A 72,089-nucleotide genomic window follows, 5' to 3' on the forward strand; every position below is an offset into this window, starting at 1 on the left:
TGTTTTGTTTATGTATAGTCCATGCACTATCTTTTCTATTACCCGCTGAGTTACCTATACTCACCACCGCATGTATACATTTATGTTTTCAGGTAGCCTGTAGATGGTTGGTGTCGCTCGGAGTATCCTGTCTGTCGGGTCCTACGTCACATCCGACGATCGTTTCGGGTTTTGGTATATCTTTATTTGTATTCGATATGTGTTGTATTTGGTGTGTTGTTGTATTTGTTGTTATGGTTGTTGTATAAAGCCTAGCCGGCTAGCAGTGTGTTGATTGTGTTGTATTGGGCTTTCCGTTTTCGTTTTTCCGTTGGGTTTAAGTAGTGTGAATTTATTTTATATAACTGCGTGGTTGTGATTGTTTCATTCAGTAATGTGGGCTATTATAACTACGTGGTTGTGTATATAAATATTCCGGCAGCGTGTGGTGATGTATTTTGCTTGTAGTGATGCTTCGTATTGTCCTTTGATGCGGGGAGACTACTGTCGGATTTTTATGCAGCGGGGACTTCTTTGGGCGTAATAATTAGTGTGTCAGGCGGTATCGATACTTGCTATCGTTTTGGATTTTAGATTTATCGATACCAATTTAGTGGTATCGAGGCGATCTGATACTGTTATTCGTGTTTTGGATTTCATGTTTCGGTTTTCTTGATGTGACTTTTGGGCTTTGGGACCAGGCAGCAACAGGACTTCTCCAGGCTATAGGAGGTATGTATGCATGTGGTTATCATACATTTCTGTTGGTATGTGTACTATTGTCCATGATAGTTTCTTATGACATGTGTTAGTACTCTTTTGTTAGTACCTACCTATTTGTTTGTACCATGCATTTCATGGGTTGGGTCAATCACTGATCATGGTTGACCTACTGGAGATCAACGTTTTACAGTCTCAGGGGATTCATCATATCATACTACCAGTAGTTTAGTGTCCATTACTACTAGTTGGTTGAGAGGTAGAGTCGTATACCGTCTCTGTTACTATTAGCTGGGTAGTGAATGATATTTGTATACATATGTTGACTCAGTTTGTATTACTCCTGTTGGTTAGGTTTGTAGATTACCCTCGTTGACCGGGTAGTGGTGGATCGATTTTTACCTTAGTTGATTTTGACGATGATTGATTTACCCTTATTAGATCGGTTAGTTGACGACCGAGTTAGTTAGTAGTTTGATCATTAGGGTATCATCATACTCTATTTTTAGAGATTCCGATCTTTGGGTTATTCGTACTTGGTTAGATATTTTGGGAGACACATTTGAGTACATGACTTGTACCGTCGTGGAAAGGACTGAATTAGCCGTATACCATTGTTGGCTTAGTCGGTTTATAGAGGATTGATGTATCCTATTCCATGGGGACTTTGACCATGGACTGTTTGTACTGGTTGGTTGACTTAGAAGGTACATTCAGATAGGATATCACACGGTGTGGAAAAGTGTAAAGCTACTCGCTTAACACTTTGAGATACAACCGTTACTAGGGTATAACTTGGAGAGTACATTTGGATATATGATTTGTACTGATATGAGAGAGTTGAAGTTAGCTACTTAACCTTTACGTGACCCGGTACCACGTGAAGGAAGAAGCAGGGAATGCTTTTTGGAGATCAGGTCATCACTTAGTGATTTCCTTGAGGTGTTTGGAGAGAGAGTAGTTCTCTACTTCTTTCGTCAGCACGATGAATTTTAAGGTGATGACTAGTAGACTCGTCTAACGTTGCTCCATGGGAGATCCTGACTCATAGAGTTGTCGGATGTAGTTAGATATCCTTGATGTACCTAGTGATTTACGACCTGTGATGATACGGAGGTAGGAGTATTAGTTGAGTAATACCTAGGAGTTCTGATCATAACTAGGTATAATTTCATATGATGATCTTTGAGGGGTAGAGCGTCGATTGACAGATATTTTGATCAACTGTTTGGTTATAGTATTCCTTTATCTTTGTGTTCATTGCTCGATACTAGAGGTTACTGAACCTCAGGGTGGAGCAATCACAGTATGATGGGGTACAAGACAATGGTTAGACGACTCAGCTAACATTGTCTCTATCAGGTGGCTTAAGACCTTGATCATGTGATCATTTTACCAGATCTTGTAGTCTATATCTCAGATTAGAGGGTTCTGTTATCGATATTTGTCGAGGGACATATATAGGAGGATTATGAGGGTCGTGTAGATACTCTCTTGATGGGTAGACTCTTAGTAAGGAGATTGGGTGACCCTTGGACTTCGGATTGACGTTCCTTTACGAGGGATATTTGATTATTAAAAAGGATGAGATAATGAGATTTGACAGACTTTATGGATACATTTAGTTTGTAGATAGTGAGTGTTGAAGGTTGGATGATTTCCTTTTACTCTATCTTTGTTTAGGGGATTGTCTGGTATGATTGATTGATGTTGAGGATGATTTGGAATTGATAGATATTAGGAGATCAGGTGTGGTGATAGGCTGTCGTTTTATGATTTATTAGTGGATATTTGACTTGATAATATACTATTTGGTGTTTGATGTTGATAGTGACATGGAGTGTAGTGTGTTTGTGATATATATGGATTTATGGATTTATAGTTGGTGATCGGATCACAGATTTGTTGGGGATCTTACGGTTGAGTGTGCTTATTGTATGGATAATATGAGTCTTTGGTGTTACCATTTAGGCATATCGTGCCCTAGATGTTTTTATGGACTCGATGTACTTGGTATCATTAGGGTGTTTGGATCAGTTTTCATTATCTTTATTGGCGATGTTGTGATCTATTCCCGATCCGAGGAGGATCACGTGCCCTATCTTCGCATAGTTCTAGAGATGTTTCGACGGGAACATCTATATGTGAAGTTAGTAGTACGTATTGTGATTGTCTTCTGTGGAAATTGCTGGGACATATGGTCACCAGTAGAGATATTAGTAGATCCACAAGAGTTAGAGGCTATCACCAGTTGGAAGTGGTCGAAGTCTATACCGGAGATTGATGGAGGATTTCTCTAGCATTGATATGTCGTTGACTGAACTGTATAGGAAGGGTAGGGAACCTTCCTGGTTAGATGCTGGTGAGATCAGTTTAGTACTCTCTAGTGTAGACGGATTTGCACTCTATACAGAGGTATCGTATTTGGAGTTTGGTGCAGTTTCGATATAGCATGAGCGAAGCAGTCACATGCCAGTAGTTAGAATTCTCGTGTAATGAGAGTTGGATTCTTTGTTTCGTGGGAGATCTAGTGTGTTTCCGGGCCACTTCTTATCCGGGAGGAGTGACCGCAAGAAACACATCGTTCTAGATTTGTGATACATGTTGTATAGAGATTTGGAGTGTTCTTATTGATGGATTTTCATGAAGGAAGACATCGTGGATTTTGTAGCTTGAGGTTTAGTATGTCAGCAAGAGAATGCTGAACATCAGATGTTAGTAGGATTGCCTTCGTTGTTTTGGATATTAGAACGGAGTTGGGAGCATGTTTTGATGGACTTCGTTGTGGGATTACCCAGGACATGGAGAGGATATAATGGTTTGGGTAATCATTGTTGGGCGACGACTTACTCCCTAGCTATTGATTTGTAGGATAGATTCTTTGGGATTGAGTAGTAGGATTATACTCTAGAGGGATTTCCAGACTGGATGATGTATCTCTGAGTATTGTGTTGGATGGAGATCAGTGATTTCATGTCTTGGTTTTGATTATGGTTACAGCAGACTTTGGATGAGGGGCTTCGCTATTATATAGATTTCACCCTCAGACTGATCGATAGTTTGAGCACCCTATACAGATAGTGAAGGATATTTGATAGTGGATTATGGATTTTGGGTAGTTGGATCATCACAGTTGGTGATTTGTTCATGATACTTAGATGGAGTGGTATATGAGTATATTATTTGGTTATTACCCTTGGATGAGGATCCCTGAGTTGAGGAGTAAATTTGGGGACCAAATTTTTATTAGTAGGGGAGAATGTAAGATATCACAAAATTAAATAATAAATGTTATTGGACGAAAAATCTTATTGGATTTTTCAGGAATTTTTAGAAATTTTCTGGGAATTTTTCGGAGCTTGTACGTCGAGTTTTGAGGGGACGAACTGACGGGTTCAAATAAAGCCTGTTTGGGAAACCCATTTAATTAAGTGAGAAAATGATTTATTTATAAAATCAATTTTCTTTTCTCCCCCAAATTCGTTGATTCCCGACCCCATCTTCCCCGATCTCCTCTTCCTCGACCTCACGCCGAAACCCGAAACTCCCTTCCCTCTCCGGCGATTTCTCGCCTCACCGACACCAAGCTCACGATCGCCGACCATCTTCCTTCGGGTAGGGCTAGGGCAAAGACTCCATTGGCTCCTCTTGCGATCCTTTTCCTTTCTCTCTTTCTCACGAACGCCCGATGCCAACGAAGAACGACTTCTTCCACGGCGATCGCGTCCTCGTCGAGTCACCGGAGAGAATGGCGTTGGTTTTCGGGGGTTACCGATCATCTCCCACTGAGAGGTTGTCTTCTCGGCGGTTTCTTGCTCGCGGTCGGCAGCAGCCTAGCGTCTAGGGCACAGCCGGGGGAGTTTGATTCGCATCACCAGCCGATCAATCGTCTCCTCCTCAATTTGTTCCTTAGGATTGATCTGTAGCTCCACACCCGCTGGATTGGATCGGGCGACATCATCAGAGGCGACCTATCAAGGTATGCTTCGTCCAAAATTTATGGATTCAAGGATCCGGTACTATAGGTCTCAATTCTTGATATTCCTCTTGTTTTGAACTAGGGGAAAGTACCGAATCATCTTAGTGACAGATCTTCCTTGAGTGGATTTTGATCTTCTTCTCTGTTCGTGGGCAAGAACAGATCATTTGCCCTAGCCTTGATCTTGGAGGTAAGTGTTTAGTTTTGGTTGTGGATTCGAGCTTGTGATCTTCTTGGTTTGATTTGGGGTTGGTAGGTGATGAAAGTGTGGGCAGCAGTAAGCATCATACCCATGATTTCTAGCAGTGGTTGCTTCAGTTTTGGTTCTTTGGTAACTCTCGGGTGAAGAGGTAAGGTGCATAGTTGTGCTGGAAATTAGTTAGTGATGTGTTGTTTTGTGGAATTCTAATCCCTTCTTCTTGATCCGGGTGATGAACAACAGCTTGATTTGGGATCAATTGAGCTGTTAGGAGGATTATGGTGGGAGCTGTGAGTGTTGATCAGCTACAACCTTCCAAGGTAAGTGATGTATCAATGAGGTATTTCTGATTGGTTTAATAGAATATTGCTAAATTAGGGTTGTAATTTTATGTAAGGGTTACTTCTTTTGGGCATGTGAAATGTGAAGGAGGGTTTTAAATATGATGAGATTGATTATCAGATTTGATGGTTAGAGGTGGGTCATGAGGATGATTATGCATGTTTGTTGTATGATGTGTGGTGGATAATAATGGGATGTAATGGATGGATAATTTTCTGAATTAGAGTAGTGTCCATCTTGGAGTTTGTATTATGTTATGGTTTGATTAATTAGGGGTTGGTTGCATTTGATGAGTTCATGATTGTTATTAAGGATCATTGGATTATGTTTGGATTTAGGAAGAGTTAAATTTAAGGATGTGCCTATGATTTACTTTGGGTTGGATCATTAGGTGGAAACTAAACAGGGTTACCTAATCGACGTAGGATTAGGTATTGGGTTTAGTTTGTTGTTGATTATGTGATTAGCTAAACATTATATATATACCGTGTGATCGCAGGACTTGGGTTCGGGACGAGCGTCTCGACGCGGGATTACTTGGCACGATCTACATTTTAAGGCGGGTATTTCTTCCTTGACCTCTATGTAGATTTTCTTGTACTTAGTGCATGGTTATTATTGGATGAATTAGGCTGCTTTATCTTATATCATGATCGGTTGTTATTTTCCTGCATGATACTTATGCTTGACCCTTGTGATGATCTATTTAATTCATATACAGTCTCCACTCTTGATATCTACTCTGTTGTGATTTCACGTGTAGAGTATGTCTTGTAGGGATTGTTGGGTTGTTGGTATTACCATGCTGATTGGGTATATGATGTGGATTGTACATAGGTGGGTATGTGTTATAGGAGTTATCTTGTTGATCGTGCATTTACATGTGGCGTGTATATCCGTATTTGTTATGTACTTTTGGAGGAGTGTGTTGATTGCACGTCTGTGGTTTATACACGTGTCCGATGTGTTTTTATTGGAGGATACATGTTGATTGTATATGTGGGGTTGTCCATGTATGTCTGATATGTTCATTGGGGATTATTGGTTGATTATACATGTGTAGTTGTATACATATGTTTGGTGGGATATGTGGAGGTATCATGACGATTATACTCATGTTGGAGGTATTTATGAGGTTTGGGGTTGTTGCATGGATGATGATTATATATATATATCATGTTCATCATTCATTCATCCGATGACCATTGTCTCCCTTGTGGTGAGAGAGTCGTCATTGGTTGTTGTCGTGCCACTTTCGGCCACTCATGGGTAGTGGTAGCTAGAGCGATTGCCGCTCGTCTGTCGTGCCACCCGGTCACGAGGTTTAGTGAGATCCGGCGTTGTACAGGCAGGGACCACCATGTATGTAGCTAGATAGCTACTTGCGGACTGTCGCCTCGACCACTATATAGTGGGTTGGAGGGTAGTACATCGTCACGGACCAAGCCTCTCGGCCATACAGGGGTCGTGGTGTTGGGAGAGGTGGCGGGGTGACCATGGAGCATGTATGCATATTTGCATTTGATTGCGGTGCATCTGCATTTGCATACATGCCTAGTAGTTACTAGTTGCATGTGATTATCGTTGTTGCACTTGTTTGAGATATGATTGTTGCACTTGGTTGCCATCTGCGTACATGTCATTTATTTTACATGTATATGCGATTGCTTTATATTTGCACAGTGTCACGGGTATATCTGTTGCAGATCCGGTGAGTTCTTGATCGTTGTACCATGTCGATTCAGTTGGGTATGTATACATCATTATGTTAGTTGTGGTTTATATAGTTTATATGTCAGGTTATTATATCGGTATGTTTAGTTGCATTGATTATGATAGTATGATCATGTTCTTATTCCCTACAGGCTGTATACTTGTGATCTCCATGTTTTGTTTATGTATAGTCCATGCACTATCTTTTCTATTACCCGCTGAGTTACCTATACTCACCACCGCATGTATACATTTATGTTTTCAGGTAGCCTGTAGATGGTTGGTGTCGCTCGGAGTATCCTGTCTGCCGGGTCCTACGTCACATCCGACGATCGTTTCGGGTTTTGGTATATCTTTATTTGTATTCGATATGTGTTGTATTTGGTGTGTTGTTGTATTTGTTGTTATGGTTGTTGTATAAAGCCTAGCCGGCTAGCAGTGTGTTGATTGTGTTGTATTGGGCTTTCCGTTTTCGTTTTTCCGCTGTGTTGGTTTTAGTACAGCCGTGTGGGCTGTTTTATATATAACTGCGTGGTTGTGATTGTTTCATTCCAGCCGTGTGGGCTGTTATTATAACTGCGTGGTTGTGTATATAAATATTCCAGCCGCGTGTGGCTGATGTATTTTGCTTGTAGTGATGCTTCATATTGTCACTGGTACAGGGGAGACTCTGTCGGATTTTTGTCTGGCAGGGACTTCTTTGGGGCGTGACATTAAATGTCTAATGATCCCTTTCTCATTACATATTATCTTGAACTGATTAGACAAATATTCACCTCCACGGTTAGTGCGCAAGGTTTTAACCTTACGTTCTAATTGATTCTCAATTTCGTTCAAGTAATGATTGAAGCAATTTAATGCTTCAGATTTTTGAGAAATCAAATACACATGACCAAAACGTGTGAAGTCATTAATAAATGTAATGAAATAAGAACTTCATTTCTAGCCTTCACATTCATTAGGCCACAAATATCCGAATGAATTAATTGCAATGGTGATTCAACCCTAATAGCCTTACTAAATGATTTCCTAGTTGTTTTCCCAGCAAGATAATGCTCAAATATAGACAAGGTAATTTTAGCATATGCACCTAAAGGCCCCTCTTTAGGTAATCTATTTATTCGTTCTTGTCCTATATGTCCTAGTCTAGTATGTCAAACTTCATTAGTAATATCAGCATCACTAGTAAGAGCAATATTTGAAAAATATGCACCATTTCCATAATTATTATTTGGTTTTACATCAAGAACCATAAAACTATTTGTTACACAACCATTCCGAATTAACACAGAGTTAATGCGATGTTCCGCACAATGACTATAAAACTTTATACATTAATCTAAATCAAGAAGACTAGTAATAGAAATCAGATTTCGTCAAATCTGAGGAGCATATAGGACATTATGTAAAAAAAAGAGTACATCTACCACGGGATTGAGTTTGCAAGTGCTAATGCCTTTGACTTCAATCTTTATATTATTTCCCACATATATCCATTTGTTATCAGCTAGTACCTGACGGTACTCCACGTATGTAGCTTGATCACGAGCTACATGATTTGTTGCTCCTGAATCAGCTAACAACACTAAATTTGTAACATAATGCTCATGGAAAGAAGATAAAGATGGATCTATCTTTTTTAGCTCAGTACAATCCTGAGCAAAATGACCCTTCTTGCCACAGTTGTAGCAACTCAGCTTGCTCTTAGATTTTTGTCCATATTTCTTTTCTTTCTTCTTGATTCGGTCTTGCCCAGCAACAGAACCAATTTCTTTTCTTTTTGCCTTTCCTTTCTTAAACTACCTTTTCTTATTCTTGGAACCAGAACCTTCAGCTACAAAAGCTTGGCCAGAAATTCTTACGGATTCTATTCTCTCTGCCTCCATTTCAACATAGCGTGAGACATCAATGAAAGTCTTGATACTTTCACTATGAGTCAAATTTTGTTTTATCATTTTCTAAGAATCAGGAAGAGAATGGATAACTGCCTAAACATGTTGTTTATCAGTCAACTCATGACCGACAACCTTTAAGTCTCGAATTATATTTGTCATTTCCCTCAGATGCTAGGTCATGACAACATTCTAACATTTTTTATAGCTGTCAAACTTAATTGTCAGCTGACAAAACTTACTGACACTTACTCCATTGTACTTCTCTCTAAAGGTTGCCCAGACAGTATGAGTAGATGGTAATGACTCATACTCAAATATCATGTCATTTACCATTGAACTAATTAATATCCCTTAGCAGTGGAGTCCTTTTTTTCCATACTTCATAAGCATCAAGATCACTTCTATGTTGTGTTATAGAACCATCAGCAAGTTCATCTATAAACTGATTTATAACCTCTAAAATTTCTTGTTTGTCAAGAACATATTGTATTTTAAGTTGCCAGATGATCCTGTCCGAACCAAGAGTCAGTGGACGCTGGGCACGTGGCGCTCTCTGCTGGATCCTCGAGTGCTCCGGCGAACCTGCAACAAAACCGAGCCGGGAGGGGTGTCCCGGCGACGGTCCTCCGACGCTCAAGTCAGGCGAGGAATGACAAAAAGGTGGCCTCAAGATGAAGACGTGCATACCTCCGGTGAAGAAATTGAGGCCTTATATAGACCCCTCGAAGAAACTGGCGCGCCATCAAAGCAATCACTGCGTTTGACCATGCCGGGCATGGAGTGTCGAAGGCCATGCCGGATATGGATCTGTCGGAAAAGGCGTCCACGAGGCCATCACTCTTGTATCAACCTTTCCATGATGTAACGGCAAGATCCTCCATCGTGCGATCTTGTATGCAGCCTAATCATCGACATGCTTCTCCGATATCCCATATCCGAGCCGGCGCATAGGCGCTCGGCCACCTTTGTCCCTCGCCCTTATTTTGTCGGGCGGGTTGCCTTCGGCTCTTTGGCCCTAGTTCGGGCTCTGGTCGGCCCTTGATCCTCCGCCTTGGCGTCGGACACCCAACCCTATGGATGGGTTATCTCTAACTCACTTCGGACCAACCCGGTGATCGGCTCGGCCATTAACCGCTTAGTCGACCCTTCGGTTCTCAAGCTAAGACCCTTGGTGGGTCCCCATTCTTCTTCGGATCACTTGCCTTCCCTTAGTCTAGTCGAAGGAGGCGGTGGTCCGTGCCAGACTATATGTGTCGGGCGGTGATGCCGCTTCCATAATCTTCCTTTTAGCCGTTCGGCCCTTATGCCGGATTCAGCCGCTCGGCTCTTCGCGTCGGATGCCTTGTTGTTCAACGTGGACGTTTGCTTGCTTAAATCTTCTCGAAAATCACGCAAATCCTTCCCATTAAGTCGCAGCATGCGCGGTATGACGCGCATTAATTGCGCCTAGTGGCAAGGCGCCACGTGGCTCTTCTCACGTGGCGGCGATGCTTAGTACGATGGGACGCGATTGCTTTGAAATAGACGGTCGGATGAGGGCCTCGTCTTTCGTGACCTGCATCCGACGGCGGAGGCCAACCAACCTCGGCAGTATAAAGCCTCCGTCTTCTCCCTTCGCCGCATGCTTGCTCGTGCTTCCTCCGTCTGCCTCCCCTGCCGCTGTAGCCTCCGACGATCCAGTCCCAGTTTCCAGCTGAACTTTTCCGCCCGTTTCCTTCTCGGTGAGTCTTCTTTCTTCACTTACTAGGTTTTCCCTGCCCATTTCGCCTCTTTCGCTTCGATTTCTTGCTATCCTCTTGCCCCTCGAGATGGCAAGTTCCTCCGAACCCGCCACCAACGTTCACGGTCCGGTATATGACCATGGAGAGTCGGTTTGATGAGGAGGGTGCTCGGTGCCTTGTTCGGACGTATGGGATTCCCAACAACTATGAAATAATTATAGCCGACCCGACCGACAGTTGGAGCGGTTCTAGCTCAATTAACGGAGCGCCTCATGTTATTAGCTATCCATCAAAGACCTTGGATTCTGCTCAGCAACTATACATCAACTGTGAAGAACTTCTAGCTATTGTTTTCGCTTTGGACAAGTTTCAGTCTTATCCTCTTTGTCCCCAAATTATTACTTCTTCTGAACATGCAGCTCTCAGGTTTCTTTTCAAGAAAATAGATGCAAAGGCTCGATTAATTTTTTGGATGCTCTTACTTCAAGAATTTGTCTTTTATATCCGACTTAGGAGCGGCAAGGAGAACTAGGTGGCGGACCATTTGAGTAGGATTGGCAAGTAAAATGGATACTATACCAATTGTTGATGCATTTCCTGATGAGCATCTTTTCCGGATACTTCTCAAGGGTGTTATATATTTTTGGGTTATCTCCCGTTCGGGCCAATCTTCCCTACCGTATGGGTAAGAGACTCTTTTCTTCCTTCACCTTTTTATCTAACTGATTTTAATTTCTTCTATTGCAGCTGAAGTCATGTGGCGCTCCAAAGCTACCGCTCATCTGAAGGCCGTGGAGATCGGCGCCACCAAAAGGAGCTCACGACGGGGTCTCATCGGCCGCCCGGATCGGGAGAGGCGCAGTCCCCCTGAAGCGATCTTGCTCCATCCGCTTCAGCGGAGGTTGAGGTGGATCTGTTTCCTCGGCTCCTGGGAAATCCCGTCAGGGATCCACCGCTAGAACTTGGTAGCGTCGAAGAGACTCAGTCCTCCGCCACCCCAGAGGGAACCACATGAGTGATCGGCGTAACCGCCCGTCGCCGTCATGATCGGGACTCTGTGACATCGCCTCTGCGCGACCCAGACTCTCCTCCCGGACTCGTCGTTGCCCATCGGTTGGTGAAACTTCCACCATAGAGTCCTGCGGCGGCGGCGGTGAAGAAGCGGCCACCCAACCATCAAGACCACCCTCCGATTCCCATCGGAGGAATATTTCTTGTCCGCCGATCGGCCCTCAAGCCCGTTCACGAAATAACCTTGACGGGCCCGCTTGCTTTTTGAGGACGCGCTGATTCAAGCGGCCCTCATGGCGCCCAAGCGGCTTGGCGACAACAACATGCTGTAGGCCACTCGGTATTCATTTTTCTTCCTGTTCCATGCCACTATTTGATTCCTGATTTCATTATTTCCTTTACATGTTGGGCTGAGCAAATCGCCACTAGCCGTCGGCTAGCCGAGCTGGAGGGTCTCCTGGAAAAACTTCAATTGTCGGGGGTCCGGTCGAGCGGGAGAAACAAACCCTCGAGGCGAGCGGAAGGAGGTGCCGATGCTGGCTGGTGGCACTCGAAGACTTGGTGAAGGCGGGGCGGGGCGTGAAGCGCGCCGGTGGCGGAAGAGACGGCGATTGCTGATCGGATAAAATGAAAGTGAAGTCCGGGCCCTAGATCGGCAATCTAAGAAGCTAGAGGCCGAGCTGAATGCTGAGCGAGAGATCCGTTCGGCGAGGCCACAAAGGCCGAGGTGGACTTGAAGCTGTTCAAGACACCTGCTTCCCGGCACTCGAGAAAAATATAAAGAGGGTGAGCAGTCGCCCTGAGCGCATGAATACCTCCACTCGGAGAGTTCGGCCTAAAATTCGGAGGCAACGTCTCTTCCACTTTCGCCGAAGCGGTCAAGGTCACCGTGACATACTTGAAGAAAGGGGGCCACCTTCCCGAGGGAATGCATATTCCCGCTTCCGACCTGGCGGCCATGATTGATGATATTCCTGACGCCTTCTTCAGCTTTGAAGACCCTGAGTGAGGCGAGTTATTTCGAGTACCTTCTGTATTTCATCCGCTCAGCGGATGTAAAATTTTTGTGCGTGCCGTTCGGCATAATTCTTCTTCTAAAGAAACGTTGCTCCTTTGTTTGTTTTCCTACTCATTGTCCATAATATTCTTCTGTTTGCTTAACGTTGATACTTAGAGTCAGTCCCGCTCTTAAGGGTTCTCCTTCACGCGTCCGATCGGCTTGGCACATTGCATAGGGTCCGAGCGGGGTAGCCTACTCACTTTGCACGTATCCTGCCTGCGTGAAGTCCACAAAGCCGAGTATCGAAGGACCAATTCCCAATCGGGCCTGAATTTTTTAATATTTGTAGTTTCCACGGTCTTACTTTGATATTCGTTCTTCCGCTCGGGATGTTTATAGCCGATCGGCGCGGCTCTCGATTTTTAACGACGGTGCTCGTCGGCACGGGTGTTTATAGCCGATCGGCGCGGCTCTCGATCTTTAACGACGGTGCTCGTCGGCACGGGTGTTTATAGCCGATCGGCGCGGCTCTCGATCTTTAACGACGGTGCTCGTCGGCACGGATGTTTATAGCCGATCGGCGCGGCTCTCGATCTTTAACGACGGTGCTCGTCGGCACGGATGTTTATAGCCGATCGGCGCGGCTCTCGATCTTTAACGACGGTGCTGTCCGCACGGTGTTTATAGCCGATCGGCGCGGCTCTCGATCTTTAGCGGCGGTGCTCGTCGGCACGGATGTTTATAGCCCGTCGGCGCGGCTCTCGATTTTTACGGCGGTGCTCGTCGGCGCGGATGTTTATAGCCGATCGGCGCGGCTCTCGATTTTGAGGCGGTGCTCGTCGGCACGGTGTTTATAGCCGATCGGTAGCGGCTCTCGATCTTTAACGACGGTGCTCGTCGGCGCGGTGTTTATAGCCGATCGGCGGCTCTCGATCTTTACGACGGTGCTCGTCGGCACGGATGTTTATAGCCCGTCGGCGCGGCTCTCGATTTTAACGACGGGGTTGTCGGCACGGTGTTTATAGCCGATCGGCGCGGCTCTCGATCTTTAACGACGGTGCTCGTCGGCACGGGTGTTTATAGCCGATCGGCGCGGCTCTCGATTTTTAACGACGGTGCTCGTCGGCACGGGTGTTTATAGCCGATCGGCGCGGCTCTCGATTTTTAACGACGGTGCTCGTCGGCACGGGTGTTTATAGCCGATCGGCGCGGCTCTCGATTTTTAACGACGATGCTCGTCGGTCTTCCGCTCGGAGGGTTTATAGACGCCGGCTCGTCTCTACGGTTTAACGTCTGGGCTAGACGACCTTCGAGGTTGACTCCTTACCAGGTCAAGCGACCTTGGCCTTCATATCCCGCGCTTGAACAATATTTATGCCCGGCCGAACAGCACGGGTCATTCGCTTGCGAACCTGATCGGCAGGGAGGCTTTCACTATTCGGGTGCTTGGCTCGGATAATCCCTATGCCCCTTTTACCCAAGAACGTACTCCTGGACGAACGGCTCAGGGTCTGCTTCGAGCATTTTGGCTCGGATAATTTATATCCGTCCGAATGGTACGGGGCTTCCGTTTTTAGAGCGTTTGGCGCCAATTCGATCCGTATACCTCCGGCCGAGCGGTTCGGGGCCTTCGTTGTCGAGCACTTGGCTCGGAAAACCATATACCTGGCCGACCGGCTCCGGCCTTAGCTCCAGGCAATAACCTCCCTCTATCATCCTGAGCAGCGCAGGGCTTTGGTTTCCTTCCTGCCACACTAGTATGCAGCCCGGCCGAACTGCTCGGGGTCTTCGATTTCGAATCTCGTTTATTCTATTTCGAACGCTGCTTATATTCTCCCGGCTCGGATATAAACCTCCCGGCCGATCGGCTCGGGGCCTTCGATTTACGATGATAATGCCTTATATTCGCTCTTTTGACTTTTCATCTCTGCATTTCAAGTATTTAGTGAAAATGAAATACGGGGTGATTCTGATGATACACCTTTCACCCTTGCCGGTAAAGTTGGAGGTGGTTCGCTCCACGGCCTATCTGCTGTCCGTCCTCATCCTCCGGATAAGCCCGGGCGGAGCTTTTCGATGATTTTGAAAGGGCCCGCCCATGGAGCTTCAAGCTTGCCGTCGTAGGCCGGCTTGACTTTCTTCGAACAGATCGCCGACTTGGAACGATCACGGGAATTCTGCGGTTGTAGTTTTGCTTCATCCGTGACGGTATGCCATCAGAACGGACGCTTTGCCTCTCCTCTTCTACTAAGTCCAGCTCCATGTTTCTTCGTTCGTTGTCATCATCATAGCTCGGATCTGGTGACTCAGCAGACTTACCGGTATGTGACCTCACGCCATATACCAAATGGAGCGGTGTGACTCCGTCCCTTCTTTTGGCGTCGTTCGGATAGCCCACAAGGCGCTCGGCACTTCATCCGGCCAACTCCCTCCCAAATGGTCGAGCCGGACTCGAAGAATTCGAGGCGACTTGACCGTTGCTCGAGGATAGGCCACGGACGTGAAATGTTGCTCAATGCCGTAGCTTTTGCACCAATCCTCTAACATCTTCCATGTGAACTGCCGCCGTCGGACACTAGTCGGCGAGGATGCCGAACCGACAAATGATGTGTTGCGGATGAATTTTTAACCATCATTCGGTGATCTTTGCCGGTGACTCGGCCTCCACCCACTTGGAGAAATAATCTACGCCACTAGTAAAATTTCCTCTGCCCGGTCGCCATCGGAAATGGACCCACAATATCCATTCCCCATTGATCGAGCGGACATGAGATGGTTGATGCCTTCATCTCCTCTGCGGTCGGTGGGAGAAGTTGTGATACGGCATGAAAGGCATGTAGATCTTGTCCAAGCGGCATCTGTTTGTAAAGTTGGCCAAAAGTATCGGCCAAGAGGATCTTCTTGGCCAATGAGCGCCCGGATGACCCCGCATGATCCTTGATGTACTTCACGGAGGATGTAAGCTGAGTCCTCCGAGCTTACACATTTCAACAAAGGGCGCGAGAAAGCTTTCTTGTAAAGCTGATCTCCGATGAGTGTGAACCGACCGGCTCTTCCTTAGGAGCCGGGCTTCATATTGATGGTGTGGTGTCCGAACGGAGAATTCTATAATAGGTGTCCTCCAGCACTTGGAAATGCGAGGCCTTGCATCCGGTCGACATGTGCCACCAGTGTTCAATTGGTTGCTGAGCGGCCGGCGTTATTGAGCTCGCTAGTTTGGCTAACTCATCGGCGGACTGGTTCTCCGTTCGGGATCTTCTGAATAAGCACCTCTCGGAAAGTAGCTTTGAGTTTTCAAAGGTCTCGGTAGAGTTTGAGCCGAACAGTTGATTTCAAAGGTCTTGGGAAAGTTCTTTGGTGTTGTGAATCGAATAGAGTGTCACCGAGCTCCCACATGCGTCTTTGCAATCCGGCTATGAGGGCCTCATACTAGCTTCATTGTTAGTAGCTTTGTAATCTAGCCGGACGGATAGGTGCATCTTTCTTCATGAGGTGAGAGTAGTAATATTCGATCCCACTTGCCGAGTGGAGGATCCATCCATATATTCTCCACATAGCTTCGGCTCTGGCCTTTGCACTGGTCACAAAATCAGCCAAGGATTGGGCTTTAATCGCGGCGGGGCTGATATTGGATGTCAAATTCACTCAATTCATGCCGTCCACTTGATAAGCCGTCGGGCCCACGGATTCAACGACACTCTTCAAGTGGGTTCGTCCGGACAATAATGGTATGAGCCAAGAAATACGGTCGCAGGCGCCGAGTAGAACTAAAGCAAAGGCCAACTTCTCAAGCCCGTTTAGCGAGATTCAGCATCTTTTAAAATGTGGCTTAGAAAATACACGGCTGTTCTTCGCCGTCCGGCCTTGACCAATGCCGATGCTCGGTTGACGACAGATACATATAAAGTGACTCACCCACGACCGGCTTGGCTAACACTGGTAGAGAATTACGATATGTCTTCCACTCTTCCAATGCTCGGTCACATTCTTCGTCACACTGGAATTTAGTAGACTTGAGCCAGATATTGAAGAATGGCGAGCTCCGGTCGGCGGTTCTGGAGATGAATCTCGATAGAGCGGTTATCCGACCGGTCAACCTTTGCACTTCTCTTGTATTTCTTGGGGGCGGCATGTCTTGCAGTGCTTTAATCTTGCTGGGATTTGCTTCAATTCCCCGCTCGGTCACTATATACCCCAGAAAACGCCCTCCTTTGGCTCCGAACAGGCACTTTTGGGGGTTTAGTTTGACTCCATATTTGCGCAGCGTTCGGAAGGTTTCTTCCATATCCTTGAAAAGATCGGCCGCTCGGACGGATTTGATAAGAATGTCGTCCACATAAACTTCCAGATTCCGCCCGATCTGCTCCTTGAAAACCTTGTTCATCAAGCGTTGATAGGTGGCTCCGGCATTCTTCAATCCGAACGGCATCACATTGTAACAATATGTGCCGTCAGCCGTTACGAAGCTTACTTTTTCTTGGTCTTCTCGGGCGAGCGGTACTTGATGATATCCTTGGTAAGCATCAAGCATGCAAATTAGTTCGCGCCGTGGAGTCCACCAACTGATCTATCCAGGCGGAGGATAAAAATCCTTGGGGCATGCCTTGTTTAAATCTCGAAAGTCGATGACGGACCCTCCACTTGCCGCCCGGCTTGGAGACCAAGACTACGTTGGCCCTTGGGAACTGCACCTCGCGTATGTGGCGGCCTTGAAGTTTTCCACCTCCGGGATAATGGCATTACGCTCGTGAAGTCCCTTTTCTGCCTTGGGTCGGCGTGGTCGGACATGCAATTCATCTGCGCTAGGCTCGGCGAAATTCGGGCAACTCATGTGTCGAAGCGAAGACATCATGATTTCGTTGGAGGCATTGAATCGGCTTCTCCTTCTTTCCCGGATCGAGGCGATAAAAGTCGTGGCCTCCGATCGGGTCGGATGGAACTGGACTCCTTTTCATCATAAATTAAAGCGGGAGGTTTCTCGGTTATGGCGTGTACCTCAATTGAGGCGCCTTCGCGGAACAAGCTTCTGCTCGGATCATCTCTATATAGCACCGCCGAGCTGCTAGCTGATCTCCCTGCACTTCTCCTACTTTGTCCTCCACGGGAACTTTCTTTTGGTGGAAGGTTGAGACAACCGCTCGGAATTCGCCGAGGCCGGTCATCCCAAAATGACGTTGTAGGATGAGGAGAGTCGACCACCACGAAGTTTATTGTCTGGTCCTCTGGCTCTTCTCGGTGGTGGCCGGATTTGTCCGGCCGTGAACTTCGTTGCCGTAAACCCGTAGAGCGGGGTCGTCATGGGCAGCAGCTCGGCTCGATCAATTTGCGGTGATTGAACGCCTTCTTGAATATGATGTTGACCGAGCTCCTGTGTCAACAAATATGCGGTGAATGGTGTAATTTGCTATTACCGCTTTGAGCAGCGCGTCGTCGTGGGGCACTTCAACTCCTTCTAAGTCCCGGGTCGAAAGTGATTCGGCCCACTTGCAGGCTGCGTAAATTGCGTGGATCTGCGGTGACGGACGCCCGCTTTACGGCTCGGTTGGAATCTCCTCCGGTCGGCCCACCAGCAATAACGTTGATCTCGCCGGAAGTATTGCTCCTATTTTCCTCCTCCGGCGGACGGTCGTGACCGTTCTCTGGGCGCCCGGCGATTCTCCGCCTCGGGGATCGGTGCGATCGGGTGTCTGCTGGTGTCGTCCCTCGGTGTGGGTCCGGTCAGCTTCATGAGTCCTACGTCTCCAGCCGATGGGAGGCGACCGTCGTTCGGCTTTCCTGGGAACAGGATTGGACACGAAGGGAAGGCTCCGGCAATCCCTCGTGTTGTGCGTATCCGTCTGGTGGAATTTGCGGAACATAGGGGTCCACCTCTTCTTTGGCTTGGGCCGAGCGGCAGCCACTTCTTGTACGTGCGATCTGGCGTGGGGGGATCGGATTTCTGGGTGGCTGCTGAGCGGTGTGCTGTTTCCGCTCGGCATGAACAGGTGCGCGCTCGGCTGGAGTTTCCTTTTTCCGTGCGGCTTGCGCTTCTTCCACATTTATATATTCGTTGGCCCGATGTAGCATGTGATCATAATCTCGGGGCGGCTTTCGGATGAGCGACCGGAAGAAGTCCCCATCCACAAGGCCTTGTGTGAAGGCATTCATCATCGTCTCCGATGTGGCCGTTGGGATATCCATCGCCACTTGGTTGAATCGCTGAATATAGCCTCGAAGCGATTCTCTCGGCTCTTGCTTGATGGCGAATAAGCTGACACTTGTCTTTTGATAACGCCGACTACTGGCGAAGTGGTGGAGGAAGGCCGTTCGGAATTCCTTGAAGCTCGTGATGGATCCGTCCGGCAACCTCGGAACCGCCGTTGAGCCGATCCCGAGAGGGTGGTAAGAAATACTCTATACTGATGGAGCGTGGCTGTATTATCGAACTTACCCGGATGATCATCCGGGTCCGTTGTTCCATTGTATTCGCCGATCGTCGGAGGCACGTAGTGCTGGGGCGGAGGGTCGTAGGATAACCTCCGAAAATTGGCGATTGATCCGCTCGGGGGAGGAGTCCGCTCGGGGAGCTTTCCCCTTCCTGTCATCCCGCCTCGGCATTTCATCTGAGGAAGATCCTCTATCTCTTCGGGCTGGTATGGCTTCAGGAGTGCGAAATAAGGCCCGATGGAATGCGACGGTGGTTGGAGGTGCTTCCGCTCGGCCACCAGACGCAGATGTTGCTTGTTGCTCCGCCCGCTCGGCGGATGCTTTTTGATTTTGCTCCATGAGTTTGGCGGCCCTCATCTCGACCAGAGCCTCAAGTTCTTCATTGAAAGCGTCACCGTGTGTTGTCGTCGAGCCTCATCCATTGTCTCCGTCCGGATGCAGGAGCGTTCCACAGACGGCGCCAATTTGATCTGTCCGAACGAGTCAATGGGCGCTGGGCACGTGGCGCTCTCTGCTGGATCTCGAGTGCTCGGCGAACACAAAACCGGGCAGGAGGGTGTCCGGCGGTCCTCCGGCCTTCAAGTCGGCGAGGAATGACAAAAGGTGGCCTCAAGATGAAGACGTGCATACCTCCGGTGAAGAAATTGAGGCCTTATAGACCCTCGAAGAAGCACTGGCGCGCAATCAAAGCAATCACGCATTTGACCATGCCGGGCATGGGTGCTCGAGAAGGGCCATGCCAGATATGGATCCGTCGAAAAAGGCGTCCACGAGGCCATCACTCTCTGTATCAACTTTTCCATGATGTGACGGCAAGATCCTCCATCGTCCGATCTTGTGTACGGCCTAATCATCAGACATGCTTCTACCGATATCCCATATCCCGAGCCGAGCGCATAGGCCGCTCGGCCACCTTTTTATCCCCTCGCCCTTATTTTGTCCGGGCGGGTTGCCCGCTCGGCTCTTTGGCCCCTGCCGTTCGGGCTCCCGGTCGGCCCTTCAATCCTCCTGCCTTGGCGTCGGACACCCAACCCCATGGATGGGTTATCTCTAACTCCGCTCGGACCAACCCGGCTGATCGGCTCGGCCATTAACCGCTTAGTCAGCCCTTCATCGGTTCTCAAGCTAAGACCCTTCAGGAAGTGGGTCCCCCATTCTTACTGCCGGATCACCAGATTTTATAGTTATCCCTATATAATTTCTCTCTTTTATTGAGTTATATAAGTTATGATGTTCTTAGTTGCCATAATCTATAATAAATAAACACATTATTTATTATTTTATTGTAATTCATATGCGTGTAATTAATTATTGACTTAGTGTAAATTAGAATTGATTTACATAATCAAGTGATAACTATGTTTCCACTCATCATTTGTATATTCCAATTTAATCAACATTGATCAGTTATATTACACACATCCCATCAAATGAACTAATCATACAATGAACATATTATTAAATGAAATAATCATTCTTTCAAGACTGTTAATACATAACATTCTTTTTTCAAGTGTGTTAACGCATAACTTATTTTTTTATTAAAATAACACTATTTATATAAAACAATAATTTCTATTATATGATTTTATTAATATAAGCTTAATATTGTCCCACATAGTTACAGTGATTGTTGGTTGCTACTCGGAAAACCTAATGGTTCCACTGTACAAAAATTTTGTACAAAGATCTGAATCTTTTCCTAGCTACCATGTGTTCTTTTAAATTAAACTTGGATCGCCTGCGGAACTTAACACGTTTGATCCAAAGTTTAATTTATTTGTTCTTTTAGGTTTTGACTTGGATCTCATGCGGAACTTAACACGTTCGATCCAAATCACCTAAGTTATTAATTCCATTAAATATTAATTTCCATAATTGGTTCCCAGTACTGACGTGGCGAGACACATGACCTTCTTGGATATGGGAACAACCACCACCGACTAGACAAAACCTTTTAAGGAAAGCTAATATTTAATTTCCTAAAATAACTTTATGTTAACCGAAAGGAACAATCAAATCACAAGGAAAAGAAGAAAACATAAGAACACTACATCGAAAAATAAATTCGAAATACTAGAATCGTAAGCCTCTTGTATTTGGTATTATTTTCAAAAATAACTAGTATGATGCGGAAAGGAAAAATTACTAGTTATACCTTTTAGAAAGACCTCTTGATCTTCTACCGTATTCCTCTTCTAACCTCGGACGTTGTGTGGGCAACAATCTTCCGAGATGAGAAACCACCAAGCACCTTCTTCTTCCTTGCAAGTTTCGGCCATCAAAACTTCTCCTAGGATGAAGAGGTTCGGCCACCACCACCATGCTCTAAGGGATGCTAGAAACAAATCTTTCTTTCTCTCCTTCTTCTTCATCTTCTTTAAACTTGATCCGGCCACCATATGAATCTCCACAAGAAGGAAGAGGTTCGGCCATCAAAGAGAAGAGAGGAGGAGAGGATGGCCGGCCACACCAAGGAAGAAAAAGAGGGAGAAAATAAAATAGAGATCACCTCATGAAGGCACCTTTACCCCCTCTTTTATAATCCTTGGTCTTGGCAATTAAGGAAAATTTAATAAAAACTTCCTTAATTCTTTTGTCATTGAAAAGGAAAATTTTATTTAATTAAAATAATTTTTCTTTTCAATTTACAATGGTCGGTCATATTAAAGCTACAAACAAGGAGAGTTTTAATTAATTAAAACTTCCTAATTTGTCTCCAGAAATTTATAAAAAATTTATCCAATAATTTTCATCCCTTCATGATTGGTTAAAAGGAAATTTTATAAATTAAATCTTTCTTTAAACATGTGGATAATTTCCGGAAAGTTATCTCAAAAATTAAAATCTCCTTTCAATCTACAAATAAGGAAAGATATCAAATCTTTTCTTAATCTTTTGTAGAAACTAATAAAAGAGAATTATTAATTTTTTAAACTTTCTTTTAAATCATGAACATGGTTAAAAAGGAAAATTTTTACCAAAATTAAAATCAACCTTTTAATCTACAAATAAGGAAAGAGATTTAGCTCTTCTCTTAATCTTTTGTAGAATCTTATAAAAGGAAAGATTTAAAATTTTAAACTCTCTTTTAAATCATGTTATCCACATAAGAAAAATTTAAAAAATAAAAATCCTTTTATTTTAATTTGGGACGGCCACACCAAGCTTGAACCCAAGCTAGGGCCGACCACCTTGAAGCACCCATGAACCAAACTTTGGCCGGCCCTAGCTTGGTCTCCAAGCTAGCTTGGCCGGCCCCTATGGGATGGGTAAGAAGGTGGGTATAGTACTCTATAATTAAGAGGCTACGATAGGGACCGAGAGGAGGAATTGGTTTTGGTCTCCCGATAAAATTAAGCATCCCGTGTTCGCCCCGAACACACAACTTAATTTTATCAATAATAATTCATTCCACTAGAGAACTATTATTGAACTACCGCACCAATCCCAAATTACATTTTGGGCTCCTTCTTATTATGAGTGTGTTAGTCTCCCTGTGTTTAAGATAACAAATGTCACTAATTAAGTAAGTTACTGACAACTCACTTAACTAATATCTAGCTCCAAGAGTAATACCACTCAACTTCATCGTCATGTCGGACTAAGTCCACCTGCAGGGTTTAACATGACAATCCTTATGAGCTCCTCTTGGGGACATTCTCAACCTAGATCACTAGGACACAGTTTCCTTCTATAATCAACAACACACACTATAAGTCATATCATTTCCTAACTTATCGGGCTTATTGATTTATCGAACTAAATCTCACCCATTGATAAATATCAAATATATGTGCTTGTTATTATATTAGGATTAAGAGCACACACTTCCATAATAACTGAGGTCTTTGTTCCTTTATAAAGTCAGTATAAAAGAAACGACCTCTAATGGTCCTACTCAATACACTCTAAGTGTACTAGTGTAATTATATAGTTAAGATAAACTACTACCTAATTACACTACGACCTTCCAATGGTTTGTTCCTTTCCATCTTGGTCGTGAGCTACTGTTTATAATTTATAAGGAATCGATAACATGATCTTCTGTGTGTGACACCACACACCATGTTATCTACAATATAAATTAATTGAGCAACTACATTTATTATAAATGTAGACATTTGACCAATGTGATTCTTATTTCTAAATAAATGTTTATACCAAAAGCTAGGCTTTTAGTATACATCCTAACAGTGATAACAACTGAACTCTACTTTGCAAGATAAATTAACATCACTCCTACTAGAAAAAATACTAGTGCAATGGGCAATACTATCCCGTTCATCCCAGACTCGATAAAGGCAAAACCAACTTCAGTATCATCTATCATATCCATATTTAGATCCATTTCTGAATCTTCCACACACTCTTTCAGATCCTCCTTTCAGGATCTTCCTCAGATTCTTTGGGATCCATTTCTAGATCCTTCTCAGATTCTACGGGATCCATTTCTAGATCCTTCTCAAATTCTACGGGATCCATTTCTAGATTCTCCGTAGATTATGTGGGATTCATTTCTAAATCCTCCTCAGATTCTACAGGATTCATTTCTTCGGGATATGAATCCTCTTCTGATTCTTCAAGATCTCATGCTAAATGAAATAAATCCTTGCACATCTCTGAATATGATTTAGAAAGATATCATAGTTGGTGTGCTATATCACTAAGATGTTTTGGTAGTGACTGACCTAGAGCTCATCTTCTGTCTTTGTCCAAAATTGGAAACTCTTCTCATTCGAGTTTCCAAAACAACCGATCAAGCCAACCAATAAGCCATCTGACTCCATGAATCGGGTCATAATCAAGCTCCTTGATCTCCTCCCAAAGCTCATGTTGTCGTATATTGCAACTAGTCGTCGTGTATATTGTCTGTGGTATCTAGAATTGAAAATAATAATGTTAATACAAAACCAACATACCAATAACAAAATCGGTTAAATCCAATTCTCACATATGTTTGGAACAATATACATAGAACATACATAAGCAAATAAGAAAAACAAATTTTCTTATATCTGGAGAGTTCCAGTTGATTGACACACTGGATTGGTCGATCGGGAAACTGAATCCTAAGTCCTTTGTCCTTATTAAAACTAATCCAATTGGAATATTTAGTTGTTTTGTTTAACCTAAATCCATTTAAGTCTAAAACAAACTAATTGATCTAGTTAAACTAACAAATGATTTGAATCAGATTGAAATCTACTTGAACCAATCTAATCTGATATGGTTTAGTTCAAATGAACTAGATAAGTTAGAATTAGACCATTAGGTAGCCATGCAAATCCAAACAAAAATAAGCATAATTAATGGAAAAATTAAAAACACAAAGTTTTATTTTTTTCAATTAATTTTATAAAAGAAACTAACTGTTTCAAAAAAAAAAAAATCTTTGTCATGAGAAACTTTCACGTTTTTTATTTGTATTTATTTTTATGATTTTTAAAAATCTAACTTTTTCTAAAAAATATTGTTTTCAAGGAGGAACAGTAAATAATTAGTGTTCTTTTTCTCTGCCACGATGAACACGGTTGTCATGATGGTCGATTGTCGATCGTCGGCCTCTCAACGCTATCGTCGGTAGTCTCCGACCATGAAAGCAGATAGTCAATGTCCTTTTGGGGCTCGACAACTGTGTCACAATCTTACCTAGCGACAACTGCAAATCTCGACACAATTGAGGTTTCGCTTGGCGACAGCCACATATGCTCTTGATCTCGTTTTGACATCGGAAGAACGATCAGAATACAAGGTTGAAAAGCTCTCCTTTGGTTCACAAACCAAATCCCAATCTCATTAGATGTTCTCTTTTGCTGATTGCTTCGATCACCTCCACTTCTTCCTTTTTCCAATTGTTCTTGATGCTTTTTAAAGGAGAATCCATTGATCTTATAACTGGTGCTTTAATTGCAGATCATGGAGCCCTTCATCTTTCTAACGTTGCCAACCGCATGAATGTACACCATCAAATAAATTGCACAGATAATACATGTTGGTGCAATCGACCTAGGTTTTGATCGGTACGATCATAGTTTTGATGTGTGTGTCAAAGAGTTTAAGTTAGGTTCACCCTTGTATCTGATATGTGTATTTGAGTTGTGCAGATTCGCAGGATACACATGCGACTCAGGTTGATGGCTTCGGGTCCGGTGAAGGATGAAGCATCCGAGGGACCGTGGACAAGGCAGCGAGGACAAGGGCCGAGGGAAGCAATTTCAAGGCATACGCGAAGGAAGTCATTGGGGACGAGCCGCAGGCTTGAATGCATCCGAGGGACGAGAGCCAAAGAAAGTATGCTTGAAGGTTCTATTAAAGCTGCAAAGGAAGCATCAAAAGAGTCGTAAGGGTGAGGGTACGAGTGCACGAGAGATTGTACTCGGAGTAAAAGCATAAGTTTTAGGGATACTGTAGCAACACTGTAGCGTTACAGTAGCAGTACTGTAGTGTTACTGTAGCAGTACTGTAGCAGTCGACTGCATGTTTTAGCAGTCGACTGGTGCAGTCGACTGCGCAGTCAACTGGTGCAGTCGACTGCGCAGTCAACTGGGCGCGAACAAAATGGTTTTGTTCGTTCGGTAGGTGTGGATCAGTCGACTGCAAGTTTTAGCAGTCGACTGCACCAGTCGACTGCTAGTTTTAGCAGTCGACTTGTAAATGACCGTTGGTGCTGGAAATTTGTCACGCCCCGGAGGAGTCCCTGTCCGAAGAAATTTCGGCAGCACCTCCCCTGTACGGCGGACAATCTGAAACTTTCTACATACACAATATACATCAGCCACAGGCGGCTGGAATATATACACACAACCACGCAGTTATATATATATATCATCAGCCCACTCGGCTGGAACAAAACCAAAACACGGAAAATGACAGAAACCAAATACAAACCCAAAACACAAAGACTGCTAGCCGGCTAGGCTTACACAACCAACAACCAATACAAAACATCACATACATCATCAACACTCCGAACACAAAACCAGAACACACAAAGTCAAATACATACATCTCATATACCAAGATCAAATAACAAAAATGCGGAGATATGGCTTCTGATGTGACGTGGGGACCAGCAGACAGGATGCTCCAAGCGACACCATAAATAACCTGGTACCTGAAAAGATAGTGTCAACGGGGGTGAGTTCAACAACTCAGCGAATACCAATGGACATGAGTAGTAAGATATATCTAACAGCAATAAACATGGAATACAGCTTCCTAATCATATATAGGGAATATGCAAAACTGAAAGGTAACTGAGGAAGCTGCACTCACCAGGAACTCCTATCTAGACAAAAGGGTCGTCAACCGAAAGTGTCAATAATCCTGTATGCAGGTCAAAAGTATGCATCCAACCAAAATGCAGCAACCAAATGCAGCAAACACAATCATAAGAATATAAATGCATCAATGCATATGATGCGAATGATGCGTCCTGGTCACCCCTGACGCCAGTCAGTCATATCACACATAAATGGTGAGACCAAGTGGGTAGGGCTGTGACAACCGTGCACTCTGTCGTCACTACTCCTGATGAGTGACCGAGTGGACGGGATGCTGTCGGAGTACTCCTGTCCTGTGACCCCAAATCATAAATGGGGGAGCTCAATGCTCTCATCTCCCGGTACACGATAACGGGGAGGTATCTCTGTCGGCTACCACGCTGAGTCACCTGACCAACGGAGCCAAACAGAGTCCACCGTCTGCCGACCACCACGCTGCTACACTAAATGCCAGCGGAGCCAAACAGAGCGGAACTGTCTGCCAGCTACCACGCTGAGTCCTCAGACCAACGGAGTCAAACAGCAGAACCACCACACACCTGTCTGATATACCACTAACCCATGAGTGGTGGTGTGTGCAGTACATGTAACTGGCGATGTGCTCAACCATAGTGGAGCCGACAATCGCACAGCATGCAATCATGATGCATGACACTAAGCATAGCAAAACTGATCAACATATCCATATCCATATATACATAATATGGGTACCACAGTATCAGTAGGTCAAATCCACAGATCTAGGGTATACAGGTCCTCTATGATATAACAACCTAGATCCTAAACATATTCCCCTTCCATAGCATATGTACCAACAATATGCACAGATCAAAGAAAAAGGGTCTAGGTACACAAATCAGATATGATATACAAATAGAGGTACACAAGTCAGGTATGGTATAAAAACCTAGGTATCAGATAATCTAGATACACATGCCAGAAAATAAAATCCAGAACCTAGTCCGAACCTCAGTAGGTATGGTATGCCACTTACTTTAGGAACCAAGGTACTCATGGAAATAATCCTGAAACGTAAACATGGATACATATCAAACGGCCAACAGATCATGCTATGGGTATCAAACCGTGACATACCAAGGCAAACATGATCATTGCTTGCAGCTATAAAATACTATGCATATCCAATAGACAATATCATAAAGATAAGTCAAGAGGTACCCGCCTCAAATGTAGATCGAGCTAGACAACCTCTGCGTCAAAGTGCTCATCCCAAATCAATGTCCTGTAATAGTCACATTTAATTTAGCTACATATGTATATCACATAGCTAAAAATAATCTCTTAATTATCAGAAATCCTATTTCATTCATTTATTCTCGAGTAACAAACGATTCGGATCTAACCATCTAGTTATCCAATTATCCCTAATTCAAAACATAAACATAATTCACCAACAGCATGTATTACAATTACTACACTTCCTTCATAGCTCGGATTAAAGCATATCCTAAAAACTCACCTTAGAAACCTCTTCCTTGAGGTCCTTAGCCGAAGCAAAATCGCCACCGCAAATTCCAAAAGCCCTAAATCAAAAATATCAGCACAACCATATTAATGTTTCCAATCCAAGGACTAAAATCCAAATACTCACCCAAACATAAATGCCCGAACTGTCGAGTCACTGCCGGACGTGGCTGAAATCGGATAACGTCGGAAATCCAGTGGCTGAACAAACTCCAAGTCCGGTGGTCGTCACAAAGGAGAGCAACAACCCTCGGCCGACAGTGAAGAACCAGAAGCGTCTGGTGGTGGCTGTTGGCGTCGACAGCGGCGCTAGGGCACAATAAGAAGATGGCAGCCGGCACAAGGGCCGAGGGACATCAACACCCGATGAGAATGGCGCCCGCACTGACCTCATCGCCGGAGGTGGATGGGGACGAGGAAGCGATTGGTCAGCACCTTCAAGACTCCGATGAGGTCCTCAGGCGGCGCGGTGAGGCTGAGACAGTCGGGAAAGAATCATCCTCTGTCGGCGTCACTGCGTCGCCGACAAATCCCGCGCGGATGGCTGGCGGAAGTGGCGCGACCACAGTAAGGGAGAAGGAAAAAGGGCTCGGCAGGTGGTGAGACACATCGAAGATCGTTGCTGGCGGTAGGGCTTCCTTGGCCAAGGCTTGTTTGCGTGGGAGAGAAAACGCGAAGCAACGCCAATTGGGAAAAAGAAGACAGATCTAGGGCTTAGGGCAACGACCGGCGGCACTTCCACGCGGCGGTGGCGCGAGAGAAAAAGAAAATCGGTGCTGCTCGGCCAGAAGAGAGGAAGAGACAGGGAAAACAGAAACTTGGCCGACGTTCGATCGGAGAAGAAGAGGAAGAAGGAACTGTCGCTTGTGGCGCCGGTTAAGCAAAGGAGGAGACGACGTCGCATGGTTAGGGCACGGGAATAAGAGGAAAAGAAAAGGAATAAAAGAAAAGGAGAAATAAAACTTTTCCTCTTAAAAATAGGGTAGTCTAAACATGCTTTTCTGGGCCCCATTTTTATCCCCGTTAACTCGTCCATACGAGCTCCGAAAAATTCCCGAAAAATTTCCAAAAATTCTAGAAAATTCCCTTATTATTATTCTCTATTTTCCGATATTTTACATTCTCCCCCACTAATAAAAAATTTGATCCCCAAATTTCGTATCTACCCTCAGCAAATAATAGCAAAAGCTATAACAGTATAAATGTTGAATGAAACCATAACTTACATACCTCAAGTGAAAAGATGGGGGTATCGAGCTTGGATAGTATCCTCGAGCTCCCAAGTAGCCTTCTCATCCAACGATACTGTCATCCGACTTTAACCAGCCGAATAATCTTGTTCCGCAACTGACGCTCTTTCCAGCCGAGAGTCCGTACCGGAACCTCTTCATAAGTGACGTCATGCTGAACAGGAACTAAGATATCTGTCAGTACATGTGTCGAGTCGGATATATACCTCATCAGCATAGACACATGGAATACGTCGTAAACGCCCGCCAGAGTTGGTGGAAGCGCTAAACGATAAGCTACTGCTCCAACCCTTTCCAAGATCTGGAAAGGTCCAATGTATCGCAAGCTAGCTTACCGCTTAGGTCAATCTCTTCACCCCTTTCGTGGGTGAAACTCACAGAAATACAAGGTCGCCTGCAGAGAACTCTAAGAGTCTTTGACTCCGGTCTGCATAACCCTTCTGGCGGTCCTACGCCTATACATCCTTCGTCTGATAGTACGGACCAACTCTGCCTCATGCTGAGCCCTATGAGGTCCCAACAACTGAGCCTTCCCAACCTCATCCCAGAGGGTGGGTGTCCGACAAGACCTATCATACAACGCTTCAAACGGTGCCATCCGGATAGCCGAAAGAAAACTGTCGTTGTAGGCGAACTCCACCAATGGCAGATGGTCCTCCCAACTGCCTCCGAAATCCAATACACACGATCTCAGCAAATCCTCTAGAGTCTGAATGGTCCGCTCCGACTGTCCACCTGTCTGGGAATGGAAAACTGTATTGAATCGGACCGGGGTGCCCAAAGCCTGCTGCAGACTCTGTCAAAAACACAAGACGTGAACCGGGGGTCTCTATCATAAATAATAGTCAATGAACACCACGTGATCTGATGATCTCCCGGCAAAACAGATCTACCAATCGATCCAGGAAATCTGTTCTCCGATTTGCCAAAACGTGCGCGGATTTGGGTAATTGATCAAAGATTACCCAAATCGCGGCATGGTCTCGTCATGTCCTCGGCAAACTCACCACAAAGTCCATAGTAATATATTCCCATTTCCACTCGGGAATAGGAATCCGCTGAAATAAACCGACAGATCTCTGGTGCTCGGCCTTCACTTGCTGACAGACAAGACATCTAGCTACAAAATCCGCGATGTCTCCATTCATGTCGTTCTACCAATAGAAACTCCTCAAATCTTAGTACACACTAGTACCGCCTGGGTGGACAACAAATCATGAACGATGAGCCTCCGGAAGTAACTCCTAAAAGACCGGATGAGACTGAAGTACGCAATAATCTGCCTCAGAAGTGTATAACACCCTCCTCGTCTCGTGTGAACTCGGTCTGCTACCCGGAAGCTATCTGGCTGCAAATAACCCGCAAATACTGATCAGCAGCCTAGGGCTCTCGGATCCTCGTCCTGATCGACGACTGAGCAACCATGGTAACCAGAGTACCCTGCTCTGTCTGTCCTTATACCTCAAGGCCCAACTCGAAGAAACCTTTAATCAAGTCTGTGACCACAACTCGGTGGCAAGCTAAAGTCCCTCTGGACTTCCTGCTAAGTGCATCGGCAACCACATTAGCTTTTCCTGGGTGATAGCTAATGGTACAATCAAAATCCTTCAGAAACTCCATCCATCTTCCTTGTCGGAGATTAAATTCCTTTCTAAGTGAACAAATATTTGAGACTCTTATGGTCCGTGAGAATCTCAAATGTAACACCATATAGATAAGGCTGCCAAATCTTCAAGGCACAAAATAATGACGGCCAGCCACAAGTCATATACTGGTAGTTCAACTCATGCTCCTACAACTGTCGAAAAACATAGAAGACTACCGTGTCATGCTGCACCAAATTAGCGCCCAAACCCTGTAGTCATGCGTCGGTATAGAGCACGAATCTGTCCTCTTCAGAAGGTAAAACCAAAATCGGAGTCACCACTAGTCTCCGCTTCAGCTCCTCGAAGCTGGTCTCGTAGTCCTCGGACCACGTAAACTTCACGCTTTTCCTGGTCAAGCGTGTAAATAGAATAACAATCCGTGAGAAATCCTCAACGCATCTCCGGAAATATCGGCCAAACAAAGGAAGTTGCGAGCCTCTTCTATAGACTCCGTCTACTCCCAACGGAAACAAACTCGATCTCCTGTGGAACTACAGTATACTCCTACTGGTCATCATGTGTCCTAAAAATCTCACAGAAAACAATCTCAAAACGCACTACTGAACTTCGCATATAGATGTTCTCGTCGAAACATCTCCAGAACTATGCAAAATGGAGTGCGTGACTCACCGCGGATCCGAAATAGATCACAGCATCGTCAACAAAGACAATAGAAACCGATCCAAACCTTCTAGGGATACCCAAATCATCGAGTCCATGATAACATCTAGGGCACCACAAGCACTAATGGTAAAACCAAGACACAAAATGTCCGTATCACAGACATTCCTAACCATGAGATCCTCAACAAAAAACAGATCTAATCACCAATGATATATAATCACCAAAGAATAGAACCTCCAGTGTGAGAGCAATGCTCTATCACACGAAATACCACATATGTGGGAGCAACGCTCTACCACAAGAAATCCTCCATATGTGGGAGCAACGCTCCACCACAAATAATCCAGAATATATATCCACAATAAATATGGGAGCAATGCTCCGCTACAAATAATCCGTAATATGTGGGAGCAACGCTCCACCACAAACAATCGAGAATATGTGGGAGCTACGCTCTACCACAAACGATCCATAACATGTGGGAGCTACGCTCTACCACAACAATACATAAGTGCCCAAGCACCTAACTATCTAGCTAGAGACTGCACAAGATCTCTCTACCACAGATCAATGTGGGTAGCCTAGGGTATAACCACCCAGTAAGCAAATCAAATCCATAGTCAACTTTATCATCCTCCTAGTGGGTCGATCACCCACTAATGGGAGAATTAGTTGACAGGGTAAAACAACCAATATCATAATGTGGACATTCAACCTTCTACATTCAACATAGGTATAATCATCATGATTCTACCAACCATACATCTGGCACACGTGCACACACAACATAAGTATGATCGACATACTCCTCCAATTAGTACACACCAAAAATACTCACATCATAGGTATAAATCACCGTGATACCTCCAACAATGTATACCGAACCCGTGCGCATATATCATCATAGGTAAAATCAACAATACCATTCAAACAATACTCACATGACAAATATACACATATGCCAAGAGTATAATCAACATATACTTCCAATAAGGCATACTAAAACCCCGGTGCATTCACAAATCACACATAATCAACAAGATACCTCAAATATGTCAATCAGGCACGTACAGCTAACTAAATAGCTATAATCCGCAAGGAACCTACAACAACTATATCTAGATGGGAATACCCACACTATCCACAAATGAACTATCCATCATAGAACTCCTTCAACTTATAACAATCATATGTACCCATCATAGATATGCAGAATCAGCATATTTGACCCAATCAACCTGACATTCCGAAACGGCAGGGTCACCTTCTAAGTTATCCAACTAGATACATACCGTCTAAAATTAAAGTACCCATAGAATAGGATACATCGATCCTCTATAGTCTGACCAAAATCGACAATGATATCCGATCAACTCCGTCTTTTCCACGTCAGTACAAAACTTATACTCAAATGTGCTCTAGATATCAATTAAGCACATACAACCCATTTATTCAGACATCTAGAAGTAAAGTAGGTTAATCTGCTACTGATCGGATCAACACAACTAATCGATCATCTACTAACTAATCAAGAATAAATAAAGCCTCTACAAGCATCTAAGGTAAATCGATCACAACTACCCAAATCAAACAAACGTCAATCTATCTTCTACTGACAGATCTAACAAGAGTAAATCAATATTTACTGATGAAATTTACTAAAATAACATGGTATACTACTGGCTAGGTCATCATAAAGATATAAATACTATCCACTACCCAGCTAATAAAAGCAGAGGCCAGTATGTGCCTCAATCTGCTAACCAACTGGTAATAACATAAGCTAAAAAAAAAAAAAAAACTACTGGTGTATGATATGATAAATCACCAGAACTATAACCCTTAATCTTTATTAAGGTCAATCAAGATCAGTGGCTAACCTAATACATAAAATATATACTATATCAACTAGACAGGTACCAGTAAAGAGTGCTAATACAGGTCATAAACAGTAATAGTCAACAGTGCATATACTAACAAAAATGTAGGATAACAGTATACCACATACCTCCTATAGCTTGGAGATGTCCTGTCGCTGCCAGGTCCCAAAATCCAAAAAGTCACATCGAGAAGACCAAAACACAAAATCTGAAACACCGGAAAAATAAGACACGTAAGTCGATCTCTGATACCAAATAAATTGGTATCAGATAAATCTCGAAAATCCAGAACACATAGCAAGTATCGTATACCTGCTCTGATACCACTAAATTGTCACGCCCCGGAGGAGTCCCTGTCCGAAGAAATTTCGGCAGCACCTCCCCTGTACGGCGGACAATCTGAAACTTTCTACATACACAATATACATCAGCCACAGGCGGCTGGAATATATACACACAACCACGCAGTTATATATATATCATCAGCCCACTCGGCTGGAACAAAACCAAAATACGGAAAATGACAGAAACCAAATACAAACCCAAAACACAAAGACTGCTAGCCGGCTAGGCTTACACAACCAACAACCAATACAAAACATCACATACAACATCAACACTCCGAACACAAAAATCGGAACACACAAAGTCAAATACATACGTCTCATATACCAAGATCAAATAACAAAAATGCGGAGATATGGCTTCTGATGTGACGTGGGGACCAGGAGACAGGATGCTCCAAGCGACACCATAAATAACCTGGTACCTGAAAAGATAGTGTCAACGGGGGTGAGTTCAACAACTCAGCGAATACCAATGGACATGAGTAGTAAGATATATCTAACAGCAATAAACATGGAATACAGCTTCCTAATCATATATAGGGAATACGCAAAACTGAAAGGTAACTGAGGAAGCTGTACTCACCAGGAACTTCTATCCAGACAAAAGGGTCGTCAAACCGAAAGTGTCAATAATCCTGTATGCAGGTCAAAAGTATGTATCCAACCAAAATGCAGCAATCAAATGCAGCAAACACAATCATAAAAATATAAATGCATCAATGCATATGATGCTAATGATGCGTCCTGGTCACCCCTGACGCCAGTCAGTCATCTCACACACAAATGGTGAGACCGAGTGGGTAGGGCTGTGACAACCGTGCACTCTGTCGTCACTGCTCCTGATGAGTGACCGAGTGGACGGGATGCTGTCGGAGTACTCCTGTCCTGTGACCCCAAATCATAAATGGGGGAGCTCAATGCTCTCATCTCCCGGTACACGATGACGGGGAGGTATCTCTGCCGGCTACCACGAGTCACACGACCAGGAGCCAAACGAGTCCACCGTCTGCCACCACTGCTACACTAAATGCCGGTGAGCAAACAGAGGCGGGCTACCATGCTGAGTCCTCGGACCAGCGGAGCCAAACAGTGCAGACACACCTGTCCGATATACCACTAACCCATGAGTGGTGGTGTGTGCGGATATAACTGGCGATGTGCTCAACCATAGTGGAGCCGACAATTGCACAGCATGCAATTATGATGCATGACAATAGCCTGATCAGCATAGCCATATCCATATATACATAATATGGGTACCACAATATCAGTAGGTCAAATCCACGGATCTAGGGTATACTGGTCCTCTATGATATAACAACCTAGATCCTAAACATATCCCCTTCCATAGCATATGTACCAACAATATGCACAGATCAAAGAAAAAGGGTCTAGGTACACAAATCAGATATGATATACAAATAGAGGTACACAAGTCAGGTATGGTATAAAAACCTAGGTATCAGATAATCTAGATACACATGCCAGAAAATAAAATCCAGAACCTAGTCCGAACCTCAGTAGGTATGGTATGTCACTTACTCTAGGAACCAAGGTACTCATGGAAATAATCCTGAAATGTAAACATGGATACATATCAAACGGCCAACAGATCATGCTATGGGTATCAAACCGTGACATACCAAAGCAAACATGATCATTGCTTGCAGCTATAAAATACTATGCATATCCAATAGACAATATCATAAAGATAAGTCAAGAGGTACCCGCCTCAAATGTAGATCGAGCTAGACAACCTCTGCGTCAAAGTGCTCATCCCAAATCAATATCCTGTAATAGTCACATTTAATTTAGCTACATATGTATATCACATAGCTAAAAATAATCTCTTAATTATCAGAAATCCTATTTCATTCATTTATTCTCGAGTAACAAACGATTCGGATCTAACCATCTAGTTATCCAATTATCCCTAATTCAAAACATAAACATAATTCACCAACAGCATGTATTACAATTACTACACTTCCTTCATAGCTCGGATTAAAGCATATCCTAAAAACTCACCTTAGAAACCTCTTCCTTGAGGTCCTTAGCCGAAGCAAAATCGCCACCGCAAATTCCAAAAGCCCTAAATCAAAAATATCAGCACAACCAAAAATATCAGCACAACCGTATCAATGTTTCCAATCCAAGGACTAAAATCCAAATACTCACCCAAACATAAATGCCCGAACTGTCGAGTCAGTGCCGGACGTGGCTGAAATCGGATAACGTCGGAAATCCAGTGGCTGAACAAACTCCAAGTCCGGTGGTCGTCACAAAGGAGAGCAACAACCCTCGGCCGACAGTGAAGAACCAGAAGCGTCTGGTGGTGGCTGTTGGCGTCGACAGCGGCGCTAGGGCACAATAAGAAGATGACAGCCGACACAAGGGCAGAGGGACATCAACACCCGATGAGAATGGCGCCCGCACTGACCTCATCGCCGGAGGTGGATGGGGACGAGGAAGCGATTGGTCAGCACCTTCAAGACTCCGATGAGGTCCTCAGGCGGCGCGGTGAGGCTGAGACAGTCGGGAAAGAATCATCCTCTGTCGGCGTCACTGCGTTGCCGACAAATCCCGCGTGGATGGCTGGCGGAAGTGGCGCGACCACAGTAAGGGAGAAGGAAAAAGGGCTCGGCAGGTGGTGAGACACATCGAAGATCGTTGCTGGCGGTAGGGCTTCCTTGGCCGAGGCTTGTTTGCGTGGGAGAGAAAACGCGAAGCAACGCTAATTGGGAAAAAGAAGACAGATCTAGGGCTTAGGGCAACGACCGGTGGCACTTCCACGCCGCGGTGGCGCGAGAGAAAAAGAAAATCGGTGCTGCTCGGCCGGAAGAGAGGAAGAGACGGGGAAAACAGAAACTTGGCCGACGTTCGATCGGAGAAGAAGAGGAAGAAGGAACTGTCGCTTGTGGCGCCGGTTAAGCAAAGGAGGAGACGACGTCGCATGGTTAGGGCACGGGAATAAGAGGAAAAGAAAAGGAATAAAAGAAAAGGAGAAATAAAACTTTTCCTCTTAAAAATAGGGTAGTCTAAACATGCTTTTCTGGGCCCCATTTTTATCCCCGTTAACTCGTCCATACGAGCTCCGAAAAATTCCCGAAAAATTTCCAAAAATTCCAGAAAATTCCCTTATTATTATTCTCTATTTTTCGGTATTTTACAAAATTAGCCGTTGGCTACCTCTAACGGTAACACCAGTCGACTGATGGTTTTGTCAGTCGACTGGTGTCGGAGTTTGAGTTGATTGTTGATCAACTCTCTACTCTTATTTAAGGGGGGCTTGAAGGAGGTTACTGGTGCTAATTGTAAACCTTCTTAGTCTTGCCCAAAGCTTCCAAGTTCTCTTCTCTTCCTCCCAATCTAAATTCCATCTTGTAAAGAGGAAGAGATCATTTTGTGAGAGGTTTGCTCCACCTTGAAGGAGAAGCTTTAGCCGGAGATTGCCGGGGACTGATCCACCGAAGGATCAAGGGCTCGTCCACCTCAAGGACACGTCGTAGAGTAGGAGCATCATCTCCGAACCACGTTACATCGAGCGTGTTAGCGTTTGTATCTTTCCTTGATTGCTTTCATTGTTTTGTTTAGTGTATTTCGCTGTGTACTAACCTTCTTGTAGAGAAGAAATCGATTTGGGGGTGGCCTAGCTATCCAATCCCTCTTCTAGCCGACCACCGATCCCTTACAATACATTCATATTATATGTGCACTTTTTTAAAATCAAGATATGCATGAGCAGTAAACTTGACATTAGAAATAATTAAGCCTGGTCTTTGAGTTTTAAAAAGGTGTCTTACTTGTTGAGGAAACTCTCCATTCTCCATTTGCATATTTATTAATACCTTAGCTGCTCTATGCAATGGTCTTGGATCTCTATCACCCTGTTTGAGCACAAATTTGAAAGAAGTAAGGTTACTTAATCTATTACATCATTACGTTCAAGAACATTTTATTAACACAAAAACTAAGACAACCTAACAATAATTGAGGAAATAATTAGGGAGAATAGATATATGACTAAATACTTAGGACTAATGAATATGACGGGCTTTAAAAACCTTCAGTTGTGCCTTTTTTGTTTGCTATGCCTATTGCAGCTTAGAATCCTCATTACAGTGAAAGACATCATATTATTCTCTAACCGTTGAAGTTACAGCTGAACAAAGATATAATATTTCTTATGCTGGCCCTTTTAGCAACCCCCAATATCCAAATTCTAACCTTTTTGCACATGTTAATTTTGAACATTTGAATTATTTCTAGTTCTTTCCAAGATCTTAAAACAAGAATAATGTTCATTGAATATAGCATTTCACTCATTTTGCATTAACTTGCACACATTATTTTCTTTCTTTGCTTCCTATAAACCTGACTTCCAATCTTTCTCCATAGGGAAAAGGTATGCTGTGTCATTAATTCACTAGATAAAAAATTGTTTGTGAATTTATAATCCTAGGAAATCCAAGCTCTCATAAGATTTGTGAACATAAAAAAACTGACTTGTCCAGCATCAATTAGAGCTAGCATTGCCCAGCTTGTATTCACTGCATGAACCCTGTTGCCCTCAAGATTTGTGTAAACCTGCTCAAAGAGAACACGTGAAATATTTAAGTCACTTAGGATATATCTTGATAATGTGAAATATAAAGTGGTCCAATCAAAGATGTGTGACACAATTATAATTGTAGGGTACACATTGGAATTGGAATGAATTTATTTAGTAAACTTATATAAAAAAATTTGAATTTGATGAATTCTGTATAATAAGATTCAGATACTCAAGCAGACTTCCACATGATGCCCCAACTATCTGAGGACTACTGCACCAATATTGTGTTGAACAGATAATAAAACTAAAATAAAAAGATGAATGAACGAGAAGAAATCAGTGTGTTATTTCATGGATAAACATCTTTGCTAATTCAAAGACATCAAAAGGTCAAATGAAACTCTCTGTAACGGCATTGCCTTGTGATCTGCCGAAGATGTCTTTCCTGCTAAATTTGATATCTAATTATAACATAAAAATGTTAAAAGGAACAAAGAAAGGGGAAATGACAACAAATAATCATGTTACTGGCTACTACTCCTGATTTGACCATAAACATTCAAATAATCCAAGAATATTGCTAATTTTTTTGATAAAGAAGGATTTATTGGATTTTTTTAATTATTTTTAGTAAATTATTCTCTCTCTTTTTTTTAACTTAAGGTTTTTTTTGGTATTTTAAGTATTTTTAATAATTTCTATCTTTTGTATTTTTATATTTTGAATCAGTTTAGATTTTAAGTTATAAGTATTTTTTCTTTCTAATAGGATTTTTTTCCTTTCATTACAAGTTATGAATTCAAGATCTATATATTATGATTTTTTTTTTCTTTTCATTTGTATTTTAGGATTTGGAGTCTATAAACATGTATTTAATTGTTTGAAGAATTAACTCTATTCTTAATAAAGTTTATTTTTTTGGGTAAAACTTAGAGAATTAAGGTTTCTCTTTGTTTTTGGTAGATTCTCTTCTTGTCTTCTCCATAATTCCCTCTTCTCATCGGCCTCTAAGATAATAACTATCTTTCCCAGTGTCAGTTAGTATCAGAGGAAGGAGATTCCAATTGAGAAAGCCATCATATCCAATGGAAAGTAATTGTGGTCATTGTCATGGTCGCATCAACGGCAGGTTTCAATTGAAAAAGTCGAGCACTATGATTGTAGCATTCAAGACATGATGATGATTGAGGATTTACAGAGACAAGTCATAGATTTAACCCTCCGTCTAGTAGTACAAGATCTCGAGGATCGTGAAATTTTATATTATGGATCTGAGTCTTCCTTCGAGAACCTTTTATCAGCAACGGGCTACATACTAGGAACGCTGTGGTCGAGAGGAGTCCTATTATGGAAACCTCGATTTTCAAATTAATCTGCACATATTTTTTGGTACATTACTCGTAGAGAATGGATTTATTATTGAATGGATCAATGAAGTGAAGATGATTTTTTATTATGAGGAAATATTTGATGAGATGAAAGTAAAATTGATTACCTTTCAAACTCAGAGGTCTAACATCGGTAATGTAGGAGTAGTTGTGATGCTCACGAGACCAACAAAGCCTGACTAAGATCAGGGATTGGGAGAAGATGAAAAAAAAGATGAAGTGTCTCTTTCTTCCCTTTGGTTACACTCTAATCTTGTTTCGAAAATGTCATGTGTTAAGGCAAGGTGCAAGATTGATCGGTGATTACATCGAGGAGTCTTACCAGGTGATTGAGGAAGATGTGGAAGACGCAACCAAGGCAATTAGCGAGCCAGTGCATGACAATATCGAATCTATTGATGAAAATATGGCAAGGGATGCGGATGAAAAAATCAACCAGGGTGGCAATGGTGAAGAGATATTTGATTATGCTGCACTGACTTCTCTACTTAAAGCAGTGGCAATATTACTCTAAGCTTCCAAGGTGGTAATAAGCTCTTCTCAGCTGATCCCCCTTGCTGGACTAGGTTCTTCAATTTCATCCTTAAAATCGATGCCACAACGTTCTTTATGTTCAAGCATTTTACTCCCGCTGATTTATCAGTAGTTGGAGATGATGAGATAATGGATGAGGCGGAAAGGAAACATTATGATAAGTTTGAGCATATAAGGGGGAAATTCCTTCGCCTTGTTCCGAAGCTGGGGCATTCTCCTGATGATACAGTTGCTACTCAAGTTCTACATCGTCTTGGTCATACAGAAGGCATCAAACGTGCAAGGCAAACTGGTCGTGCATTTATTGCTGAAAGTGCAAAGAGAAAGGCAATGCAGCTAGAGGCTAATGACAAGACTGTTGGACTTAATTATCGCTATTCGATGGACTTATTTGTAATTAAGTTGCACATGTAAATACTATCCAAATCTTTTAAAATGATCGAACTTATGTTTAGTGGGTTTCAGGTTATTAGATGTGAGTTGAATGTATAAAACCCTTCCGATATGTTATCATCTATTGGTTGATAACAGATTGGTTGCCTATATAAAGAAATGTTCCCAAGGGTTTAGGGTAGAATTTTGACTTAGTTTCTTGTTCCCCATTGACAAGAAGTTTTTCGGCGCCGTCATCCCCTAAGCCCTTTGGAAGATCCTCCTCGTTTGCTTCCATTTTTTTTTCTTCCGGATCTTCTAGAGGACGCTAAAGGATAAAGATATGACTCTTCAATCAAGTTCTTTGTCATTATTTTATGTATTTATTTTCTTATTCTATACGAAGATCCATGCTCATATGTTTTTATTTTTTCTATTCGAATTTTTATTTCGACGGTCTAGAATTCATGCGGCTTAGGTTTTATAAGAATTATCATGGACTTCTCTTGTAATATTCTTGCCCTTGGAAAGAAGAGTGCTACTACTAATTCTCTTGTAGTATTCTATTGTTGGTGAAAGGGTATTGCCTAATGAGAGAGGTTGGAGAACAGAGATGCTCCTTTTGTGTTGCTCTTCAAAGATTATTTATCTGAAACTAATTCCCTTTGAAACTTCAAGATTCTTCTTCTGGGAAGCTCTTTAATTTCAGGTTTCAATCTCCACCTCTTCCATATTTGTTGTCATCACTTTTGCAGTCTAGAAGACACGCAAAGTTACCTGCTAAGCAGGGTGGTGAAAATGATGATTCAGATATTAATTTGGATGATTTATTGAATGTAAACGAAGAAGAAGATGAATATGATCAACTTCCACCCCTTTAAACTCCTTAAAAAGGCTCAGCTTGCTAAGTTTACTAAGGAGCAATGCAATGCCTACTTTGACGAACACGATTACCAGATTAAACTTCAGAAAAATCAATGGAAGGAAGAATTAAGAAGAATCAAAGAGATGAAGATGAGAGGAAAAATCAAGCAAGATGATCTTGGCTATGGTTATGGAGATATGGGTGAAGTTGTTCAAGAGGGTTCACCTGCTGTTGTGTCAGAACCTTTATCTTATATGGCTTTGCCAACTTTTGACGTAGTGATGAACTTCGACCGGGTTGAGAAGCCTCTGACGATCAGAGAATTGAAGCCGATGAAGCAATCAACTTGCTTGAAATACAGTTTACTGATGAATTGATATGTGGGAAATTGAATTTTAGTTTCTAAAGTTTGAAAATAAAGTTCCATTGGATTGTTGAGGATTCTGAAAATCCAATAGCTATTAATAGATTTTTCAATTTAATACAGATAATCTTCCTCTTGTACTATCACCCGACATTACTCTGAATCCAAGGATAAGTTTTTTTTTAACCCAAGGCGATTGATACACGAGAATTTGTTGGATTTTTTTTTTTTTTGATAATTTTTATTTTTTTTTATATTTTTAAATTTTGAGTATGTCTAGAAATTTTAAAATTATGAGTATTCTGATAGGTTTTTTTTTTCTTTACGAGTTAGGAATTCAAATTTATATGTTAAGATATTTTTTCTTTCTTTCTGTGTTAGGATTTAAATTCTATGTAAATATTATTTAACTATTTGAAAAATTATCCTCTTATTAAGTTTTCTTTTTTGGTAAAATATAGAAAACATTAGTTTATTTTTATTTTAGACATTTTCTCTTCTTATCTCTTCTTTAATTTTTTCTTGTCGTTAGTCCGTAAAATAATCATTATCATGTCCTATGTCAATTTCCTTCTCACTCCTCGATAATATGAGTTTCATAGTTGATTTTCCCTGTTGTCGACATGTTCATTTTTTTTTTCCTTGAAATCTCAGTAAATGAAAACAAATCTTTCATGAAATTACCATAAAAAATAAAATTCACACTTCCTATTTACAAAAATGAAAAAGACAAAACGATGTGCCTCTATTATTTTGAATGGTATAAAGTTAAATAACTTATACGGTAAGTTTCTATGTTTGTTGTCTTAGCTTGAAGCTAGACCTCACTAAACTCGACTTGCATGCTAAAAAATCAGAGAATATTATACTCAAAAATGAACTAGAAGCAATATATTGGTGCTGATTCTGGGAAGATTAAACTTGAAAAGAGAAATGGGTAATAAATTAGGAATTAACCTTATCTACACAGGAAAGGTAGCTCTCTCCCCAACCCCCAGAGTCCAGTTGTTTAGATAACAGAAAGTTGCATGCCTTTCGGATGCAAGAGCTGTTCTCATATGTCCTTCCAGAAGCAAGTAATCCTGCTACTCCAAACCATGTGCCATAAGTGAAGCAAACACCCCAAGATCCATACCTATTAGGAGTAGTTAACAGTTTGTCAAAAGTCTAAATGCCTTGATAGCAATTTTATAATGAATGACCGCAAAGATTTTGTTCTTCGCGATAACAAAATAAGACTAGTTGAGAGAGGAAAATGATAGCTCAGTAAGATGGATCTTTAGGAATTAGTAACCACAGTTGCAGACTATAACACACCAGCTTGATGAATCTTTGAAAGACACAGAATATTTAGATTTTCCAAATATGACTTTCTAACTCAGCATCAAAATTGAATTGTCAAATTAACTTTGACATTAAGATGGAGTATAGGGATAAATATCTCGAAGAGAAAATAAAACCTCATTACCCTCTCACACCAAAATAATAATAATAATAATATTTCACCAACAAAATCCCACAACCCCGGAAAAAAACTGATTAAATGAACCAAAGAAGAATTTTATTAATTCAAAATATTGTTTTTATCTTCAAAAAATAAATATTCAATTTATCTCAATTGATTTTTTTTTTAAATTAAACAACCTTTTAAAAACTCTCCCACTATATTTTAAAAATATAACAAACTATAAGAATTTGACTACTTAAACTACATGGAACTTTTTTTTTTTGTTTTTTTTGACTTCTTTAAACAAATAACAAAAGAGAGCCGTACTAAATGAATTTAAATGAAATAGGCAACTATAAGTGCAAACCATGAACTATCATCTCGCTGTGTCTTTTCAAGAAAATGTGCTGATTTGTTAATACAATCATCTATCTCATCTTGCCGATGGTTTGGATATACTTTTTTAAATGATGTCAATGCCTGAATCATTGAAGTGGTGCATTCGACATACCTGTAAAAAAACATTTGCAATTCAATTACAAATAGAAAATTAAAGTAACTAAATAGAAAATAATATATTAATAAATAGAAGTGATGGAATCTTACGAGTAATCAATCATAATGTCTCCAAATGATTCAGCGGGATTAAAAATCTATAAAAAAAATGATTTAGTAAGTGAAGATTGCCATGACTTTGGTAGAAGAGTGACATATAATTATCTATCCTAATTTATAGATAAAAATTCTAGGTTCTTATTAACCAATCCTATAGACCAATGAATACTTTCTGCAATATAACTAAGGCATTAGGTTTATCAACTTATACTTCAGTTTCCACAAAAGATGTTGCCTTAGAAGGAAGCTTAAGTTGATTGTACATTGTTCCAACAAGTAAAGATAAAGCAAGTTTTGTTAAATTGTACATTGTTCCCATCCCTAACTCCATCCTATCTTTCATATTATACAAAACTGGAAAATATCTGTGGATTTAATTAATTCTTTCTTCTAAAAATCAGAAAAGATACTAGTCCGTTAAGAAATTTTCACTTTTTTTTTTAATTTTGAAATTGAAAAGGAACATATAATAAGATTTTCTAAATATAAACTAGCCACACCAATTTGTATATATGTTTCAAAATTTCTTTCTTTCCTTTATTTTTTGCTGTCTTATTCCTCACGCTTTCCTCAACTATCCAAAGTATGTATGGTTTTGGAATGCACATAAGAATGCCTTGAACTAATGATTTAAGGAATTAGTTAATAATAATAATAGTAATTAATAATTAATCTCATTTTTACATCTTTAAAACTACATTTCGTAAATGCTCATGTGCTTCATCAACACATGCATGTTGTCTCCTTCCCATTTCTAGGCTAAAAGAACCTTTATGCCTCAATTTAATTACTTGGAAAATTAACAACTTCAAGGATAACCCTAGCTAGTGTTATATAAACAACTCTTGTTTGTCCAAAGTGAATTAATCAATGAGCAACTCTTGGGGCACATACCTCCAACCAAGCATAGGACCTTGTAGGTTCCCAAGCGGAAACACCACCATCCTTGTTCTGCAACATAACTACAATTAGAAGAAAAAGTTATTGTTAAGTATTTCCATCTATTTTTGGTGTTGTTACCATTAGTGAAAGGATGATATTAACAGCATCATAAAGCTTCTTTGTTTCAATTGGATCACCAACAATCTCTGGAGTAACCTTAGATAACAAGAGGGCTGCCTGTAGAAGAAACATCAGCATCAACATCAAGAAATTTGGCTTTGCCAATAGAAGATAGCAGTTACCTTAAGTCCTCCTGCTGTACAATCTGAGACAGCCCACCCTTGATCTGCAGTTGCAAAGGTCCATGCACCTTTGGAGATGTGGCGGTACCAAAACTCAAGATCACCAGGGCAATCTTCAAGGATCTTCCAATCAGAAAGAAGAGAAAACTTAATGTACTTGCATATTCAATAAAGGGTAAATATTCAGTAGAAGAATACACATACTCTTGAGAACTTTGTTAAAAAATGCTAACCTGTGAGCTTTTAAAGAATTCGTGAGCCTTCTTGAGTGTTTCACCAAATTCCTCAGAAAGATCAGTTGACATAATTGCTTGAACAGCAAAAGCTGTGTCCCACACCTGGCTGCCATTACAGCCCTACAAAATTAACAAACAACAACAACTTCTTTCAAACACTGTACATGATTCTAGGAAATAAAAAAACTAATAAGAGTACATGTGCTGCATATTCTAGCGTACCTGCATTTTCATTCCATCTTCAACTACCCATAGATAATCATATATTCGTGGAAGATGTAACTTAAATGCCTCTGAATTTGGGTCTTCAATCCAGACGCAAAGCATATTAAGTACCTATATAGATGAAATTTCAAAAGAAAACATTGTTAGGACCAAAAGTAGCTAGAGGGGGGGGGGGGGTGAATAGCTCGTCGCGTTCGCTCGTTGCTCGGCGTTGCTTGTTCCTTCAAAGATGTGCAGCGGAAAATACAGAAACAAACACACAACGCTAACACGGTTGGTTTTACTTGGTATCCACCTCACAAGAGGTGACTAATCCAAGGATCCACACCAACACACACACCCTCCACTAAATAAAACTCTCCTTTATGGTAACTACCAAGGGCGGAGAAGCCCTACAAGACTCAATACAAGAAGAGAGGGAAAGGATACAAGAAATACAAGCTTACAAGCTTACAATGAGTATAAACCCTAACCCTAGCTTCTCTTCTTGGCTTTGATCCGCCTCTTGACTTGGAAAACTTCCAAAATCCTTCAAGAACTGGCGATCTGAGCTTTGTGAGTGCTGTGGAGGAGCTGGCGAGAAATCTGGAGTGAATCGGAGAAGAAGATTACGAAGGAATCGTGCGCCTGCGGCCTTTATCGATGCCAACGGTCGGATCCCGATCGATTCGAATGTTCCCAATCGATCGGGGAGGCTTTGGATCGATCCACGGATCGATCCGGCGCTCTCGTGCTCGAAAGCGCTGGATCGATCCACGGATCGATCCGGCGCTTATCGCGCGACGCCGTCCCAATCGATCCAGCGATCGATTGGGACCTCTGAATCGATCCACGGATCGATCCGAGGCTCTGATTGGGACAGTGCGGATCGATCCACCGATCGATCGAGCCCTCCATTGATCGATCCAGCACTTGATTTTTGTCCAAACCAAGTCCCAAACCTCCCAAACCAACATCCGGTCAACCTTGACCTGTTGGTATGTCATGCCTAGCATCTAGTCACTCCCTTGACCTGCTAGGACTCCCTTACCAAGTGTCCGGTCAATCCCTTTGACCCACTTGGACTTTTCTCTGCAAGTATCCGGTCAATCCCTTTGACCTACTTGGACTTTTCTTTCATGCCAAGTATTCATCGATCCTTTGACCTACTTGGACACCAGATGTCCGATCATCCTTGATCCATCTGGATTTTCCCTTGCCTGGCTTCACTCACCAGGACTTTCACCTAGCTTCACTCACTAGGGTTTTCCATCTGCCTAGCTTCACTCACTAGGACTTTCACCTGGCTTCACTCACCAGGATTTCCATCTGCCTAGCTTCACTCACTAGGACTTTCACCTAGCTTCACTCACTAGGGTTTTCCATCTGCCTAGCTTCACTCACTAGGACTTCCTTCTGCCTGGCTTCACTCACCAGGACTTTTCTTCTGCCTGGCTTCACTTACCAGGACTTTCCTTCTGCCTGGCTTCACTCACCAGGACTTTCATACTGCCTAGCTTCACTCACTAGGTCTTTCATTTTGCCTAACATCCCAGTTAGGACTTCCCAGTCAAGTATCCGGTCAACCTTGAACTACTTGACTCTTCTTCAATCAATATCTTATTGTCAAACATCTAAACCCAAACCAAGACTCAGCTTGGTTACCCAGGTCAACCTTGACCTGAGGGATATTGCACCAACAAACATTGCTCACATAATTGCTACATAAATTGTAATACATTTACAGTGTTGGTCAGAAAGAAAAACTGGCTTGGATTTTTCATTCACATTCTTGGTTGTTATGCACTTATGATGAATTGCCGATAATGAATCCTATCGTTTGCTATAAAAATTAACAGCAATCAACTTCTTCAAAGAAATCTTTCGGCTTACCTTGTTAACTGCACCCATGCAAATATATCTAGTATTCTCATCTTCATAATGAATATGTTGGATAGCAGTATTAATAGCCTTCTCTCTCAACTTGCTACAAGGCCAATGCATTAAAATAGGTTCAACAATTTTATGAAGGAACGCCCAAACGATGTCTTGTATAAATGGATGTGGATAGTATAAATCTTCCTGAAACACACATCATCAAGCCACAAAAAAAGAGCATTAGTATATACTAATAAGCATCGCAACTTATTAAAGTCACCAATTAAGCATCACAACTTATTATAGTCACCAATTACAAAGTTGTTTAATTCATTTTATGATTTTCTAGTAAATGGACTTTGTGCTTAAGAAATTTGTGGATAAAAAGGAAGAAAAGTTTTCAGGAGTATCCCATTGAGGGTAAGGAGTTGACAAGAGCTAGATGATGTTACACGAGGAGGCAATTTTAAAGCCAATGGAGAGAAGAGACAGTAAAATAAATGCTACCACCATTATGAGAGAAGGGCAAGCCTATGAACATTTAAGTCAATGATTCCAAGTTCTTGAGATTTACAACTAGACAAAAAAAAAAAAAAAAACAATTGCTCTTGAAATCAACTGAGAAATAGAGGATGAGCCAATTTAATAAATCACCCATTTAGCAGCTTTGAAGATGTAGAAGAAATTATGGAGAACAAAAAGTACAACATTCATGTGGGCAAGGCATCCATGGTTGTTTAAGTGTCTAGCTCTCTAATTAAGGAGTTATCCATGAAACAGTTTTATGCTAGGAATCTTAAGGATGCTTGGATAAGAAGTTAGAAGTCAAAGAAACATGGTTGAGAAGATGCTAAATTACTCCCAAAGAAATCTATAAGTATCCTAAGGTAGTTTTGATGTGATCAACAAAGTCAAGTTAGGTCATGTTGGTGTTTAACCCTTATGTCTAAGTGTGCAGGAACTTAGGAGCACAGGAAGTCAAGTGAAAGACGCAACTACCGAGAAGGACGGTATGAGAGAGAGCCCCTGGAGAGCCCGAGGGCACCTCGGCTCGGCGATGCTGCAAAGGTCGATTCAACCCGGTTTAGGCGTCCAGAATTGGTCCAAGCTCCCGGACTAGAAAGTTTATCGAAACCCAACGTGTTGCGAGCTATTACGACGCGGATAAAATTCTATCCGAGTAAGGCGCTTGGAACCCTTCCAAGCGCCCCGATCAGGGCTATAAATACAGCCCTAATCTCAGTAGTGCAATAGAACACTTGTAACCGATTTGTCTTTTGTTTAGCTTTGCAAATTGAGTGCTTTAACTATTGTAAGAGGCTTCTCCGCCTGAATGAGATTTTAGTGAACTTTAACTTTCTTGGATTAGCAATCCGTTGATTGTAAATCAAGTAACTCTTCCCGTGCTTTTAATTCTCTTATGCAAGTGTTTATTTTTATTAAGTTATAAAGTCGAGGAAGATTTGTTTGTTTTTATTGTGCAGACTATTCACCCCCCTCTAGCTGGCCGCTAAGGGACCAACAAAATCTACCTAGACAATGGGAGGAGTAAGGGCATGTTGAGAAGATAATTTCAAGTGGAATAAATTTTAAGCCCGTAGATAACTTAGAATGCAGATACAATGAGAGCTTCAGAATCAACTAACAAGCATTCTCAACACATATCTTCAAAAAATAATTAGCACTTAGACAATCATACATATGGTAACTCCATAATATACATGAAGATAATGTATGCTTCAAAATGGAGCATTAAAAAAAAAACCCATCATCTAATAGGAGTTGAGGATGCCATCACACATAAATATCAAGAAATGGAGTTTGGGTCATGAAAAAGTAAGAAATGTGTTCATATCCTCATACTACAAAATAATGCATAAAAGAGTCTTGGTCTGTATTACAATGCTAGAAGTAAACTTGCACAAGGGACTCATTACAAATCTTATATCCCCATGCTACAAAATAATGCATAAAAGTGACCTCTTCTGTATTACTCACTATGATAGCAGTCAACTTGCACAAAGGATTCATTGCAAACCTTAACCTTTTAGTTTACTACTAATACAGAGTCTAGTACCTCATTTCTATTGATAGTTATCTAATTCGCTGTATCTCTTCCCATCAACATTTATTTGGACTAAATGCACTTATGATTAAGGTTTAAAATCTCGACTCGTGCCGAGATTTCGGTCTCAGACAGGAATAATACAGTTTTAGTATTTTTTTTATTTATATATAGTAATTATCAGATAAATATGTTTATTGTGTATAATTTGAAAATAAATTGTATATTGATTTTATATAAGTTTTCAATTATTGAACAACTTAATATTATTATACAAAATAATTCAATATAGTTTTCTTTAAAGAAAATTACCTATCAATAACTCGAATTAAAATTGATACATTATAATATGTTACCTTGCTAATTACCAAAAGAAGTGGTGTGAACCATGGAATCATTGGTTCTCGTAATATTCTATTTAGGTCAACTCTATAGTTCTCCAAACCCTAGACTAAACAATCATAATTATATAAATTAATAAATAGATGTTATTTTATATATAATAATTATATAAAAAACTATTTCTTAATTTAATTAATTATTAATTTAAATAATATATATTTAAAATAATAAAAAATATCATAATATTAATTAAACATTAAAATAGTAAAAAAATACAAAATGATAAAAAATTATCAGAATATAAATTTGATTTATTAGAATTTTTTATAATTTTTAGAATTTTAAAATAAAATTTAAAATAGTAAAAAGAATTTCAGAATCTCAATTAATAAAATTAATAATTTTTTAAAATTTCAAAAATATTTTTTATATATTTTATTGGGATAATTTAATTAGGTTTATGAAAGTTTCTTTGAAATATCACACTTAAGTTGAGAATTCATTCAATTAAATAAATCACAATTTTAATTTGAACAGTAGCATTGCCCGTGGACACTTATGTCGGCGCTGGAGGCATACCGCGATGCCTCTGGGGGCGTCGAAAGCGTTGCGGGACGGCTCTGACCCACTTATGTTGTGCGACATGCATGCGGGACAGATGACACATGCAAAATTGAGGAGCGTATTGTGCCAATTTTGCTCCCCAAGTAAAAACTATCTGGGTCGCCTGACATGGAATGGTATTTCAATCATTGCTTATGATAATAATCATACAACCTCATAATTATTAATTACTCTCAGGCACATTTAGATACTCTGTAGATACTATAATAAATAGGAAAAAAAATACAATGACATGCATGATAACATTACATCCATTTAGTTAGAACTAGGAGAATAAGGAGTAAAAGAATTACACACCTTTGCGCATTCCTTACAAGCCTGATTCCAATCTATCTGGTCATATGGGCAATGGAATAACTCATTTCTTAATGATAAGATTATTGGGGTAATTGGGCCAGTAAATCTTTTCCCGTATATATATGACATGGGCAAGTAAACCATCCTACAATAGCACCACACTCGTCCTATAAAACAAAAATATTTGATAAAGTTTAGAGCCTTGTTGTAGCATTCAAAATATATATGACATGGGCATAGTAGAGCAGGTCTATCACTGCATGTAGAGAAGTGAAATTGGCATCTGTTTAACAAAATAGAATGGACATTATATTCTACTTATTTTTTATTTGACAAAAATTTGTACAGATGATATTGTGAATGATCAAAACTAGTTAAGCAATACAATTATGTCAGATAGAGGTATAAACCGCATGGAATGATGTTCTTCAAAACTCATGTAGGAATGACAACACTAATAGAGAGATAATGGAGTTCTCAAATATATACTAAAAATTTGAACCATGTATAAAATTAAAATTATTATCTCAAAGTAATGTAATTTCTCTCGGTAAAGTTGTTGTCGTATGACTTGGAAGTCTTGGATTCGACTCTTAGAAATAGTCTCTTATAGGTAAGACTGTGTATAATAGACTCTTCCTCGGGACCATGCATTGGCAGGAGTTTCATACACCAAACTACTTTTTTTATATATAGTAATGCAATTTTCATGCAAAAAAGTTGGAACCATCTCTAATCTCCACTTTAGTAATCATATAGTTCATCTTAAGCCTAGGAAGTATCTAGAAGACACCAATTACTTTTCTTGGTAACTAAGCTACACATAACTTTTGAACAGTACTGAGAATGTCTATGTAGAAAATTTGATCTTCAAATTTTCAAGTCACATAAAAGTTACTTCTATCCAATAGGTTTGGGCTATAACGGAAACTATATATTAGGCGCATTGTCTGCAATAGAAAATTGTATATTACATGTTATCACAAAAGTATGAAGAGTTACAAAATTAGTCATGAAAATTGAAAAGGTCTTGGTATTGTTTCAATTGTGCTCAGAATCATAACTGAAGTTTATGTCTAATAAGCAAAAGTCCTCATATATGTTGTTCCTTAGTATTACAGGAGCAGGTAGTAAGTGATTGTGAGTTGTGATTGCATTCTCCACAATACAAAATTTTAATGTTCTACCGGTTACCATTCAACTTATCTATGAGATCATTTTTTCTTTTACATCCTCTTTTTAGTTACAACTAGATATCCTACTCATTGTTCTCTAACAAATGCATACCTGGATGAAAAGGTATAAAGTATGGCAATAACCACATTTCTGGTGGTAAAGGGTTGTTACCAGACCAGCCAAACACTCCAAGCACTTGAATGAATTCAGCGCACATGAATCAAGGCTCTTCTTTTGGAAATGTGATATAAGTAACAAATAGAACAAAAAGTGCTAAAAAAATCCTATAAGGTTATCACCAAATGTTTCTATCGCAGGAACCCCATTGGAAGCAAAGCATGCGGCTATATAAGTGAGTATAACGGACCGCAAATGCTTAGTTTAGTGAGGTAACTAGCTTTGGCTTGTGGAATACATGGATATCAAGCTTTAATACAAGAGAGTCACTATTACTTACAGATAACCAGATCTTTCCCCATGATGTTGTACAAGTAGCACTTCCATGGTCTAAGATCCATTCTCTCCCTTTTTCCATTGCCCCATCTCCATCATCAGGTCCTTGTCCAAGCAACCTTAAAGTAACATAACACAATGTCGAACCAAACATAGTACTCTTACCCTCAATATGAAAACCCCACCCTCCATCTCTGTTCTGCAATACATAAGCAGGCAAATGACAATTTAGCAAAGGATTCAGATCAAATTTATAAAAAAAAATAGAGAGAGTCAAGAATATGATACTTGATGATTGTAGAGATAACGACGGATCTTCTTCTGGTGTTCAGGTGTAAAAACAGTATTTAGAGTTCCAGTAACATGTAAAGTTATTATATGCACAAATCAAAAGGCAAAAATTTAGTAGACACCTGATATGTGCAATAAAATTGTGTATATTATCTGGTAAGACAAATCCACTGCCAAAATTCAAGTCTTGTCCAACAATAGACTCTGTCAAATTTTCAGAAAAATAAAAATTCACATAAGAGCAATCAAGGCACAATATTACAGGAAGTTTAATCTAGAAAAAGGGTTAAGCCGTTATAATTTTTCATATGAAAAGATTCAAGCAAATACCAATCCTGGCAAAAAAAACATTGGGCCTGCAAATTCCCCAGGCCAGTGTCCATCATGTGCTTGGTGAGTAGAAAAAATGCTAATGGCCTTTCTTAAGGAAGTGACTAGAGCTTCTTCCGTGACATCTTCATCATCTTGAATCCTGATGATAGGATACTCCATCTCAAGTGGATTCTCCTTTGCAAACTGCAATAAAGTAAAGAAATTGATAATCTCAATCACTTCCATAAAAGATAAAACACACACATGCGCGCGCAGAAAAGAATTTGCAAGAGTTGTTTTCTGACCCAAATGAAAGTTTTCTTTTCTCGTCGCTAAATAACATTGTTCTTATAGTGATGTCGTGTCCTTTCTTTTACATATATGGCAAATCCATATATCTTCTTTTGGAACTTGAATAGTTTTGAACTACAACTTGATCGTACCTGCATCCGCATAAGCAGATCGGCGCTGTTTTTCTTCTCGAACCGGCTCTCCCGGAAAGCTTCTCGTGCCCTCTCCACCTCCTCGATTTCCTCGGGAGTGCCGAGGCTGGGATCGAACTCCCACACCTGTCTGCCGGCGTGATTGTTGGTTGTGCGCAACCAGGGGCTGCCGCCCTCCGCGATCTTGAGTCTCCACATTGTCAGATCGTAAGAACTGCACGCGGCTTCGATGGAAGAAACTGCCGTGCGCTGGAGTTCCACGCCGTCGAATCGATGGAATAAGTGGCCTCACTCTTCGCTGCGAGGCTTCACTCTTTGCGGTCGCGGGCGCCGTTAAATATTTATAATTCAATGAAATTTCATTGCTTAAATTGTTTGGGAAACTTCACACAATTATATAATTATTAAAAAAAAAAAAACCAACAGATCAATTTTAACCCCTTAAATCTAAACTTTTATAAAATAATTATTTTCCCATATTTATGTTAGTATAATAAAAAATCAACTCAAATTAAAATATTAATAATTGTCTCATTTTTATTTGGCCTACACAATTAATAATATAGTATTTATACAAATTTTAAATTACTACCTGATATAATATTGATCAAAAGGGTCAACTTATTAGTCATTCGAATTGTAAAAAGTCAAGATAGTCAAGGTTGGGACTTATGAAAAGAGCCTCAGCCAAAGATGGCTACCTGCCGCCCTCCGCGATCTTGAGCCTCCACATTGTCAGATCATAAGAACTGCGCGCGACTTCGAGTTCACGTACGAATCGATCGAGAGGCTTCACTCTTCGCCTCGAGTGGCTGACTACAATTTTATAGTTGAATTGCGAGGCTTCATTCTTTGCGGGAGTCCCTAATTTTCATGAAAATTAGACGGCGCCAATGTTTATAAAATATATGAAAAGTTTATCCTATTTTTGGTAATAATAATAATAATAATAATAATAATAATAATAATAATTATTATTATTATTATTGATCCGTAGATGATGGCGGGTCCCACCCAAAGGAGATCAAAGTCATGAGAATCGGATGACGTGGAGGGCACGATCCAGCGTGTGGCCGAGTGGACAACGTCCAACGTGTGGCCAAACAGACCATGGTCTAGTGTATGGCCGAACAAACAAATGAGCCAATATGTGACCAAGAGGATTAACATATAGTGAAGCACAGCATAACCAGAAAGAGCAATGTGCGTCTGAGCGGATTAAGGATAAGCCGAGTGGAGGACGTAAGACCATGCTAGCGTAGGTTAAACCCGCTCGACCCCCATGCACCCCCTCGCACATCTTTTTAGGAGTTAGAGCCGCTGATAGCAGGATTGCTCCAACCGACAGAAAGTACTTTAGAAGCTTCCAACCATCGTGTCAGAGGATGGTTGGCCCGCTTAAGGAATAATATTAGGGACACTTTTTTGAATTATCTTTTCATAGGACATATGAAAAAATGTGAACATACATTGAGATGCGTGCACAGATACTACAGGACTCTTATAAGGGGGGGAGGGGGGGGGGTTCCTTCGCCGCGGAGGTATGCGCAACATCTTATACTCTCACGCTCCAACTACAACATTTTTACTATTCTCTGCCGGAGTCTGACTTGAGCGTCGGAGGGCCAACGCTGGGAACACCTTCTCAGCTCTGCACTGACGTTCCCCTTTGATTTCAGGGAGTGCACGAAGTCTCCTGGCGGACGGCAGATCCCCATGGAGTCTTCATCGAGTCAAGCCGTGAGCTTCGTCATCAGGTCGTCATCTCCTCAGATTTTGGACACTATCAAATTGGTGCCGTCTGTGGGAACATAGTTTGCATCCAAAATATGAAGATGGAGGACGTTGGACGGCTCACAATTGTGACACTCAATCAAGAGGATTTGGAGGCCTTGATACAAACCCGCGCAGCGAAACTACATCAACAGCAATAAGAAGTGGCGCTCGGCGACCGAGCACCCAATGACCCAACATCGGTACCCGATCAGCAGACCGATCGTGGGTCCTGAACTGACAATCTACCAAATCGGTAGACATTCAACCGACCGATAGGAGGCACCCAACGCGTCGATCCCCTATCATCAGGTATTGTTTCGTACTCCTCAAGAGGAGCAAGGATGCGTCGAATGGGCGCAAGGATCATCTTCAGAAGAGATGGCTGTTCGGGATAATCGAAAGGGCAAAGCCCCATGGCTCGATGACTCCCTTGAATGGGTCAACCGTCAATTTTGTAGGGTCATTCATGAGGACGAGTTGTCATCCAACTTCAGGTCACTGACGATCAGAAAGTACAATGGGTCAACTGACCCGGAAGACCATTTGCTTGAATTTGACACTATGTCCACCCTTCACCAATACTCGGATGGAGTCAAATACAGAGTCTTCCCTACCACTCTCTTAGGATCAGCGCAGAGGTGGTTCCAGCGACTGTTGATTGACTCCATACGTGGCTGAGCGACATTCGTTCAACACTTTGCCAGTAGCCATCGTTACTAAAAGATGGGAAGTAAATCTATTCGCGGTCAAGCAAGGGTCCAAGGAGCCACTAGGGCCTATATTAAGAGGTTCAACCAAGTGACCATGGAGGTCTTGTCGGACACCCAAGAAGTTTTGCAGAGCGCCTTCTCCCAAGGACTCGTGGAGGGGGAATTCTTCTGATCGCTCATCATAGAACCACCAAAGAATTTCGACGAGCTGCTTGGGCGAGCAACAAAGTATATCAATGTGGAGGAAGCTTAATCAGCGCGGAAGAAGAAGCCAAACGGCGAGGCTGTAATTGCGCACGAATGCCGGGTAGTGCCCGCCAATACCCCCCCGGTCGGGCACAATGCAGCAACACTCAGAGCTAAGGGCACACGCCGTTCAACATAGGGGCTGAGCAGAAGAAATTCAAGTAGCCCCGACAGTGGACTCCAATGTTTTGTTCATTTCACAAGACAACGCCCCATAATTTACCAGGGACTGTTACCACATCAACCGTCCACCGCGCCAACCTGAGCGGCAAGTCACCTGATGCTGATCGTCGACACCCGGGCGCCATCACCGCCACCGAGCGGATAGGCAGCACGGCGAGGGTAGCACGTGAGTGGAAGTACCCCAAAGACGATCGCCATCAAGACGCGGGAACAGGCGGCTCGGGAGCCATCCGAGAGACCACGTATCTCCGTGTGAGAGGAGGAAAATAGAAATAACCTCGCTCGGGGGCGACATCGGGATGATAGCAGGGGGTCCAACCAATGGAGATTCAAACAGGGCTCGAAAATCCCACGCCCAGCGTTTGGAAATCCATGCGATCGGGTGTAGCAAGGAGAACACTCAAGGGTCAGGGATCCTCTGGTCCACTTTTAGAGTCTGCAAAAAACAAGAAAGAAGATAGATGGGACGATGAGACACTTACCTCGGTCGCCCTCTGGGTGAAACTGTCAGCAAATTGACCGGAAGGGAGGTTGGTTGCTTGACCTTTAGCGTCCGCCTAGGCTTGAGCCAGGGGACCTTGGATATTAATCTTGTGGCTGGGAGAACAAGGTTCAGTGAAGGTCGGGTCCCACCATGTGTCTGTCGGTAGCCTTATAATCGCAGTGAGGCCACTACGCCCGCTTCGATTTGAAGGGGCTGAGGTAGCGTTGGCTCTCGCCTGGGACCGATGAAGCGGCTGGATGGTGGACACTGGGCCCTCATGGCCGCTCGGAGGGAAAGACGCCAGAGGCTGGGTAGGAATGGCGCTGAGCGGGATCTCAAACAAAGAAGCCGCCTGATTTGGAGAGGGACGCGTAGTCCATCGAGTGGCGCGGACAACGGGAACGATGGAAGAGGAGCTCTCTCCCCGTTTTGACATAGGCCTCGCAGAAGGGCAGCGGTTGGTAGAGGAGAGGCCATTGCTTCTAGGCAGGGTCGTTTGCGGTGCGTGACAAGGGGTTGATCGGAGGAGGTGAGCTCGGAGGATGGAGCAGCCAACTCGGAGGCCACAATGATTGGCACCATGGACGACTGGGCCGGTGGCTATCGCGACATTGTTGGTGGCTGCTAGGCTACCCTCAACTTCGCTTGTAACTTCTGAGGGGCCGATCGACAAAATGCCTCAACTCTCTAGCTCGATCACGACCTTAGCATTTATCTCCTCATACGTAAGGGCACACTTGTCGCGCAGCTGTGCTCGGTTCATAATGTTAGTTGCAGAAAAAGGGATGACAATTAGCTAGAATCAAAAGCATGAAGAAAAAGAGCAATTTACCTAAGGGAGCAAAGGGCTGCATTTGGATGAGACTTAGTCCGAACACATATAGGACTCCCTCCTGAAGTAGCCTGTGGATATGGTATCTCTGATTGGCCAGTATCGCGACTGCTTGGAGGAAGTCAGAAGTGGCTCGGTATTGTTCGAGTGGAGGACGTTTGGGCAGGTTAGTTTGCCAAGCGGTCAGGAAGGTGCACAAAAAAGAAATGCTCTTTCAAGTGCTTTATAGAGGAAGGCATTATGTCGAATAGCACGAAGCTGATCCAAGCTTGAAATAGATAGGTGTCGGGCTCAGAAAGCTTGGGGTAGAAGAAGTAATGAAAGATGCGAAGCAGAAGGGAGATTCCGTACAAACGGAACAAAATTACAAACCCACACAGGATCCTAAAGGAGTTCGAGGCTAACTGTTCCAAGAGAATTCGAAAATATCTACAAACGTCTGAGAAAAAAAGGATGGATGGGGAAGTTCAGGTCGGCCATGAGCTGGTCTTTAAAAAAGGTAACCATGCCATTTGGCGGTGTATGGGGATGGGCGTAAGCAAAGGGGATGACTATTTGGTGAGAATCAGGGATGTAAAATGATAGGCGCACTTGGTCAAGTTCATCGTCGTTGAAATTGGAGGCAGTGGAAGTGTACCAGAGGCCGGTGATGGCCAAAGGAGGTCCAGAGGGTTCCGCCATGAAAGGAGCAACAAAGTAGAAGGAATGAGAAAGGAGAAAGCGGTGAGGAAGGAAGTTTACTGAAAGGAGTCACCGGTGAAGTGTGCAAAGAAGAAAATGAAGAAGAAGACGCGGAAAGGGGACGAGAGTGAAGGGGTTACTCGAGGAAGGAGATAGCGAGAAACACCCGGGTTTAAAAACCCTGCGACACAGCATTCTCAACCATCTAATCAAGGGTTGTGGAAAATGAGAACCCCATCCAACCGTGGAATTTGAAGCGGCTGGGGTCTCGTCAATCAAAGAATATGAGCCAGTCACATCAAACGTGCGGCGACAGACATGGGACACGTGGCGCGCTGTTACAGGGGGCAATTAATGAGGTTTACTGGAGAGGTGTGGGCGGCGTGCTCGGCTTTAATGATCAAAGATTTGCACAATCTTCACAAAATCAGGATGACGCCAGCAACAACTAAAAGGCGCCCAAAGGTAGAGGATAAGGGCGAAAGTCGCTAAGTGTCGACCGCGTGTGCCCTGAGCGGAGCTTCTTCCTTTCGATAGCCGAACGGGATGTCCAAACTCATAACCTTTGCCTTGACAACCGAATGACAACTATGAGCGTCCGAGTGCTTTCTCATACGATGAGGATGTTGGTTAGTCCTAGGAAAACGTACCGGTTCCACTGTACAAAATTTTTTTTTTGTACAAGTATCGAACCTTTCCTTAAATAATCTATTGTATTCTTTAGAAGTTAAATTAGGAATCATAGACGGAACTTAACATCATTGATTCCAAATTTAACTTATCTGTTCTTAATGGTTTAGATTTGAATCGCAAGCGGAACTTAACACTATTGATTCAAATCTACCTAAGTTATTAATTCCATAAATATTAATTTCCAAAATTGGCTTCCAGGACTCTATGGTAAGGCACATGACCTTCTTGGATATGAGAGCAACCACCACCGCCTAGGCAAAGCCTTTTAAGGAAAACTAATATTTATTTCCTTAAATAACTCTAAGTTAACCAAAAAGAACAATCGAATCACAAATTCAAAAAATAAGAAAAAAACACAAACTCGAAAAATAAATTCGAAAGACTAGATCTAATTGCCTCTTGTATTTAGAATTTTTACAAAGAAAATAACTAGTATGATGCGGAAGAAAACTACTAGTTATATCTTCTCTTTGTAAGCTAATGACCACGAAATCTTCTGCCGTATTCCTCGCCTCGCCTTGGACGTCGTGTGGGCGACGATCCTCCAAGATGAACACCACCCAAAAGAGCTTCTCCTCTTCTTCTAAAATCTGGCCACCAACACCACCAAGGAGAAGAGAGCAAAAGGGAAAAAAAGAGAAGAGAGGGAGGGCCGGCCACTTGATGATCTCCAAGCAAGAGAATAAGAATTGTGTCTCATGAAGCCCCCTCGCCCCTTCTTTTATATTACTTGCCCAAGGCAAATAAGGGAAGAGTTTTTATAAAAATTAAAATCTTCCAAGAGTTTTTCCTTTTCCCTTTTAATTTTCCTTTTCTTTCCTCTTGATTGAATCAATCACCAAAATTAATTGATGATGATTTTATTTTTTAAACATGGTCGGCCACCTTGCTTGGGCACCAAGCAAGGGTGGCCGACCCCTATAAGAGGAAAAGAATTTTTATTTTTTAATAAAATTTTACAAGAAAAATTTTTATAAAATTTTACAAGCTCTCTTTCCTAAAGTAGGAGTTAAAAAAGGAAAGTTCTAAAAATTAAAACCATGTTTTAAAATTTAAAACTTCTCTTATAAAATTTTCTTTTTTAACATGATGATAGAAAATTTTAATTTTAAAACTTATCTTCCTTTTTTTTCTTAAACCATGAGGATGGTTAAAAAAGTAAAGTTTTAAAACTTTTAAAACTTTCTATTAAAACATGTGGCCTAATTCAAATAAGGAAAGTTTTAAATTAAAATCTCTCTTTTAAAACTTATAGTTTTCTACAAAGAGAAGATTTTAAAATTTCAAAACAACCCTCCCCTTTTGATTTATTGTGGTCGGCCCCTTCATGCTTGGTCACCAAGCAAAGGGTCGGCCCATATAGAAAAGGATGTGGCCGGCCCTTGCTTGGTCACCAAAAATTGGACCGCCCACTTCTTGGACACCAAGAAGAGCCTTATATTTGGATGAACTTGAGGCTATAATGAGGCTACGACAGGGACCTAGAGGAGAAATTGGTTTTGACCTTCCGATGAGCTTGAGTATCCCGTGCTCGCCCCGAACACACAACTCAAGTTCATCGATAATAACTCATTCCACTAGAGAGTTATTACCGCACTACCGCACCAATCCCAAATTACATTATGAGCTCCTTCTTATCATGAGTGTGTTAGTCTCCCTGTGTTTAAGATAACAAATGCCCACTAATTAAGTAAGTTACTGACAACTCACTTAATTAATATCTAGCTCCAAGAGTAGTACTACTCAACTTCATTGTTATGTCGGACTAAGTCCACCTACAGGGTTTAACATGGCAATCCTTATGAGCTCCTCTTGGGGACATTCTCAACCTAGATAACTAGGACACAGATTCCTTCTATAATCAATAATACACACTATAAGTAATATCATTTCCCAACTTATCGGGCATATTGATTTATCGAGCTAAACCTCACCCTTTGATAAGTCAAAGAAATAAACATTAAATATATGTGCTTGTTATTATATTAGGATCAAGAGCACACACTTCTATAATAACTAAGGTCTAGTTCTTTTACTAAGTTAGTACAAAAAAAACTTACCTAAATGGTCCTACTCAATACACTTAAAGTGTATCAGTGTAATTTATTAGTCAAGATAAACTAATACTTAATTACACTACGACTATTCTGATGGTTTGTTCCTTTCACTACAACAAAAACCTTCATAGACATCGATTTTCCACCGGTGTCTATTTTATTTTCGACCGATGTCTATGAAGCCGATGTTAAAAGTCTGCCATTTTAGACATCGGGTTAAAACCGGTGTAGTATCACTTAACGACACCGGTCTTCGAATCGATTATTAACCGGTGTAGTATCACTTAACGACACCATTTCATCAACTGTGTAAAATCGATGTAATATTGTATGTTAATAACACTAGTTTTGGTAGCGGTAAATGACCGATGTAATATTAGTTAATAACACTGGTTTTGCAGCGGTGGAAAACCGATGTAATATGTATATTTTTTCACAAATTTGATTTCCGAAACAATGAAAAATCGACAATAAAAAAAAAAATACACAAATATTCACAAATTATACAAATATTCTTCATTCAATAATATCCATAAAATACACAAATATTAACAAATTATATAAATAATCTTCTTACAACAATATCCATAAAATACCCAAACATTCTTTTTACATCAAAAGCTAGCTAATAGATATCAAAATCAAGGTAGAACATTCTTTTAACACATCAAGGTAGAACCGCACTTCAAATGTAATCTAGCATGCATTCAGCCCACTCAAACCGCACTTCATCAATTTCAACTCTGGAGTACTTGAGATTTGTAAACTGTAAAAACACATAAATCCACCATATGTCAAATAACTAAAACAAATGTGTACATGTATCAAATAAAATAGAATACTGAGTTTTTAAAGGATGCTGTGGAAGATAACGAATATAACATAGAATCTAAAACTTTCATATATGACACTTAGTATATGCTGCTTAGAATATAACATAGATAATTTGCTCCTTCTAATTCAAGTGTACAGATTGATAAGAACCGACAGCATCATACAAAAAACTTACTAGGCATGATAATGGTTGAACAAAGAAATATGACTACACAACAAATCCAGTGAAGGAAGCATAGAAGAACAAATCTACCTCTGATGAAGAGATATACTATTTATTGTACTACCTCTGATGCCATCTTGGTATCTTGAATATCCTGCACTAAGCCCCCTATTTTCTGTGATTTCTGCTACCAACCACAGCAGCAAGGAATGTGGCAAGAAGGCAGCTGCCTCCTTAGTTCAGCACCCAAAACAGCAAGTTAGAGCTTCCTTTTGGGTCCATTCAATCCTCTAGTAAGTAGAAACTATTTTCCCTTTGGTTTATAATGGATTTAGAATGTCTTGACCTAAGATATAATCCTCTTGTAGCCCTCTATATTAAAGGCCAGCATACATGGAAAATTCAGCATGTTCTTCTGAAGTCAAAAAGACTAGTTTAAATCATCATGCACTATACCAATCATTCATAAAAAGTTTGACAACAGAAAATATCATAACATGAGGTATATCTCCCATGTGACATGATATGCTAATCACTACTGCATGCACAACTGGGCTATAAAGAAACATGGTTAAGAGTGATGCAACTAGGTAAATACTAAAATGAACAAAAAATAACAGCAAATTGGAGAACTGCATCATCATCCAAGAAGGAAATCTAAAAATGAATATATATATATATATATATATATATATATATATATATATATATTTACAAAGCAAGAATCATGTAAAAACTATAGTTATTTAAAACTGAAATAAATCAGCCAAGCAAAGATAAATTTCATGGCAAGCAAATAATTATCTCATCACTGCTAGAACACAAATATATTAAAAAAAATTCACTACCCCATGAAAACCCCATTAAACTGACCTAAACAAACTAAGATAAATACAGTTAAATGAACTAGCTAAACATAGTAGGGTATTTGCATTTAGCAACTACAATTAGGATGCTTGTATGCTAATTACTTTGTGTGAATTCCTACTATATCAACCACAGTAAATTTATCTAATACCATTAAAGAATTTTGTTTGTATGCTAATTACTTTGTGTGAATTCCTACTATATCAACCACAGTAAATTTATCTAATACCATTCAAGAATTTTGTCATTTACCGTCAAAGAAATTATCTAATATCAAATTATCAATTAATGGTGATAATGAACTTTAATTTTTCTTGTATTCCAATACACTACTGTACTTCCAGCAGAATCAAATTGCTTATTTCCAGATGAATAGGCGCAAACATAAAAATTAGTAAAATTAAAATTTAAAAATGGACTTACCTTAGCTCCTTCATCGCCAATATTATTTCCTGATAGGTTCAGAGTTTTAAGCATGGTATTCGTCTGAAGAACACCATAAAGTGCCTTTAGGCCAACTGCTATAATCCCATTGCCAGAAAAATCAACTTCCTCTGTTGCCTGAGACTTGGAAAAAAACTAATGAGATGCTAAACGACACAAAAATTTGGCTACTTGTTAACAAGAGGCGAGCAAAAAAGGAAAAGCAATCCAGTGCAAGAATGCAGAACATATCAACTTTTAGAATATCACAATGATCCATAATGATTAACATACAAATTGAAAAACTTAATCTTAAGCAGTATGAATGTGAAGATGAAAATAAAATGAGAGGACGTAACCACACAATCACTAAAATGGGCTTAATATTATGTGTAATAAACATTGAAAAAAAAAGAATCTGAATTTCACTCAACATGACTGATTGCTAGACTATCCATGCAAAATTTCCTTAAAGAAAACATAAGTATTTGTGATTAAATGAGTGTCAAGAGGGTAGATGTGTCCACAAAATTATTACTCGTGGAAGGCTGTCCCATGGTAATTCAACAAGCGGTTCACAAATTTAAAAAAAAAGTTCCATGCAATAAGTAAAGTTCAGGAAGGATAAGTTTCACTACTATCGAGCCCCGGGACCAACAGAGTTTAGATGTCTGGTAGAAGTGTTGTATGCAAAATCAAGAACATCATTCTAAAATTTATAATTACAATAGTATTAGATATATGGCCTTTGATTAGGCTAACAGCTGTTCTTTAATAATGACATGTATCAGATTCAGAATTATGTGATTGAACTTTAGAATTAGCTAGCATTTGCACATTAGTGGCCTCAACACATTTTGCATTGATTACAGATTTCCTTCCATAATATATTTTATTATTTACTCAAAACCAAATTCATTGATGGGGCAGCATTGCTAGAAGAAATTTAAAATGATTGTCATTGTAAAGATAAATAAGAAATCATGATTTCAGAATGATATAATTTATACACATACGTAAGGCCAGTGCCATCTATGTCAAACTCCAAATGGATGCAGGACTGGTCCGAAGCTGAAGTATGAAGCTCTCGTCTCACAGCCACATTAGCCCTTGAAGATATAAAAGTTGTGTTAGATATGCTTTTCACGGACTGGAAAATCCTAACCAGTACTGTTTTTAAATTGTCTTTGTAAAGAGCATCTCTACCTGCATGGATGTTGTATGTCATGAATAGCATGGCCATTTGCAAAACTCAAACTTTTGTCCAGATATGGAACTTCTTCAGGCTTGACAAATACAACCCGGTATTCAGGAATGACAGCTGTATAAGGAGTAGATGCACCTGTCTCATTTTCATCCTGAAGCAACTTATCCAACTCCGGCCAAAGAAGCTCCCTCCTGAAAGTACAGTTGATATTTCATATTCCACAAAGGAGTAATGAGATAGTGATGGGCAAAAGAGAAAAAAGAATAGAAAACTGAAAAATAACTGTAGCCGACATTGGAATTTGGATGGCATGCATAAAAGTTTGCCGATACTACATACCATGCAGAGAAGTCATCCTCAATACACTGATCATCATCTCCCAACCCCACTTGGACAATGTGCTTGGCGCCTATGCAGAGGAAAAAAAGATAGAAGAATATGCAAGTAAGAATGATGCTTAAATTCATTAAACACATTTACAAACTTGCACATGACTACTACATTACAGTTGTATTTATGAAACTCACAGATAACATGACTACTCAACTGTTTCTTAGTAACTCCTCAGACCATGTTGACTTTACAAGTTTTTAGAGTAACAATTAGTCTACAAAACAAGTTAAATTCTCTAGGAAAATGAAATGCATGAACTTTGAGATTGCAACTGAAGATAGGATTTAAAATCAGCTTAAGGAGCATATGTGACTTAGTCAAATCACAAACTAAATAAATCGAGTATATACCTTGCTCATGAAGCAGTTCATCGACCACCACAGCAACCTTTGCAAGGACACAATACACAAATATATCAGCCAAGCAATTCCCACAAAAAGAATACTGACAATTTCATCATGCCAAACCTTATTAAAATGTTCATATTGCCGATTGCCCAAACCAAACACACCAAATTGAAGATTTTCCAACCAGATTCCTCTCTCTTTCCCCTATAAAAAACTAATAATCAGCAATCGATCAAGGCAAAAGGATTATTGGTAGAATAGATTAACTAAATGTTCATGCTTCCAGAACCTCTGTAAACCATTTGTAGAACCGGGCAGCATTTTCAGTAGGCTCACCATCTCCATACCTAAAGAAAATAAAGGGATCAGCTCGAACTTTAAGGAAGCTGATTGTTTATACAAACAAAAAATTCCTGGCTTTCAACTTACGTAGCCAAGAAGAACAAAGCCAAGCTCTCCTTTTTCAGGTTCTCCTCGTACTCATCATCCTCAGTAGCATATTCGTCCTATAATTGGGGAAACTAACTACAGATCAGTCAATTAATCAGTAGTATTTCCAATGATCTGAAACAAAAGGAAGATAATCTTACGATATCCATGACTTTAAATATGGCATTAGGGTACCGTACTTTTGCCTCCTCAGCCAGCTCCTAGAAGGGGGGAAAATCTAAGATCATGGGAGAAAAATTCAAAAAATGAACTACTCGGATAAAAACCCTAACCTTCGTGAACCCCTCAGCCATCCTGGTCAGCGTCTCGAAGAAGACGGTGACCTTCTTCTTCCCTTGGTCCTCCTCTGTATCCATCTGGGTCTTCACCACTAGCGGCTTCGGCGGCTCGGCGGGCTTCCTTCCTCTCGATCGCCGGACGAAGAAGATTGCCATGCAACCGACAAGCACGGCGATGACTATGCTCAGGACGGCGATCAGCAGCCGTTTCTCCACGAATGCATCCCCGGTGCTGGAATCGAGCCCATATCCGTCGGAGAGGGAGGCGACGACGACCGACAAGAGATCAAGGGACGACGCCTTCTCGGAACCTATCTACATCTTGGCGGATTGAGCGGTGAATCAGAAGCACAGATCTCCGATCTCTGTTTCTGTCTACTTCGAATTGGGAGAATAAAGGAGGTCGAGATTGGGTCGGCGATGGGAGGGGAGGAGAAGATAGAGGCGGAGAAGGTGAGTCGCCCGAAGACAGCTCTCTCTCTCTCTCTGCCTCCCGTGGACGACATCATATAGGGTTAGGTTAGAGGGAAGAGTTGAAAATTTTAGCTAAGTATTGGTGGGAAAATTATCATAGACATCAGATTTTAAAAATCGATGTTAAAATCGGTGTTTATTAACGAAAAAACGGATGCTCATAGACATCGCCTAAAAAACCGATGTCTATGAGCGAAAATCTGCGCTCATAGACACCAGTTTTTGGAAAAACCGGTGTAAAATACTCAAAGACATCAGTTTTTGCTTAAAACCGTTGTTGTTCCACTGATGTCTATGAGGGTTTTTGTTGTAGTGTTTTCATCTTAGTTGTGAGCAACTGTTAAGTTATAGAGAACCGATAACATGATCTTCTGAGTGTGACACCACACTCTATGTTATCTACTATATAAATTAATTGAATAATTATATTTAATAAATGTAGATATTGACCAATGTGATTCTTTTATTTCAAAATAAATATTTACAAAAGCTAGGCTTTTAGTATACACTCCAACAGAGGAGAGGCAGGGAGCCGCTATAAATCAAGTGTCAGATGTAGTTCTCTCGAGCGGATTCAGAGGGTGTCCTGTGGCCAAGCAACACAAACCGGATAGGCTGAGCGGCGGATTCAAGATAGGCGAGGTGGACAGCGGAGGGGACTACTGGTCTAGTCAGTCGGACTTGCAGCCTCCTTTGACTAGACTTGAGGGGAGACTTGTGATCCGTAGATGATAGCGGGTCCCACCCAAGGAAGGTCAAAGTCATGAGGACCGGATGGTGTGGAGGGCACGGTCTAGTGCATAGCTAAGCGGACAACGACCAGCGTGTGGCCGAGCGGACAACGTCCAACGTGTGGCCAAGCGGACAACGCCCAGCGTGTGGTCGAGCAGACAACGACCAGCATGTGGCCAAGTGGACAATGTCCAACGTATGCCCGAACGAACAACGGTCCAGTGTATGACCGAGCAAGCAAATGAGCCAACATGCGGCCAAGCGGATTAACATATAGTGAAGCACAACATAGCTAGAAGGAGCAATGTGCGTCCTAGCGGATTGAGGATAAGCCGAGCGGAGGACGTAAGACCGGGCTAGCGCAGGTTAGACACGCTCGACCCCCATGAGTCTCCTCACACATTTTTTTGGGAGTAGAGCCACTGGCAGCCGACAGAAAATACTTTAGAAGCTTCTAACCGTCATGTCAAAGGATAGTTGGCCTGTTTAAGGAATAGTATTAGAGACACTTTTTAGAGTTGTCTTTTCATAGGACATATGGGAAAACATGCTCACACTTTGAGATGCGTACACAAACACTACAGGACCCTTATAAAAAGGGGGGGGGGTTTCTTCGCCGCGGAGGTAGGAGCAACATCTTATACTCTCACACTCCAGCTACAACATTTTTACTATTCTCCGCCGGAGAATGACTTGAGCGTCGCAGGGACAATACCGGGAACCCCTTCCCGGCTCGACACTGACATTCCCCTTTGATTTCATGGAGCGCGCTGAGTCTCCTGGTGGACGACAGATCCTTATGGAGTCTTCATTGAGTCAAGCTATGATCTTCATCATCAGGTCACCATCTCCTCATATTTTGGACATGATCAATAATAATAATAGTTTCATTAATTTTTTTTAAATTTTAATTAAATCATTCTAATATTAACCTAAATTAATTCCAACTTATTTTTTTAATTTAATTAAAATTATTTAACTTTTTAGAACTTCAACATTATTTGATAATCTAATCATAATTTTATGTTTACAACTATATAGTTTGTAGTTTCCAGTTTTATCCATAAATCCATTTTCTTAAAAAAATAATCTTAACGCCAAAAAGAAAAATTACCTCAATGATGTGCAATGAAATTGATGAAAATTCTAGGAGCACAATGACATTTTTATAATATAAACCAAAGTTAAATATTATTGTTTTAATCAAGTTCTTAGTTTTTTATTTCACACAAAAATAGAGATTAAATATTTATAATTTAAAATGAGATAGAAAAGTAGGAGAAATTTAAAATGGAGCTGCCAAAAGTGTTATATTCTAAAAAAATAACTGTATTTTAATATTATAAATTTTAATTAAATTAAATGACTTTAATTAAATTAATAAAATTTTAAATAGTGACACTCTCTCCCCTCAATAAATTGTGCTAGGCCAATATCAATATCCCCTAAATAAATTGGTTTAGTGTCTTAGGCCCATATCAATAGTTCTTATAAATGTGAGATGTCCTTGGGTTTGACATCTTGAGCACCGAGCTTTCATCATACTCGACATCTCAACTACCCATAATAATTCAAATTTTAAAATTATGCAAAGGTGAAATTTGTGCGGCTCACCACTAACTAAAGGAAGTAAATCACAAAATTAAAATTAATCAATCATATGAAATGTTAATTTCTCGATCTTTATTGGGATTTGATTTGATGCTGGCTTATAGTTTAAACAGTTCTACATCAGCGCCCATAATAATTTCCTAACTATTTACGTTCCCAGCACCCAACTCAATTTTTGAAATGCCCAACATCCCAAGCACCTACCTCGATTTCGAAAGTGCTTGGCATCTTGAGAACTCGCATGGGCTTCCCAAAGTGCGCGGATTCCCTGAGGTATTTCGACTCGAGGCTACGATCAAGCTCCATGAAGTCCACCCCTCCATGCGACTTTACCTTTCGAAATAGATTTGGGACCTATCTAATAAGTTAGAGTTTTAAATGATTTTTTATTTTTTAATTTTTAATATTCCATATGAATGACATTAAAACTTATTACTCTTTTTATTATAAAAAAATCTCTCTATAAATCTCAAATCTCATTATTAATTAATTACTAACCCCACTCATACGTAGAATTATTAGACAAGTCAACCCGTGATCATTTGATAAGACGGAGTGGGTTGACTCATCATCTTGATGGATTGGAAATCCCTAACCTAACCTAACCTTACTTAAAGCGGATTGTGGATTAGACGGATTAACCCATGGGAAAAAAAAAATAAAAAAATTAGATTAAAAATTTCCTAAAAAAAAATCAAAGAGTGTGCTGATGATAGGAGCTGAAAATTTGAACAATATTACTGCTTCTACAAAATAAATATTGCTATTAGCTTTCACCTGGAACCATCTTTTACTTGAATCGACAAGATAATTAGGTAGATCAAAATAGTATTTGATCTATTAATTTTTATCGTAAAAAATAACTTCACCTCCAATTTGTAATGTGCCCATGTATCTCCTCACAAAATCAACCTTGGCATAGCCCAAAGTTGCAAAAACACCATTGATCCTGTCTGAAATTTGCGAAGACGTGCGCTGACTCTATTGAACGATGATCTTTGATGAAGATAGTCTCCTGAAGACCTAAAAGAATTTCTCCACGAGCCTACACACAGTGAGACAAATTAACAAAGTGTTAGTGACCTAAAACCGAGGTGGGGATCCCTGGCTAGATTCTCCGACGCTCAAGTTAGTTTCTCACTCAAAAGTAGAAGGAAGAAGAATAAGAACAATAACTAAAATATTTAAAAACAGTGTTTAGATGCTAGAACTTGCGTACCTTACCAACGGAGAGGATCCTCCTTTTTATACTATCTCATGTGACCTCCATAGTCGTGAAGTAATCCCCGGTTTGTTAGGGTTTGTTAGGAGATGAAGTCATCTCCTGAACTTTGTGCAATAATCTTTTTAAGGAATCTTTTTCGTATCCCAGATGCACCTCTTTTGTCATTTGTGACTCATATTTATGATGAGATATGCATATGAACACGTCATTATAATTGAAGAAGATTCTAGAAGATATTTCCTGCTAAGTTTACTGGACTGTCATACTAATATACTTTTGTTAAGCATATTTCGACCGATTGTTCAAGTCGGTCATATGTATATATATATATATATACACACAGAGAGAGAGAGAGAGAGAGAGAGAGAGAGAGAGAATGTTTCCTGATAAGCATGTTTCGGTAGAGAATGTTTATGAACTTTAGGAGGCTAAGTGCCCTTACACTTGGTTAGACTTTATCCAGGCGAGTGCATATTGACCATAAGCTGTTGGCCGATAATATACCATAAGCTACTATAAAGTTAAGTACTTTTACGCTTGGTCGGGCTTTGCCTGACTAAGCGCGTGTAGACACTCATTGGTGCTTGCTCGACCTTCACTTGATCGGTAATATATATATTAAGAGCTTCTTATAAGGCTAAGTGCCTTTACACTCGGTCAGACTTTGCCTTACCGATCATGTGAAGGCACATTGGTGCTCACTCGGCCTTCACTCAGCCGATAATATACTAAGAGTTTCTATAAGGCTAAATGCCTTTATGCTAAGTTGGGCTTTGCCTGACCGAGCACGTGCATGCACTCATTGGTGCCCACTCGACCTTCACTCGATCGATAATATATTAAGAGCTTCTTATAAGGCTAAGTGCCTTTACGCTCGATCGGGCTTTGCCTGACCGAGCATGCGAAGGTATATCGGTGCTTACTCAGTCTTCACTCGGCTGGTAATATACTAAAAGTTTCCACAAGACTAAATGCCTTCACGCTCGATTGAGCTTTACTCGACCGAGCGTCTATGAGCACATGAGTACTCGCTCAGCCTTCGATCGACTAGTAATGTACTAAAAGTCATACATAAGCTTAAGTGCCTTTACTCTCGGTCGGGCTTTGCTCGGTTGAGCATATATATGAGCACATTGGTTTTCGTTCGACCTTCAGTCGGTTGGTAATATGCTGAGGACTATCTACAAGGCTAAGCGCCCTTACATGCGGTCGGACTTTGCTAGGCCGAGCGTATATACGAGCACTAGCTCTCGCTTGGCTTTCGGTCTGCGGGTAACATACTGAGAGCTATTTATAAGGATATGTGCCTTTATGCTCGGTCGGGCTTTACCTGACCGAGCGCGCAAAGTTACTTTAGCTATATACCTATCTTATCTTTCTTGATCTTGACTTCTTCTTCATTTGGTAGGCGTCTTATCATAACCTGTATTACTAACCTCCCCTTCAAGTCTAGTCGAAGGAGGTATGACCGACTAACTAGACACGAGTTTCAATTTTGTTTGTTTGCTCTATTTGCCTAGGTCATTATTTTTTCTTTTTTCTCTTTTTATACTTTGAGAACCGAGCGGTTTTTCAAAATTGTCTCTTTGGTAATTGGTCCTTCAACGAAAAGAGAATGTTAGAGGCGCTCGAAAATATGGTGTCTAGGCATAGGATTTGATCTACTTTGTCTATCATAAATGCCTCTTTATGGGTGATCGCCATGTGAACTTTTTTTTTTCTATTTCTTGAAGTAATCTTTAACATGCTTCTTTATTGACGTCCTATCACATGCCCTTTAGCAAATCACCACCTTTCCCATTGCGAGCCGTTTCATTTTGACGGAGATCCTTACACCCTCTTAAACCCTAACTCTTGTTTTATTTCTTTACTCTTTGTCTCCCTTAACTCATTTTCTGACGCTTCTCTTTTTCGACCTTCTTCAACATTCTGCACTTTCCCCTCTTCCCCGACCTTCTTTTGTTACCTTCCTTTCCTTAAGGATCCAGTAAGTCACTTATTTCTTAAGCGTTTTTGTTTTTCACCATGGCTGAAGAATCCTTAACCCCTTGGTATGCTCAAATTCATTCTTCCTTTACTACTGCCGATCGAACATCCATCCGCTCTCAATATGAAATCCCTAAAGAATATCATATTAAGGTCCCGCAACCTGACGCTCATCCCTATCTCCCTCCTCTGCATTACTTTTTTTTTTCAAAGATCAACTAGTTGTAGGTTTACGCTTTCCTATTCCTCCATTCTTGACAGATATAAGTCAATATTTTGGTATTCCCTT

At 41.3% G+C, this 72,089-nt stretch overlaps 1 protein-coding gene and 3 long non-coding RNA genes across 4 annotated transcripts; 1 reads left to right on the forward strand and 3 right to left on the reverse strand.

The window, feature by feature from the left end:
- The first annotated feature begins 4,200 nt into the window (after positions 1-4,200).
- LOC122018550 lies at positions 4,201-5,772 on the forward strand. Its single transcript, XR_006121816.1, has 5 exons — positions 4,201-4,678; positions 4,761-4,868; positions 4,935-5,028; positions 5,121-5,197; positions 5,719-5,772. It is a non-coding gene; the product is annotated as an uncharacterized LOC122018550 (long non-coding RNA).
- Positions 5,773-27,445: 21,673 nt separating this feature from the next.
- Positions 27,446-28,837, reverse strand: LOC122018553. The gene is made up of 3 exons (XR_006121819.1): positions 27,884-28,837; positions 27,752-27,815; positions 27,446-27,514 (listed from the first exon to the last, which is right to left on the reverse strand). It is a non-coding gene; the product is annotated as an uncharacterized LOC122018553 (long non-coding RNA).
- Positions 28,838-35,214: 6,377 nt separating this feature from the next.
- On the reverse strand, positions 35,215-36,635 carry LOC122018552. Its single transcript, XR_006121818.1, has 3 exons — positions 35,682-36,635; positions 35,532-35,595; positions 35,215-35,294 (listed from the first exon to the last, which is right to left on the reverse strand). It is a non-coding gene; the product is annotated as an uncharacterized LOC122018552 (long non-coding RNA).
- Positions 36,636-36,981: 346 nt separating this feature from the next.
- LOC122018547 (cycloartenol synthase-like) lies at positions 36,982-53,467 on the reverse strand. Its single transcript, XM_042575893.1, has 17 exons — positions 53,149-53,467; positions 52,724-52,909; positions 52,391-52,480; positions 52,103-52,301; positions 51,761-51,844; positions 50,474-50,640; positions 47,161-47,349; positions 45,286-45,399; positions 45,061-45,183; positions 44,828-44,950; positions 44,664-44,762; positions 44,538-44,594; positions 43,635-43,681; positions 43,396-43,539; positions 42,539-42,716; positions 38,010-38,090; positions 36,982-37,390 (listed from the first exon to the last, which is right to left on the reverse strand). Exons 1-17 carry the CDS (start codon positions 53,344-53,346, stop codon positions 37,208-37,210), a joined length of 2,262 nt encoding a protein of 753 aa, XP_042431827.1. The 5' UTR covers positions 53,347-53,467; the 3' UTR covers positions 36,982-37,207.
- Between the last annotated feature and the right edge of the window lie 18,622 nt (positions 53,468-72,089).

The sequence above is a fragment of the Zingiber officinale genome, chromosome 9A (genome assembly GCF_018446385.1).
Source record: "Zingiber officinale cultivar Zhangliang chromosome 9A, Zo_v1.1, whole genome shotgun sequence".
NCBI lineage: Eukaryota > Viridiplantae > Streptophyta > Magnoliopsida > Zingiberales > Zingiberaceae > Zingiber > Zingiber officinale.

Coding starts and splice junctions, on each gene's coding strand:
- LOC122018547 (XM_042575893.1), bottom strand. CDS start 53,346: ATGTGGAGACTCAAGATCGCGGAGGGCGGCAGCCCCTGGTTGCGCACA. Junction 38,091..42,538: donor ACCTTTCCTGTGTAGATAAG/GTTAATTCCTAA, acceptor CTCTTTGAGCAG/GTTTACACAAATCTTGAGGG. Junction 37,391..38,009: donor CTCTAATTGATGCTGGACAA/GTCAGTTTTTTT, acceptor GTGCTCAAACAG/GGTGATAGAGATCCAAGACC.